General features: G+C 42.4%; 2 protein-coding genes across 2 annotated transcripts; both read right to left on the reverse strand.

Annotated features, from left to right (window-relative positions):
* Positions 1–8,013: 8,013 nt before the first annotated feature.
* Positions 8,014–8,756, reverse strand: LOC120023435 (protein LBH-like). The gene is made up of 3 exons (XM_038967452.1): positions 8,667–8,756; positions 8,196–8,394; positions 8,014–8,087 (listed from the first exon to the last, which is right to left on the reverse strand). Exons 1-3 carry the CDS (start codon positions 8,754–8,756, stop codon positions 8,014–8,016), a joined length of 363 nt encoding a protein of 120 aa, XP_038823380.1.
* Positions 8,757–23,644: 14,888 nt separating this feature from the next.
* Positions 23,645–44,351, reverse strand: LOC120023248 (protein AHNAK2). The gene is made up of 8 exons (XM_038967294.1): positions 44,297–44,351; positions 34,484–34,533; positions 34,226–34,336; positions 34,047–34,133; positions 33,773–33,914; positions 33,339–33,502; positions 32,647–33,232; positions 23,645–24,339 (listed from the first exon to the last, which is right to left on the reverse strand). Exons 1-8 carry the CDS (start codon positions 44,349–44,351, stop codon positions 23,645–23,647), a joined length of 1,890 nt encoding a protein of 629 aa, XP_038823222.1.
* Between the last annotated feature and the right edge of the window lie 21,601 nt (positions 44,352–65,952).

Here is a 65,952-nt window from a genome sequence, read left to right on the forward strand (position 1 = left end):
TCAACTACCTACATCCAGAGGTCAGAGAGGTTTTTCTCTAGAGATGCTGATTGCTTGTTTGTTTGTTTTTGTAACCCAATTCAGTCACTGGTTTGTGTCTGGAAAGATAAATTCTATCTATACAACCTTTCTTTCTCTTCATCGTTCATGTCGAGAGATTTGTCTGTAAGGGGCTGTTTTATCATTCCCTCCTGCTTCCACATGGAGTGCAATGGTAAATATAGCACTCCTACCCATTGGGATTGGCTGTTTGCCAATAATGAATCACTCTGAGTGAGAAAGTGTGTGTGTGTGTGTGTGTGTGTGTGTGTGTGTGTGTGTGTGTGTGTGTGTGTGTGTGGGTGTGTGGGTGGGTGTGTGGGTGGGTGGGTGGGTGCGTGCGTGCGTGCGTGCGTGCGTGCGTGCGTGCGTGCGTGCGTGCGTGCGTGCGTGCGTGTGTGCACGCCTGTGAGGAGGAACTGACCCGTTTCTAAGTGTACAGTTGGTACAGTTGGAAGATCTATGCACAGTAATTTGAATATTTGTAATATATACTCAAATTATATGATTTGGATGATTTATTCTGATTTGTAATACAGTGCATTCGGAAAGTATTCATACCCTTGGACTTTTTCCACATTGTGGTACATTACAGCCTTATTAAAAAATGTGTTAAAATAAAAAAAATCCTCTTCAATCTACACACAATACCCCATAACATCAAAGCGAAAACAGAAATATCTTATTTAAATAAGTACTCAGACCCTTCGCTATGAGACTCGAAATTGAGCTCAGGTGCATTCTGTTTCCATTGATCATCAATGAGATGTTTCTACAACTTGATTGTAGACCACCTGTGGTAAAGTCAATTGATTGGACATGATTTGGAAAGGCACATACCTGTCTATATAAGGTCCCACAGTTGACAGTGCATGTCAGAGCAAAAACCAAGCCATGAGGTCGAAGGAATTGTTCATAGAGCTCCGAGACAGGATTGTGTCGAGGCACAGTGTCACGCCCTAACCTTAGAGATCCTTGTTATTCTCTATGTTTGGTTAGGTCAGGGTGTGATTTGGGTGGGCATTCTATGTTCTCTATTTCTTTGTGTTTTGGCCAGTGTGGTTCCCAATCAGAGGCAGCTGTCTTTCATTGTCTCTGATTGGGGATCATACTTATGCAGCCCTTTTTCCCTCCTTCAGTGTGGGATCTTGTCTTTGTTTGAGTGCATGTAGTTTGCACGACGAAGCTTTTCGTTCGTTGTATTGTTTATTGTTTTTCTTGGTGGAACATTTAATCAAAAGAATGTATGCCTACAACGCTGCACCTTGGTCTCCTTCCGACGACAAACATTACACACAGATCTGGGGAAGGGTACCAACAAATGTCTGCAGCATTGAAGGTCCCCAAGAACACAGTGGCTTCCATCATTCTTAAATGGAATAAATTTGGTACATCCAAGACTCTTCCTAGAGCTGGCCGCTCTGCCAAACTGAGCAATCAGGGGAGAAGATCCTTGGTCAGGGAGGTGACCAAGAACCCGATGGTCACTCTGACAGAGCGTCAGAGTTCCTCTGTGGAGATGGGAGAACCTTCCAGAAGGACAACCATCTCTGTAGCACTCCACCAATCAGGCCTTTATGGTAGAGTGGCCAGACAGAAGCCACTCCTCAGTAAAATGCACATTACAGCACGCTTGGAGTTTGCCAAAAGGCGCCTAAAGACTCTCAGAAACAAGATTCTCTGGTCTGATGAAAACAAGATTGAACTCTTTAGCTTGAATGCCAAGCGTCACGTCTGGAGGAGACCTGGCACCATCCCTGCGGTGAAGCATCGTGGTGGCAGCATCATGCTGTGGGGATGTTTTTCAGCGGGAGGGACTGGGAGACTAGTTAGGATCGAGGGAAAGATGAACGGAGCAAAGTACAAAGAGATCCTTGATGAAAACCTGCTCTAGAGCGCTCAGGGAGAAAATTCTAGGGCGAAAGTTCACCTTCCAAAAGGCCAGCAACCCTCAGCACAGAGCCAATACAATGCAGGAGTGGCTTGGAACAAGTCTCTGAATATCCTTGAGTGGCCCAGCCAGAGCCCGGACTTGAACCCAATCGAACATCTCTGGAGAGACCTGAAAATAATTGTGCACCGACGCTCCCCATCCAACCTGACAGAGCTTGAGAGGATCTGCAGTGAAGAATGGGAGAAACTCCACAAATACAGATGTGCCAAGCCTGTAGCGTTATACCCTAGAAGACTCGAGGCTGTAATCTCTGCCAAAGGTGTGTCGTGTCTTTGGCATCATTAAATTGAATACTGTTATTTTATCAAATCAATTCTCTGTAATTATTATTACGTGATTAAACGAATCATGTAAATGTAATTAACTAGGAAGTCGGGGCACCAAGGAAAATCTTCAGATTACAAAGTTATAATTTTCCTAATATAACTCTTCTAATTAATGAATTATTCATTACCTCACGTTAGTCTCATTCCAAACGTCGTAAATTGTTGGTTATCTGCACGAACCCAGCCTTTACTATGAATCATCCATACACCAATTGTCTTAATAATTTATTTACTAACTAAATAATCACAGAAATGCATAAACAAATAAACAGTAGATATGGTTACTAGGAAATGATAGGGGAGGTTCCCTAATGGGCTAAGCCGATATGACGGCTTGGTGGACCAAGGGAAGTGGGTGTGGACTGAGAATGGCGGGAAAGACAAAAGAGACACTACACAGTTGATAATTATATTAATTGAAATGCTAATCCTTTGCACATGAACGCTCATTCATTCGGGAATAATTGCAATCAATATATATTTACGCTCAGTGTGTCGTCGTGATCTCTGTTGGAATCGTCCGTCTCTCTGTTGGAAAGTTCATCCAAGCGTCTCTCTGCTTCCCTGGAGTCTTTCGTGGTTTGAATGGATACCTCAGAGTACCATTCAGAAATGTTCTTATAGAATAGATGTTTCGGCGGTTGTCGGTCTTCGTATCTCAGGTTCACATAATTTCTAGCTGCAGACTAGTAATTAGTATCGAAGATTTGCTCTTATTCTGTCGGGATCGATAGTCTCAGAGTTGAACCATTTCCACCCGTGTAGCCAATGCTCCACGTGGTTTGGTTAGGGATTCAACAACCATTACAACCTTAGCTTAGACTGAGGTTTTTGTGGTCTCTACTCAAACCTTCGCCCCTCAGCTGACCGAGGTACGTGTGGTCTGAAGAGGATTTCTTCAGGTGGGGGTTTTATTCGTAACAGTAGAAAAGGGCTGTCCCATGAGCCAGATCATGTCTGTGCTCATGGGGGCGGGCCAATGACTTAGTTAAACTTTACAGGGAATCTAATTCTCTCACATTAACGGTTCAACATCACCTTACATAATTTCACAAATAGTTGAATATTTACTCATTCATTTTATACAATAATTAGATGCAAACCTCTTAACAGAGGAACCTGTATAAACAGAGCTATGGTAATGTGGCTGTATTGCCTTTCATGAGGTCACAAACATGAAACAAAACGGACCGGGTCGTAGCTGGCTTCTCCACCGACCGTTTACACATTCTCCAAAACATGGATATTGTTCAGTTTTCAAGTTCTGTGATGTAGAAGAAGTTCCTTTTTTCTACTGTGAAACTCTCTCTCTCTATACTGCATGGCCAGAAGTAGAGAGTCTCCTCCAGGAATTTACGACCTGAGATAACAGAACCTGGGTGTAGGAGAGAGAGTGGGATGCCACGCTCTATACCCAGAAAGGGCCACATCATGACAGGTGCCTCAAAAAAGTACTGAATAAAGGGTCTGAACTCCAATTTGCATACCGCCCTAACAGATCCACAGATGATTCAATCTCTATTGCACTCCACACTGCCCTTTCCCAACTGGACAAAAGGAACACCTATGTGAGAATGCTATTCATTGACTATACAGTAGCTCAGCGTTCAACACCATAGTGCCCTCAAAGCTCATAAATAAGCTAAGGACCCTGGGACTAAACACCTCCCTCTGCAGCTGGATCCTGGACTTCCTGACGGGCCGCTCCTAGGCAGTAAGGGTAGGTAACAACACATCCGCCACGCTGATCCTCAACACGAGGGCCCCTCAGGGGTGCGTGCTCAGTCCCCTCCTGTACTCCCTTTTCACTCATGACTGCACGGTCAGGCACGACTCCAACACCATCATTAAGTTTGCCGATGACACAACAGTGGTAGGCCTGATCACCGACAATGATGAGACAGCCTATAGGGAGGAGGTCAGAGACCTGGCCGGGTGGTGCCAGGACAACAACCTCTCCCTCAACGTGATCAAGACTAAGGAGATGATTGTGGACTACAGGAAAAGGAGGACCGAGCACACCCCATTCTCATCGACGGGGCTGTAGTGGAGCAGGTTGAGAAATTCAAGTTCCTTGGTGTCCACATCACCAACAAATTAACATGGTCCAAGCACACCTAGACAGTCGTGAAGAGGGCACGACAAAACCTATTCCCCCCACAGGAGACTGAAAAGGTTTGGCATGGGTCCTCAGATCCTCAAAAGGTTCTACAGCTGCACCATCAAGCGCATCCTGACTGCTCGGCCTCCGACCGCAAGGCACTACAGAGGGTAGTGCATACGGCCCAGTACATCAATGGGGCCAAGCTTCCTGCCACCCAGGACCTCTATACCAGACGGTGTCAGAGGAAGGCCCTAAAAATTGTCAAAGACTCCAGCCACCCTAGTCATAGACTGTTCTCTCTGCTACCGCACAACAAGCGGTACCGGAGCGCTAAGTCTAGGTCCAAGAGGTTAATAAACAGCTTCTACCCCCAAGCCATAAGACTCTTATCAAATGGCTACCCAGACTATTTGCATTGCCCCCCCCCACCCCCTCTTTTTCTCCACTGCTACTCTCTGTTATTATCTATGTATAGTCACTTTAATAACGCTACCTACATGTACATATTGCCTCAATTACTTCAAACAGCCGGTGCCCCCGCACATTGACTCTGTACCGGTACCCCCTGTATGTAGTCTCGCTATTGTTATTTTACTGCTGCTCTTTCATTACTTGTTCCTTGTATTTTCTTATTCTTGTTCGTAATTTTTTTAACTACATTGTTGGTTAAGGGCTTGTAAGTAAGCATTTCACTGTAAGGTCTGCACCTGTTGTATTCGGCATATGTGACTAATACAATTTGATTTGATTTGAATACTTATGTAAATCTATTATTTCATTTATTTATTTATTTATAAATTTGCAACACATTTTTAAACCCTGTTTTGTCATTATGGGGTATTGTGAGTAGATTGATGAGGGGGAAAAACGACTTCCTCAATTTTAGAATAAGGCTGTAACGTAACAAAATGTGGAAAAAATCAAGGGATCTGAATATTTTCCGAATGCACTGCATAATTATAACTTTATCTTAGAGAAACATACTAGAAACAAATCTGTCTCATGAAAGGATTCACACTGCGACAGTGACAAAGAAACTGTTAATGTGCCATTTTATGCTGCCAACTGAAGTTCTCCTCGGCTCTGCCATTTGTAGTGCCTCTTATCTACAATTGATTAAAATGACATTTAATGCGTGTTGGAAAGGTTACAGGTGTGACCTTCTGATGTGGTACATATGTGGACTGCATCACTAACAGAGAGAAGTAGCCTTGAGATCTTCACTGAAATGATAGTGGTCATGTTACACTGATCAATGTTATTCTATAAAACAAGCATTCAGAAAGTGCATTTTTGCTTGTAATTCTGTAGTGAGGCTGTTGTTCTATCTCCCTGATTACATGAACTGAATGTATAGTAGTTTAAGTTGGTGTGGTTAAGAGGCTTTGCAGGATAAATGACCATATGGACAGTAAACAAGAGGCAGAGAATCACTGTTGGGAGATTATGCTGTGAATCTTTATGGCCTCATTGGAGAAGCTCTGCCTCTGAAGGTTCTCTCTCACCTTCACATCATTTACAGTGAGTGAATAACTGCCAAAAGACATGCCCTCTCAAAGCCTTAATTTCAGTCCTTGGTCTGGGTGGGAAAAGACAGTCGGACGCAAATGGACAGGCATGTCCTAGTTTTCCTGACCTTGGCCTCATTTAAGCTTAATGACCCTGCCATGAGAGTTCTCTGCCCTGCTGCCCTGATGATGGGGAGACAACATCCCCATCCAGTTCCTGCTGGGCGAGAGGAGGCTGAAAGTGATGTTAAAGGCTGAGGATGCTGGGTGGGTGGTGAGACTGAGCAGAGATAGGTTAGGTGTGGTGTGTGGTGGGGAATCTAACTTGACCCATCACGACCCGCTTTGAAGGACCTGTTTGAAGCCAGCAGAAGAGGAAGATGAAAGTGGGAACACAGCGTGGGCACCACAAGAACAAAGATCCCTTTTAAAAGCTGAAAAAAACCACCTGATGCACCTCACCTTAATGCTATTCTATCAAAAGGCACTTTTACATCAACAGGGAGGGAAGTGGCTGTCTGACGTGGCTCACTCTTTGTCCTACAAAATGGAACAAAATAAAAATCAAAGAGGATGGAAAAAACACAGACAGAAGGTTGTAAATGTACTTGTGATGATAATCACCATGATAAAGGGGACACTGGTGATGGTGATTGTATCAACATGCAGAGAGAGAATCAACAGGCAGGTTTTATACAACTGGGTCAAATATAGCTTCAGAAATGATATGGAAATCTGCTTGCCATGGTGATGCTGCAGCCATGTCAAATGGCTGTTACCTTTTGACATGGCTGTAGCTGTATGTAAAAGCACAACTATTTCTACTTGAGGGCACAATATGCTATTGTGACCAAAGAGAAAAATGATGTCTGGTGTTTATGTTGAAATAGTTATAAAAATAATCAAGGAGTAACATACTAAATCACTAGAGTCCTGCTGCAGTAGTTTGGTACCTTGTCTAATATTTTGATACATCATTGTGAGTCTTCATCAAATTTGAAGACCCAGTGAGCCTCTAAATAGTGCACAGTATTGACATTCCATTAAAATAATAGACATTTGATAAAATATTCTACACCATATTTATTTTTTCTTTGCTCTCCAATGCTGCCCTTTTGTTTTTCCAGAGGTGAGCATGTTTGCTGTGCCGAAGGGCTCTTAACAAGGCTGTCAGCTGAAAGGTCACATCCAAAAAGGAAAGAGAGATAGAAAAATAAGATTGAGTCCCTGCCACTCATGTCTGTGTCTAGATGAAGACACTGAATCTGACCTATACCAGGAAACCAGATCCAAGAGAGCCATCAGACATGGAGATTGTGGATGGTGGGGAGTGGATCGACATGAATAGGGTGAGAGAGAGAGGGGGAGAAAAGTATAAAGGCACAGGCTGACAAAATCAACAAAAAAGGTTTGGCAAGCCTAAATACTTTATTGTTTGTGCAATAACTGAGGCTTCAATCTCAGCACTCACTTTTTGATTGTTTATATAAACTGCAGAGGAGAAAAAGGCAGTTGCGGTACATACACAGCATTTTTACTCCCATTGATTGTAACAGCTAGGACTATCTCTGGATGTTAGCTGCTGCTTTTTATGGTAGAACAAGTTGAAAGAACTCACTTACACATTCAGAATCATAGTTTTTCACTAGACAGGAATACCCACAGTTGTCACCACTTTATCTAGCTTACATTTTACTTGGAGTATACATGCTGGACACAACTTTGAATACTGCTGTTCAAAAACACCTCAGTTCTTACAAAGTACTCCACATTTTTACACAAGGTATCAAAATATCTACAATGAGAGGACAACAAAATTATTCAGTGCTGCGTAGCTGTGATCTAGTCTGCATGTATATGAAACTGCACAAGCAAGCTATTGAAGACAGCTTTTACAGACCGCTGTATAGCCTGAAACATCAGAATGAACTCATTGGTTTTCTTGCAGTGCGCAGGGTGTGAGGGTAACGACCCTCCAAGTCCCTCCTCCACTCTCCTTAGTGCCCCTGCCCACCTGTCTATCTTTGTTACTCTGGACACATTTACAGTGATAGCAGCTGTGGAGGTGGATGGAGGATCTTCTCAGTTAGATTCCTCCACTACGGCCCCATACACCACTTCACTGCTGTCCTGCACCCCGAGATTCAGATCTTCATCTGGGAGACACATGGAGAGAGGTGTCACAATCAGATAGGGAAAGAGTCTCTCTCACACACACACACTTTACATTGAGGTAATCAGAATATCATGCCAGGTTATCCTACCTGCGGTCTGGTCCTGTGTGGTCTGAAGAGGAGTGTGTTTGTGGGGCTGCATCCCGCCTGGGGCCTCTACAGAGTTGGGATCCATAGGGGGCCAGCGGAGCTCCCCGCTTTCCACATTGCCCCCATCAGAGGGCTCCACCACAATAGAGGGAAGTCTCTTGGATAGCTTGGGATTCCGCTCATGGGTATCTGGGAAAATCTGGACACAAGAAGTAGGGTCGATTGACTCTTTATTAGGGTGTTTTACTCTTTCTTATAGGGATTTGAAGTTCAAATCTGAGATCCTTGCAATGAGAGCTCATACAACATTTTACAAGAAAGATCCAAAATTAAAGGCACATTCGTAATTGGTAGGCTGTCAATTAATCTCTTGGTTGAGTGACTGTTGGATGGATGGATGGATGGATGGATGGATGGATGGATGGATGGACGGACGGACGGATGGATGGATTGAGGCAACAGTAGACTCACCTGAAAGGATATGCCCTGATCCCCTGATACTGCTCCAGCTACACTGAAGTCCTTTATCACAGGTTCCTGTGTGTTCATCACCTCAGTCATCCTATGAACAACAAGGGGACCAAGGCAATACTGCTGTTGTATACCCTTTTATGCAAAGAAACGGATGTGGTTTATTTCTATAATAAATTCATACAGATGTAGGATCTTAATTTGATCACCCTGTTGCAGGAGAACATTCTTGCAATACACTTGAAGTGTATTTGAGGTTTAAAAAGGCTTCTGAAGTTTGTAATTTCCACTTAGAAATTTCAGACTTGATTTTCCCTTACAAAAAATGTATAAACCCCAACAAAAATGTCCATTCATTATAATCCACATAATAATTCACATTTCCTGTTGCTGCAGGATTATTTTCCTGCTGTAGAAAACTGTCTCAAATGAAGATCCTACATCTGAATCGCAGTTCTACTCAGAGCTACTCAAGTCAATTGTGATGCTTTTTTAATCTCCCTTCTTGGTCATTCTTGCTTCCCTCGCTCGCTCAGCTGTTGCTTATTTGATGACAACTTTGACTAGAGAGTACAGTAGTGCCAAGCCAGCCTCTGTGGTCCAACGAGACAGCCCTAAAGTTGAAAGTGTTTTGACACAGAAATCATAGTCACTTTACAGGGTCCTGTACTTCCAGTCTCACATGCAAATAAGCATACAGAAACCTGGCACTTCAAGAACAACCTAAACTCAGGAAATATTAAGACTGTGTAGCAGAAACTTGTCTGAAGAAGGCTTCTTTTTTTTCTTTTTTTTCGTTTTGATGTGAACGTAAGCAGCGTATGAAATGGGAATGACAGTCTGTGTGATTTTCTGAGTATAGCAGTTGGCAAAGTTTGGAAAAAGACAGCTGTTTTGGGTGTTTTCAAGTGTGTACTATGTAGTAATTACTGATGATATGAAAGTCTGAATTCTGTCCTTTAAACCTGGATGTGTTTTGTTTTTTCTTCCTTGTGTCATATTACTATGGTATATTTTCAAGCTAATTGCTCCTTTATTCCTACTCAAAAGCACATATTGTCCCTAGATGGAATTCCTGTGGTCACTGTGTGTCTTGACCCCTCGGCCGTCCTCGCTCCAAGGGAAAGGCTTCTCTTATTCAATATCAGTTGTGAAGTCATACTTAGCATGGTTCAATGTAATTGCGAAAGCTTGGGTACACATTGCTGTGGGTTAAGAGTTTGGTATGTAGTGTTACTCCATACAACATACGACACTATTCTGTATACTTCTGGCCCTTCTTTGGACACTGTGTTAACAACCCTCCAGGCGAGCTTCAATGCCATACAACTCTCCTTCCGTGGCCTCCAATTGCTCTTAAATACAAGTAAAACTAAATGCATGCTCTTCAACCGATCGCTGCCTGCACCTGCCTGCCTGTCCAACATCACTACTCTGGACGGCTCTGACTTAGAATATGTGGACAACTACAAATACCTAGGTGTCTGGTTAGACTGTAAACTCTCCTTCCAGACTCACATCAAACATCTCCAATCCAAAGTTAAATCTAGAATTGGCTTCCTATTCCGCAACAAAGCATCCTTCACTCATGCTGCCAAACATACCCTTGTAAAACTGACCATCCTACCAATCCTCGACTTCAGTGATGTCATTTACAAAATAGCCTCCAATACCCTACTCAATAAATTGGATGCAGTCTATCACAGTGCCATCCGTTTTGTCACCAAAGCCCCATATACTACTCACCACTGCGACCTGTACACTCTCGTTGGCTGGCCCTCGCTTCATACTCGTCGCCAAACCCACTGGCTCCAGGTCATCTACAAGACCCTGCTAGGTAAAGTCCCCCCTTATCTCAGCTCGCTGGTCACCATAGCAGCACCCACCTGTAGCACGCGCTCCAGCAGGTATATCTCTCTGGTCACCCCCAAAACCAATTCTTCCTTTGGTCGCCTCTCCGTCCAGTTCTCTGCTGCCAATGACTGGAACGAACTACAAAAATCTCTGAAACTGGAAACACTTATGTCCCTCACTAGCTTTAAGCACCAGCTGTCAGAGCAGCTCATAGATTACTGCACCTGTACATAGCCCATCTATAATTTAGCCCAAACAACTACCTCTTTACCTACTGTATTTATTTATTTATTTTGCTCCTTTGCACCCCATTATTTCTATCTCTACTTTGCACATTCTTCCACTGCAAACCAACCATTCCAGTGTTATTGTATTTACTTCGCCACCATGGCCTTTTTTATATTTTTATTATATTTTTATTTATTTATATATTTTGTTTGCCTTCACCTCCCTTATCTCACCTCACTTGCTCACATTGTATATAGACTTATTTTTCTACTGTATTATGTATGTTTGTTTTACTCCATGTGTAACTCTGTGTTGTTGTATGTGTCGAACTGCTTTGCTTTATCTTGGCCAGGTCGCAATTGTAAATGAGAACGTGTTCTCAACTTGCCTACCTGGTTAAATAAAGGTGAAATAAATAAAATAAAAAAATAAAAAACAAAGACACCTACCTACTGTAATGATGGCATGACACCAACAGACATCAGGTTAAAATAAAATACCACAGCATGATGTGACTAGGAGGAAAGGTGTGTGAGTGATAAGATGGATGCAGATGGAAAGAATGTCATCAAGGTGCATCCAACTATTCAAAAGCAAAGTCTGCATACATTCCAACCCAATAAAGTGTTTCTCTTGTCAGAGACACAGGTTCAAATACAAGTGTAATCTTTACTATTGTCCTATTTCAGAGCCAAGCAATATTGTTGAGCTGGAGTAACTGCTAAAATGCACTCACCTATATCCAATCCTTTCATATTAGTAAGGACTAAGAAATATGACATAGGAAAGGAGGCAGCTCCTCGTATTAAGGCGCACCCATGTCATACCGTGACACAATGTAGTTGCAATTGTCCAGCTCTGTCCGAAATGCAGACACATAGACTCAGTGCTAAACTGTAAAACACTACATTTGAACACTCTATTCTCTATTATTATAGGATATTTGTGTTTGTCCTAAGCCATTTGTTGATAAACACAAACTGTTTATAGGCTACTAACTCTAACTGTGCGCACCTTAATCATGAATGTCTACCTGTTTGGAGTGTTTACGTCCTTCAAAGCGGAGTTGAGGAAGGTGTTTTTTCAGAATCTTTTTTTTTCAAGAGAGAGAGAAATCCGAGAGACAAGTGTCCTTATACACAGTAATGTTCCGAATGAAGTTTCCCCAGCACGCGAGTACTGGAGTATGCGCACTTGCGCAGTCGGGTGACTCGACTGACACCATTGCCTACTGAGAGACCACAGGTAGGATAGAGACAAGAGAATAATTGATTATTCTGCCAAAACTATTACCCAAGAGTGTACACTAGGACAGTTGCGATTTTAACATGTAAATCTTGGTGGGGCAAAAAAATCTAACAAATATTAACGCATGCCAGTAAAGCCACTACACAACACAACACTAAACAATACATTACTTGGACTATAACGGCGACAAAAGGTACCCACAAACTGGTTGGGACTACATAAAGCTGTCCCAACAGCAGAGCTTTCTTTTCAGCACCATGGAGTGAATCCTTACCGCTGCTACACCTGGCTATCAACAGAGCCTTGTCTGGTAGTGAAACAGTTCATTCAGCCTCATTTACTGCCGTTTAAAAAACATAGCTGATATGGCTGACTTGCCGCCACCAAATGTGGTTTCAACTGACAATTGAGATGAACAAACTATGGCATAAATATATCATTATGGACACTTAGCACGCTGCGCATTGGTCCTCCTCTTCTTCCAACCACGACAAGCGTTACAGTCTTTCAAAGATCATTTGTAAAAATCCAAATAACTTCACAGATCTTCATTGTAAAGGGTTTAAACACTGTTTCCCATGCTTGTTCAAAGAACCATAAACAGTTAATGACATTGCACCTGTGGAACGGTCATTAAGACACTAACAGCTTACAGACGGTAGACAATTAAGGTCACAGTTATGAAAACATAGGACACTAAAGAGGCCTTTCTACTGACTGTGAAAAACACCAAAAGAAAGATGCCTAGGGTCCCTGCTCATCTGCATGAACGTGCCTTAGGCATGCTGCAAGGAGGCATGAGGACTGCAGATGTGACCAGGGCAATAAATTGCAATGTCCGTACTGTGAGACGCCTAAGACAGTGTTACAAGGAGACAGGACAGACAGCTGATCGTCCTTGCAGTGGCAGACCACGTGTAACAACACCTGTACAGGATCGGTACATCCGAACATCACACCTGCGGAACAGGTACAGGATGGCAACAACAACTGCCCGAGTTACACCAGGAATGCACAATCCCTCCATCAGTGATCAGACTGTCCGCAATAGGCTGAGAGAGGCTGGACTGAGGGCTTGTAGTCCTGTTATAAGGCAGATCCTCACCAGACATCACCGGCAACAACATCGGCTATGGGCACAAACCCACCGTCGCTGGACCAGACAGGACTGGCAAAAAGTGCTCTTCACTGACGAGTCGCGGTTTTGTCTCACCAGGGGTGATGGTCGGATTTGCGTTTATCATCGAAGGAATGAGCGTTACACCGAGGCCTGTACTCTGGAGCGGGATCTATTTGGAGGTGGAAGGTCCGTCATGTTCTGGGGCGGTGTGTCACAGCATCATCAGACTGAGCTTGTTGTTATTGCAGGCAATCTCAACGTTGTGCGTTACAGGGAAGACATCCTCCTCCCTCATGTGGTACCCTTCCCGCAGGCTCATCCTGACATGACCCTCCAGCAAGCCAATGCCACCAGCCATACTGCTCGTTCTGTGCATGATATCCTGCAAGACAGGAATGTCAGTGTTCTGCCATGGCCAGCAAAGAGCCCGGATCTCAATCCCATTGAGCACGTCTGGGACCTGTTGGATCGGAGGGTGAGGGCTAGGGCCATTCCCCCCAGGAATGTCCGGGAAATTGCAGGTGCCTTGGTGGAAGAGTGGGGTAACATCTCACAGCAAGAACTGGCAAATCTGGTGCAGTCCATGAGGAGAAGATGCACTGCAGTACTTAATGCAGCTGGTGGCCACACCAGATACTGACTGTTGCTTTTGATTTTGTCCCACCCCCTTTGTTCAGGGACACATTATTCCATTTTTGTTAGTCCCATGTCTGTGGAACTTGTTCAGTTTATGTCTCCGTTGTTGAATCTTGTTATGTTCATAGAAATATTTACACATGTTAAGTTTGCTGAAAATAAACGCAGTTGACAGTGAGAGGACGTTTCTTTTTTTGCTGAGTTTATAACTATTTGTTCAGCACTTTTGAAATGTACAGTGACAGAATTCAGAACATGGGCCATTCTTACAGTATTCTCTATGTACACCAAGTCAGAACCATAGGATAAGTAAAGGGGGCATATAAGCAGACAACGAAAGCTCTTACAATAGTCAAGGATTACGTTTCTCTAAAACAGGCTATAGGCTACATGCGCACAACCAAGTCAGAACAGTAGGCTAAGTTATGAGGGGGAGAGGAACCAAATTATTAGGGTGAGGCACATGGGCTACTAACAGCTTACTACACAACATACACTTAGTATTTCTTTCTAAGCTACAGTATACATACCTCCCTGGCATATTACATAATTTATGAAGCAGCATACAATACATTTTTGGTCTCACATTGTTGTGCTGTGCTCACTTGAACAGGAAGGTGGCGTGGCAGTCCTTCTTGTGGGCAAATTTTGTCATCAAACTTTGTCATCAAAGTCTGGCTTTCTGTATTTATGGTGCTTTCAAGACAACTGTAAACTCGGGAAAAAACAAGGTTGAATCCTGACATCAGTGATCATCAGGTCAGAGCTCTAGAAAGAGGCCCGAGTTCCTGACTTGGAATTCCGAGTCGAGTTGGATGACTGTTCAAAACGCATTTTCCCAGTCGGAGCTCGTTTTTTTCAGAGTTCCCAGTTGTCTTGAACTCACAGAAGTCTGCTTTGCAACGCTTGTAGTTAGCCATTGATTCCTTCAAAATCACTCGTTGTTGAATTTACGATTTCCAACTTGTTGTGTAATGTTTATGTCCAATGGCCAATGAGCACCGATAAGTTTTATCTATAATTTATCTTCATATGACAAGGATTGCCATAAAGAGCCAGACTACGGTTTGCAACTGCACATGGGGACAAAGATCGTACTTTTTGGAGAAATGTCCTCTGGTCTGATGAACCAAAAATAGAACTGTTTGGCCATAATGCCCATTGTTTGGAGGAAAAATGGGGAGGCTTGCAAGCCGAAGAACACCATCCCAACAGTGAAGCATGGGGGTGGCAGCATCATGTTGCAGGAGGGACTGGTGCACTTCACAAAATAGATGGCATCATGAGGGAGGAATATTATGTGGATATATTGAAGCAACATTTCAAGACATCAGTAGCGAAGTTAAAGCTTGGTTGCAAATGGGTCTTCCAAATGGACAATGACCCCAAGCATACTTCCAAAGTTGTGGCAAAATGGCTTAAGGACAACAAAGGTATTGCAGTGGCCATCACAAAGCCCTGACCTCAATCCTATAGAAACTATGTGGGCAGAACTGAAAAAGCGTGTGCGAGCAAGGAGGCCTACAAACCTGACTCAGTTACACCAGCTCTGTCAGGAGGAATGGGCCAAAATTCACCCAACTTATTAAGTTAAGTTAAATAATTTAAAGGCAATGCTACCAAATACTAATTGAGTGTATGTAAACTTCTGACCCACTGGGAATGTGATGAAAGAAATAAAAGCTGAAATAAATTATTCTCTCTACTACTATTCTGACATTTCACACACTTAAAATAAAGTGATGATCCTAACTGACCTAAGACAGGGAATTTTTACTAGGAATAAATGTCAGGAATTGTGAAAAACGAAGTTTAAATGTATTTGGCTAAGGTGTATGTAAACTTCTGATTTCAACTGTATATACAGTCCCAGTCAAAAGTTTGGGTTTTTCTTTATTTTTTACTATTTTCTACATTGTAGAATAATAGTGAAGACATCAAAACTATGAAATAACAAATATGGAATCATGTAGTAACCAATAAAGTGTTAAACAAATCAAAATATATTTAATATTTGAGATTCTTCAAAGTAGCCTCCCTTTGCCTTGATGACAGCTTTGCACGCTCTTGGCATTCTCTCAACCAGCTTCACCTGGAATGCAGTCTTGAAGGAGTTCCCACACTTGTTGGCTGCTTTTCCTTCACTTTATCCCAAACCATCTAATTTGGGTTGAGGTCGGGTGATTTTGCAGGCCAGGTCATCTGATGCAGCACTCCATCACTCTCCTTCTTGGTCAAATAGCCCTTACACAGCATGAAGGTGTGTTGGGTCATTGTCCTGTTGAAAAACAAATGATAGTCCCACTAAGCGCAAACCAGATGGGATGGCGTATCGCTTCAGAATGCTGTGGTAGCCATGCTGGTTAAGTGTCCCTTGAATTCTAAATAAATCACTGACAGTGTCACCAGAAAAGCACCCCTACACCATCACATCTCCCCCAACAGATCCACAGATGCCCTTTCCTACTTGGACAAAAGGAACACCTACGTGAGAATGCTGTTCATTGACTGCAGCGTTCAACACCATAGTGCCCTCCAAGCTCATCACTAAACTAAGGACCCTGGAACTGAACACTTCCCTTCTGCAACTGGATCCTGGACTTCCTAACAGGAAGTCACCAGGTGTTGAGGGATAGGCAACAACACATTCACCATGCTGACTCTCAACACTAGAGCCCCTCAGGAGTGTGTGCTTAGTCCCATCCTGTACTCCTTGTTAGAGGTCTTCACAGACCTGTTTGTGGGTGGTTGTTTCCTGTTTAGTGTTTGTTTCACCTTTCAGGACTGTTCGTTTGTCGTGTTTGTTGTTTTGTCAAGTGTTGCGTATTTTATTAAATAATATAAACACTTACCACGCTGCACCTTGGTCCTCTTCTCCTTCTCCCGACGACGTGCGTTACACGCTCACAGTACAGCCCCTCCCCCGAATGCTAGAGCTGCACCTCAGTCTCCCTCCTCTCGTGCTTTATCAGCTCTGGTTAAGGAAGTAGCTTAAAAAATAAATGCTCTGCTGCTTCCCTCACTCTGGGTCTGGATCCAACCAGGCCTATACGGAACGGGTCTAGTTGTCCTCGGGTCAGTTCGGAATGGGTCTCTATATTTAAAAAAATAAGCTATGCATATCGGGTGGGAAAGCTCCAAGTCCATTTTGGAAAGGGTCCAACTTTTTGGACCAGTGAAGACCTCTACTCCCTGTTCACCCACAACTGAGTGGCCGCACACAACTCCAAAACCATCATTAAGTTTGCAGCCGACACGACGGTGGTAGGCCTGATCACCGACGACAATGAGACAGCCTATAGGGAGGAGTTCAGAGACCTGGCAATGTGGCAAACTGGCTGCATCACCGCTTGGTATGTCAACTGCTTGGCATCCGACCAGAAAGGCGCTTCAGAGGGTAGTGCAGAAGGCCCAGTACATCACTGTGGCCAAGCTCCCTAACATCCAGGACCTCTATACCAGGCGGTGTCAGAGGAAGGCCCTAAAAATTGTCAAAGTCTCCAGTCACCCAAGTCATAGACAAAATTCTCTCTGCTACCACACGGTAAGCGGTACCGATGCACCAAGTCTGGAACCAACAGGATCCTGAACAGCTACCCCCAAGCCATAAGACTGCTTAATGCCTTCCGAGTGGCGTAGTGCCACTAGAGGTCCTTGTTCGAGTCCAGGCACTGTAGCAGCCGGCCGCGACCGGGAGAACCATTGGGCAGCGCACAATTGGCCCAGCGTCGTCCGGGTTAGGGGAGGGTTTGGCCGGCAGGGATGTTCTTGTCCCATTGCGCACTAGCGACTCCTGTGGCAGGCCGGGCACAATGCACACTGACACGGTCGCCAGGTGTACGGTGTTTCCTCCGACACATTGGTGTGGCTGGCTTCCGGGTTAAGCGGGCATTGTGTCAAGAAGCAGTGCGGCTTGGCTGGGTTGTGTTTCGGAGGACGCACGGCTCTCGACCTTCACCTCTCCCGAGTCCGTACGGGAGATGCAGCAATGGGACAAGACTGTAACTATAAATTGGATAACACAAAATTTGGGAGAAAAATGGGTATAATAAAAATATATATATTTTTTTTAAAAGACTGTTTAATAGTTTGTTAAATAGTTAACCAAATTGCTACCCGGAATATATACAGTGCATTCGGATAGTATTCAGGACCCTTAACTTTTTCCACATTTGTTACGTTACAGCCTTATTCTAAAATGTATTACATTGTTTTTTTCCCTCATCAATCTACAATACCTCATAATGACAAAGCAAATATTGGTTTTTAGAAAAGTTTTCAAATTTACAAAAATACAAAGCTGAAATATCACATTCAGACCCTTTACTCAGTACTTTGTTGAAGCACCTTTGGCAGCGATTACAGCCTTGAGTCTTCTTGGGTATGACGCTACAAGCTTGGCACACCTGTATTTGGGGAGTTTCTCCCATTCTTCTCTGAAGATCCTCTCACGCTCTATCAGATTGGATGGGGAGCATCGCTGCACAGCTATTTTCAGGTCTCTCCAGAGATGTTTGATCGGGTTCAAGTCCGGTCTCTGGCTGGGCCACTCAAGGATATTCAAAGACTTGTCCCGAAGCCACTCCTGCGTTGTCTTGGCTGTGTGCTTAGGGTCATTGTCCTGTTGGAAGTTGAAGCTTTGCCCCCAGTCTGAGGTCCTGAGCGCTCTGGAGCAGGTTTTCATCAAGGATCTCTCTGTACTTTGCTCCGTTCATCTTTCCCTCGATCCTGACTAGTCTCCCAGTCCCTGCCACTGAAAAACATCTCCACAGCATGATGCTGCCACCACCATGCTTCACCGTAGGTATGGTGTCAGGTTTCCTCCAGACGTGACGCTTGGCATTCAGTCCAAAGAGTTCAATCTTGGTTTCATCAGATCAGAGAGTCTTGTTTCTCATGGTCTGAGAGTTCTTTAGGTTCCTTTTGGCAAACTCCAAGTGGGTTGTCATGTGCCTTTACTGAGGAGTGGCTTCTGTCTGGCCTCTTTATCATAAAGGCCTGATTGGTGGAGTGCTGCAGAGATGGTTGTCCTTCTGGAAGGTTCTCCCATCTTTTTTATTTTTATTTAATTGAATTGAACCTTTATTTAACTAGGCAAGTCAGTTAAGAACAAATTGTTATTTACAATGATGGCCCAAAAGGCAAAAGGCCTCCTGCGGGGACGGGGTCTGGGATTTAAAAATATATATACTGTACATATAGGGCAAAACACACATCACGAGAGAGACACCACAACACTACATAAAGAGAGACCTAAGACAACAACATAGCATGGCAGAAACACATGGCAACACAGCATGGTAGCAACACAACACGACAACAACACAGAGTACCTCTGGAGCTCTTGAAACCGGTGTGAAATGGCTAGCTAGTTAGCGGTGTGCGCGCTAATGGCGGTTCAATCGGTGACGTCACTCGCTCTGAGACCTTGAAGTAGTTGTTTCCCTTGCTCTGAAAGGGCCGTGGCTTTTGTGGTGCGATAGGTAACGATGCTTCGTGGGAGGCAGTTGTTGATGTGTTCAGAGGATCCCTGGTCCGAGCCCAGGTTGGGGCGAGAATTTTTTTTTTTTGAAACACAAAAGATAAACTTACTATGCACCATTTTAATGGAATCCCACGGAGGTGTTTTGCATTGCACATTTACCTGAACTAGCCTAAAACAACAACTGAGATAATGGAAACTCGGGAGGGAAGAAAAAAAATACATTGGCTCATGTAGCTGTGTTACACAAAAAAACTCTGTGTAAATCTGTAAAACAGCTAATAATAAGTAATTTTGGGCTGATAATTAAGTTGAGTATTCAAGGTTTCCAAAACCGTATTATAATCAAGGATCAATTTGTTTCTAGATAGAGCATTTCACACTTAAATAATCCCCTTAGCTAATCAAAAGGGATGTGGAATGACTCCAATGTAATGCAATTGGAGTCATGATAAGGGCAACTGTCTACCATTCATAGCCTCCATGACTAAACACCATTGCCAGTGTCTAATATGTCAAGTTTCACATCATCTCAATTGCAATTCAAAGGCCAGGCATTCTTCAGTTGTAACACCACACATCTGGAGCTTGTGAGATTTCCCTATCTTTTCCATGTTTTCAATTCAAATTTGATCATGGGAAATTCCACGATAACGGATTTATGCTGAGATTCCGTTTTTTTACTTGAAAATGTGTGCCAAACAAAAACCATTGATTTCAAAATTTAACAAACCATACAACTCTATGCACAATGACTACTTTAAACAATTTACACAGTCAATCAAATTAAATTAAACAGTTACTGGAAAAACTGTGCAGATGCAAAGTTTGGCAACATTATTGGACATCACATACATAGCAGCCTACACTGGGTGTTGTACCATTTATATTTGTATTACATTATGAAGCGCACTCATTTTCCCTCAGAGCAGGTGAACAGTTAACTGGCTATCTACCTCCCTATTTTTATGCAATATGGAAAGAGTAGGACACAGTAGGCTACTGTAGAACTACAGTTACAACACTTGAATATAGGGTTGTGTTTATGTTGTGCGTAGATAAGGCAATTGGAGAACTGGTTAACAGTCAGTGGTCTGTCTGACTGATTCATTGTGGAGCTGCCGATGTAGCTTCGAGATATCACTGTCATCCCTGCTGCCATCCTCTCAGGCTCGGACAACTTTACTGACACTGCTCTTACACAGCTGAGTGCCAAATTCATTCTGAGCTGTATGATTAGAACACTACTAACCTCTAGTGACAGCATTCAGGTACTACTGCATCAGTTCATTCCATTGCTGCATGCAACATGATTGAAACACTTCAACGCAGTTCCTCAAGCAAACATACAGCTTTGCAAATGTTCCTACCATCCACATTAAATGGGAGGCATTTAGTCATGTTTATTCACTAATAGTTGCAAACCTCTCCTCTCCTAGACATCTAACTAAGCCTGCCTGAGCAACGGTCTTACGGTAGTTAAAGCCACACTGTAAAATGTGCACACATACCACCAAGAGTGGGCCTACCAATTAAATGATGTTGAATAACTCATAGTCTGTAGCTAGCCAGCCTACATAATCCACAACAATGGCCCGTAGCCTGCTATAGAAACTAGCTCAATTCTACATTGCTGGATATGGCATGTCTGTAAAGAAGAAAACAGAAATCTGAGTGATATTTAATGTAGATACATGTTGCAGTAAGGACATGCACATCTTAATATTTTAGAATATTTATTATGTATAGTTTTGCAAGTACATTGACTACATCAGTGCAGAATAAGAGCAACAATCAAAGTAACTGACAGCCAGGACAGTTTGCCTTAGAATCCCCTCTCCTTTCCTAATACAGTACCTTACGAGTAACAAATACAACCTCTACAATATAAATGAATAAATCAACTATTTACATAGGCTTTAAAATGTTTCTACTTTGCACAAAAACTACTTTGCAAATCAAATCTAGGCATCATTATAATCAAAATATAGTTGCATCAATATATATTTTCTGCTTTTTACTGTGATTACAAGCATTCAATTTTAGCATAATGTATTACATGGTATTAAGTGTACAGATTTGAATAGTTCCTTAAATGTGTTCTGTTTTTGTTCTATTAATGTTGCATGGTTTGTATGTATATCATTACGTATTCATTTTTTCAGACTCATAATCATTTATACCTTATATCTATATATGGCTGCCCAGAAGTCGAATAAAGAGCAGACATCAGAGGTCATTCATAAATGCATATGGCAGTGGATTAACAAGTTCCTCTTCATTATATGTACAGCATAACAATTTGCAGAGATGTCTAAATACAGCAATGGTCTCAGTGGTGTGCAATTCCATGGTAACAGAGTGACACTGAGACTCAGATATTTTACTTTAAAATGTATGTCAAACCAAAATCAATGATTGCAAAGTTAAACAAACCATACAACTCTATGCACAACGACTACTTTTAAAGCTGCATTACGTAACTGTTTGGGCAACGGGACCAAATTCACATATAAATGTGAGTTATAGAGCTGTCCTTTTCTTTGAAAGCAAGAAGTGGTAGATCTGTTCTATGTGCGCTATTTCTATGCTTCCAGTTCTTACGTTTCGTTTTTGCGTCTTATACTTACAGTTTTGTACACCAGCTTCAAACAGCTGAAAATGCTCTATTTTTAGTTATGGAAAATATATTTCACAGCGGTTTAGATGGTACAATGATTCTCTACACTATACTTGCTTGTTTTGTCACAAACTGAAATTAGGCAAACTATTACAATTTCTGCAAACCAGGAAACAACCACTAAAAATGCTGGTAACAGAATGAGGCACAAACTCTCATTCTGTTATAAAACTTTGCATTTGCACTGTTCTTCAAGTAAATTTATTTTTGTAAAATGTTCTGATTTTATGCGAAGAAAGTAGCCTACGTCAGATAACATTTTTTCACAACAGGCCTGATGGAAACAGCAAATTTGTCAGTAAACTTATTTTTTTTGACAAAACTAAATAAGCTAGACAAGGTGGGATCTTTTTGTGTCGGTAAAATTAATTATGCGAGAAATGGTGATGGAAACGCTTTTATGTGCAAATATTTACTGTATATAAAAACCATCATATTGAAGTCAATTGGAGTCACATGATGCTGCAACCTGAACTCAGGGGTAGACCTAACATAGTAAATGTATATCCGATACATATCATACAATATGTTACGAATTTGCAAAAGGTATGATATGTTAAGAATTCCAATTTGTTGTGGCTAATGTTAACTAGGTGGCTAGGTGGTTAGCGCTAATGTTTGCTAGGTGGCTAATGTTAGCTAGACTAGGGGTTAGGGATTAAGGGTTATGGTTAGGAGTTAGGTTAAAGGGTTAAGGTTAAGGTTAGGGAAGGGTTAATTAACATGCTAAGTAGTAGCAAAGTAGCAAGTAGTTACAAAGTTGATAATTAGCTAAAATGCAAACGTTGTCCATGATAAGATTCAAGCAGACAACCTTTCGGTTGCTAGACTTTCCTGTTATACACCCACCCCGACCAGCCACCTTACATTTGTTTTGCTTTATGTAACCTTCTGTCTTATGTAACCATACCAAACTAATTTGTATGCCGTAATTGCATTTACTATGTTACGTCTAGTCTATGAGACCAGGCTGAATGCTATTGTGTGGTCCACCCACTATGACTTTGGAAGAGGCAAGTCACCCGATAGATGTCAGTATTGGATGACCATTCATGTCTGAGGAAGTTGGGAGACGATGTGTAAAGCATCTGCCAAAGGCTGCGTATTCGAATCCAGCGAAATAAATCCTGTCACAATCCTTAACCTTTACCTTAACCATTTGGAGTTAATGCCTAACTTTAATAATTCTGAGTTAATGCATAAACTTAAAGAAAAATTCCACCCAGAAACGATCTTTTGGTATTTGTTTCATTAGTTCATTGTTGACATAGTCCCAAAATGTTTTGCTTATCAGCAATCAAATTTTCAAAATATGTAACTTTCAAAATATAGAAATCATCCCTGTATGCTGCAGATTGCATCATACGGGGATGATTTATGTATTTTGAAAATTACATATTTTCTTTATGCAGATTTTTGAATATTCGCATGAAAATCTGTCGCCAATTGGATGGAAACCTAGCTGCTGTCACTGTTACTGTAGAATTGACCTGGTCTCAGTGGTAGTAATTACATTGAAGTGACAAAGTTGGCTTTTACATCGCTACCTGTATCATGGGCTTGTATGCCAATTTGTGAACTTATATAGTGTACTCAGTAAACACTCAAAACATTGAACTGTATATATTAAAACTTGGTCATAAATTAAAGCACAATTAATAAGAGCACAATAATAATCTGACTGATATTACTCCTCAATGGAGGGATTTATCATACTGTATTCCTCCCAGTCACTCCAATTCAGCCCCATCAAAAAATTTCATTTTCTCAGACTGCATAGTGTCTTTCATCTGTTTGATAGATGAGGCTGTTTCATCTGAGATGGGCTCAGCCCCAAACACATGTGTAACTTTTTGGGTTATGAAAACCGTTTCCCTGTCAGTGCCTGACATTTCCATAACTACATGCCTCTCAATAACTGTTTGCCCTTCACTCTGTGTTTTGTTGGTGTCGTCCACTGACCAAGATGCAGAAGAAACTCCAGCGGTCCCTGTCTGCAATCCAAAATCTGTTAAGAGCGTGGCCTTCTGTGTGTCTGGTATTGCTTGTATATTGGATGTGCTGACATGTGTACCAGACTCCAATTTTAGGGTGTCCACTGATGAGGAGGAAACTCCAGAGGACATTGGAGTGGTGACTTTCTCTGCCAAGTAGGGTTCAAAGGCGATCAATTTTGTCCTTGCTCTGGAGGTGATGACATCACCCTGTACCTCAGTGGCAATAGGGTCAGAGTATTTCACTGTGACTTTGGTTGGAGAGGCCAATGATGGACCAAATTGTTCGCTTGTGACTGTTGAACTAATATCTGCAAAAGCATCCGATGAGTGTACTGAAAAGGTCAAGCTGACGTCCTGTTCCACAGAGTCAGGGCTTTTCTCACTTCCTTCTTTCTCAGAAGTGTATTTTTCTAAAGTCTTGGCAGATTCTGAAGAAGATAGTCCAACTTTGGGAAACTTAAACCACCCAAATTTAGATTTTTCTTTGGCTTCTTCCTCTTTATGCATAGACTGGGTTTCAACACTGGTTTGAGCATTTAGTTCGGTTTTCCCTGAGGCTGTTATATCTTCCCTTGAGCCTGTGAGCTTCTCTTCCACTTCCTCTAATTTGGGAACATCAAATTCAACATCAATGCTTCTTAATACCTCCCCAAATGTTGTCAAAGTCAACTTTGGTGATTTCTCTGGTTCTTGTGGTTTCACTTGAATCTCATAATTCTCCAAAATAACATTTGGATTTATATCATCATGTTCATTCTCAGGTTTGGATTTTGAAATGCTCAATCTGGGCATTTTGAAGCTTGGAAGTTTGAATTTACTAGGCGAGCCTTGACCTTTACTGGGTGAGCCTTGACCTTTGCTGGGGGAGCCATTGCCTTTATCATCAATTGTCAGTTTTGAAACTTCAACTTCAGGAACATCCACTTCGGCTATTGACATTCCACCTTTAACTGAGGACCTTTCAGATCCAGCATCATGTAGCTGTACTTCTCTAGATCCTTTAATGTCAACTGTGTCCCCCTGTTCCGGTAAATCAATTTGTAATGAAGCTCCAAGTAGTTGATCTATAATTTCTACCCCAGGCACATTAATATCCTTCTCTTTATCAGAGACATCGACTACAACCTTTGACGTTGCACCAAATGTAGGGAATTTGAATGTTGCCATTTTGAATGCCATCTCTGATGTTTGTAGTTTTCCATCAACTGATAAACCTTCATGTTTCATTTCAACTTGACTCTCCAGAGCTTTCATTTCCACCTCAGGCTCTTTGACCTCCACATTTCCCTCTGGAAGTGAAATGTTCACCTTTGGAAGACTGACATCAACCTCAGGTGATTTCACTTCTGGTTTGGAAAACCATCCAAATGACATCTGTGGTATGTTCATTTTCACATCAATTCCTGTAGCAGCTCCATCGGGCATTTTAATTTCACCAGAAGGCACTTTGAGTTCAACGCTAGGTGGTTGGACCTCCACGCTGGCCTCTGGTAAGGTGACTTCTATGACTTTCTTTGATAAACTTAAATCCATCTCAGGACCTTTTACCTTTGGCAATGACATTCCAAACGTTGATAGTTTGAATATACTTCCTTGTCCCTCATGTTCAACATCATGTTTAATTTCAACTTGAATCTCTGGAGCTTCAATTTCCACCTCAGGCTCTTTGACCTCCACCTGTCCCTCTGGAAGAGAAATATCCACCTTTGGAAGACTGACATCAACCTCAGGTGCTTTAACTTCTGGTTTTGAAAATCCAAATGTGGGGAATGACATTCGGGGCTTTTTCATTTTCACATCAATATCTTTATAAACTGCTTCTGGTATTTCAACTTCAACAGAGGGCACTCCTACTTCAACATCAGGTAGTTGGTCTGCTCTTCTCTCTGGTAAGTCGACATCTACATCTGTCTTTGAGACACTTAAGCCAATTTCAGGACCTTTAACCTTCGGCAATAAGATTCCAAATTGTGGTAGTTTGAACTTACTTCTTTGTCCCTCAAGCTCAATTCCATGTTTCATTTCAACTTGAATTTCTGGAGCTGTAATTTCCACGGCTGGCTCTTTGACCTCCACCTTTCCCCCTGGAAGAGAAATATCCCCCTTTGGAAGACTGACATTAACCACCGGTGATTTCACTTCTGGTTTTGAAAACCATCCAAATGACATCCGTGGCTTTTTCATTTTCACATCAATCTCTGTAGCAGCTCCTTCAGGCATTTCAACTTCACCAGAAGACAATTTGAGTTCAATTCTAGGTGGTTGGCCATCCGCGCTGGCCTCTGGTAAAGCGACAATTTCAAGTGTTTTACTCTTCACATCCACATCTATAGATGGGCCTTTAAGGTCAACACTTGGCTTTTCAATGTTAATGGCTGACATTGTCAGCTTGGTTTCTGGAATTTCAGATTCATGAACCTTGATGTCCTTGTCCACATCAGGTACCTCTACTGTGATGTTTGGAGCAGCTGCTCCAAATTGAGGGAATTTTAAAGTTGGCATTTTGAATCTTGAGGGGGAGCCTACAGTATCTTTCACCTCAGCTTGAATCTCTGGAGCTTCAATTTCCACCTCAGGCTCTTTGACCTCCACCTTTTCCTCTGGAAAAGAAATATCCACCTCTGGAAGACTGACATCAACCTCAGGTGCTTTCACTTCTGGTTTTGAAAATCCAAATTTGGGGAATGACATTCGGGGCTTTTTCATTTTCACATCAATATCTTTAGAAACTGCTTTTGGTATTTCAACTTCAACAGAGGGCACTCCGACTTCAACATCAGGTAGTTGGAGGTCTGCTCTTCTCTCTGGTAAGTCGACATCTACATCTGTCTTTGAGATACTTAAGTCAAATTCAGGACCTTTAACCTTCGGCAATGAGATTCCAAATTTTGGTAGTTTGAACTTACTTCCTTGTCCCTCAAGCTCAATTCCATGTTTCATTTCAACTTGATTTTCTGGAGCTTTAATTTCCACCTCTGACTCTTTGACCTCCACCTTTACCTCTGGAGGAGAAATATCCCCCTTTGGAAGACTGGCATCCTCCTCCGGTGCTTTCACTTCTGATTTTGAAAACCATCCAAATGACATCCGTGGCTTTTTCATTTTTACATCCATTTCTGTAGCAACTCCTTCAGGAATTTCATCTTTACCAGAAGGCACTTTGAGTTCAGTGCTATGTGGTTGGACCTCCACGCTGGCCTCTGGTAAAGTGACAATGTTAAGTCTTTTGCTCTTCACATCCAGATCTATAGATGGGCCTTTAAGGTCAATACTTGGCTTTTCAATGTTAATTGCTGACATTGTCAGCTTGGTTTCTGGAATTTGAGATTCATGAACCTTGATGTCCTTGTCCACATCAGGTACCTCTACTGTGATGTTTGGAGCAGCTGCTCCAAATTGAGGGAATTTTAAAGTTGGCATTTTGAATCTTGAGGGGGAGCCTACAGTATCTTTCACCTCAGCTTGAATCTCTGGAGCTTCAATTTCTACCTCAGGCTCTTTGACCTCCACCTTTTCCTCTGGAAAAGAAATATCCACCTCTGGAAGACTGACATCAACCTCAGGTGCTTTCACTTCTGGTTTTGAAAATCCAAATTTGGGGAATGACATTCGGGGCTTTTTCATTTTCACATCAATATCTTTAGAAACTGCTTTTGGTATTTCAACTTCAACAGAGGGCACTCCGACTTCAACATCAGGTAGTTGGAGGTCTGCTCTTCTCTCTGGTAAGTTGACATCTACATCTGTCTTTGAGATACTTAAGTCAAATTCAGGACCTTTAACCTTCGGCAATGAGATTCCAAATTTTGGTAGTTTGAACTTACTTCCTTGTCCCTCAAGCTCAATTCCATGTTTCATTTCAACTTGATTTTCTGGAGCTTTAATTTCCACCTCTGACTCTTTGACCTCCACCTTTACCTCTGGAAGAGAAACATCCCCCTTTGGAAGACTGGCATCATCCTCCGGTGCTTTCACTTCTGATTTTGAAAACCATCCAAATGACATCCGTGGCTTTTTCATTTTTACATCCATTTCTGTAGCAACTCCTTCAGGAATTTCATCTTTACCAGAAGGCACTTTGAGTTCAGTGCTATGTGGTTGGACCTCCACGCTGGCCTCTGGTAAAGTGACAATTTCAAGTGTTTTACTCTTCACATCCACATCTATAGATGGGCCTTTAAGGTCAACACTTGGCTTTTCAATGTTAATGGCTGACATTGTCAGCTTGGTTTCTGGAATTTGAGATTCATGAACCTTGATGTCCTTGTCCACATCAGGTACCTCTACTGTGATGTTTGGAGCAGCTGCTCCAAATTGAGGGAATTTTAAAGTTGGCATTTTGAATCTTGAGGGGGAGCCTACAGTATCTTTCACCTCAGCTTGAATCTCTGGAGCTTCAATTTCCACCTCAGGCTCTTTGACCTCCACCTTTCCCTCTGGAAGATAAATATCCACCTCTGGAAGACTGACATCAACCTCAGGTGCTTTCACTTCTGGTTTTGAAAATCCAAATTTGGGGAATGACATTCGGGGCTTTTTCATTTTCACATCAATATCTTTAGAAACTGCTTTTGGTATTTCAACTTCAACAGAGGGCACTCCGACTTCAACATCAGGTAGTTGGAGGTCTGCTCTTCTCTCTGGTAAGTCGACATCTACATCTGTCTTTGAGATACTTAAGTCAAATTCAGGACCTTTAACCTTCGGCAATGAGATTCCAAATTTTGGTAGTTTGAACTTACTTCCTTGTCCCTCAAGCTCAATTCCATGTTTCATTTCAACTTGATTTTCTGGAGCTTTAATTTCCACCTCTGACTCTTTGACCTCCACCTTTACCTCTGGAGGAGAAATATCCCCCTTTGGAAGACTGGCATCCTCCTCCGGTGCTTTCACTTCTGATTTTGAAAACCATCCAAATGACATCCGTGGCTTTTTCATTTTTACATCCATTTCTGTAGCAACTCCTTCAGGAATTTCATCTTTACCAGAAGGCACTTTGAGTTCAGTGCTATGTGGTTGGACCTCCACGCTGGCCTCTGGTAAAGTGACAATGTTAAGTCTTTTGCTCTTCACATCCACATCTATAGATGGGCCTTTAAGGTCAATACTTGGCTTTTCAATGTTAATTGCTGACATTGTCAGCTTGGTTTCTGGAATTTGAGATTCATGAACCTTGATGTCCTTGTCCACATCAGGTACCTCTACTGTGATGTTTGGAGCAGCTGCTCCAAATTGAGGGAATTTTAAAGTTGGCATTTTGAATCTTGAGGGGGAGCCTACAGTATCTTTCACCTCAGCTTGAATCTCTGGAGCTTCAATTTCTACCTCAGGCTCTTTGACCTCCACCTTTTCCTCTGGAAAAGAAATATCCACCTCTGGAAGACTGACATCAACCTCAGGTGCTTTCACTTCTGGTTTTGAAAATCCAAATTTGGGGAATGACATTCGGGGCTTTTTCATTTTCACATCAATATCTTTAGAAACTGCTTCTCGTTTTTCAACTTCAACAGAGGGCACTCCGACTTCAACATCAGGTAGTTGAAGAGCTGCTCTTCTCTCTGGTAAGTCGACATCTACATCTGTTTTTGACACACTTAAGTCAAATTCAGAACTTTTAACCTTCGGCAATGAGATTCCAAATTTTGGTAGTTTGAACTTACTTCCTTGTCCCTGAAGCTCAATATCATGTTTCACTTCAACTTGACTCTCTGGAGCTTTAAATTCCACCTCTGGCTCTTTGAACTCCACCTTTCCTTCTGGAAGCGAAATGCCCACCTTTGGAAGACTGACATCAACCTCCGGTGCTTTCACTTCTGGTTTTGAAAACCATCCAAATGACATTCGGGGCTTCTTCATTTTCACATCAATCTCTGTAGCAGCTCCCTCTGGCATTTGAACTTGACCAGAATACACTTCGATTTCAACATCAGGTGGTTGGACCTCCACTTTGTCCTCTGGTAAAGTGACATCTATGACTTTCTTTGATAAACTTAAATCAATCTCAGGACCTTTTACCTTTGGCATTGAGATTCCAAATTTGGGTAGTTTGAACTTACTTCCTTGTCCCTCAAGCTCAATATCATGTTTCACTTCATCTTGAATCTCTGGAGCTGTCATTTCCACCTCTGACTTTTTGACCCCCACATTTCCTTCTTGAAGAGAAATATCCACCTTTGGAAGACTGACATCAACCTCACATACTTCAGGTTTTGAAAATCCAAGCCCTGGAAATGAAATCCGTGGCTTTTTCACTTTCACATCAATCTCTGTAGCAGCTCGCTCAGGCATTTCAACTTCACCAGAAGACACTTTGAGTTCAACATCAGGTGGTTGGATCTCCACGTTGGTCTCTGGTAAAGTGACATCTATGTCTTTCTTCGATACACCTAAATCGATCTCAGGACCTTTTACTTTTGGTAATGAAATTCCCTGATTTGGCAGTTTAAACTTGCTTCCTTGTCCCTCCAGTTCAAGTCCTTTAGTCTTCACATCCACATCTATAGATGCGATCTTAACACTAGATTTTTTAAAGTCACTCTGTTTCTCAAAGTCAACTGCATGAACTTTTCCTGATATTGACAGCTTGGGTTCTGGTCTTTCAGTTCCATGAAGTTTGATATCCTTGTCCACATCAGGTAACTCTACTGTGACGATTGGAGCAACTGTTCCAAATTTAGGGAATTTTAAAGTTGGGATTTTAAATCTTGAGGGGGACCCTACAGTATCTTTCACTTCCACTTGAAGCTCTGGAACTTCAATTTCCACCTCAGGCAATTTGACCTCCATGTTTCCCTCAGGAAGAGAGATGTCTGGTTTTAGCACACTAACATCAATCTCTGGGGCTTTAACTCCAATTTTGGGGAATGATATCTGTCGTTTATTCATTTTCACATCAATATCTTTATAAACTGTTTCTGGTATTTCAACTTCAACGGAGGGTACTTCGACTTCAACATCCGGTATTTGGATGTCTGCTCTCCCGACATCAACAGATTGGACATCAATGCCCATAACTGCTCCTTTAATGTCAGATGAAGGTACCTCTGGCATTGTTTCTGAGCATAAAGTTCGTATTGTAGGTGTTTGATGGTCTGTCACATGAGTTTTGATAGTGGAATATTCCGAATCTGGTACTTTGCTGAGTTTAATTTCAACCTCTGACATTTTCATTTCAAGGTGCAATGCATTGCTTTCATCTTTGACCTCATCCTTCTTTTCCCCCGAGGTGTCTCTTTTTGGTAGTCCAATCCCAATGTCTGGGAATCTAATATCCGTTTGTGTTATTCCAAACCTAGGCATTGAAATATTTGCTTTCTTTGACTTCTTATCTAATCCTTTAGTGTAAGTGGCAGGTATACGATTTCTCTCCTCAGATGTGATGGTTGGCCCCTCAGGTACTGGTACTGCCAACTTAGGCTCCAGAATTTCACCAGTCTCTTTTTCCTTTTCCACTTTGTTGGGAGTTCCTTTTTGTTGTATAGTTTCCATTCCAGCTTTCTCTACGTTCTCTCGTTTATGGAGTTCAATTTGGATTTCATCCTCATTGGTCTTTCCAGCTTCCTGTTTTGTTTTTGTATCGTCTATTTCTGTCATAGTAATAGGTTCATGAGCACCTAGATCAAAAAGTTGGGTCTTTGGCAATTTGAATGTGGTAACTGAGCTCCTGCTCAACTTTTCTGGTAAAGCATTTATGTCACTCTTTTTGACATACGTGTCCAACTGTGCCTTTATGTCTGTGATTTTAGATAGGGTGGCATCTACTCTTTCTGTATTCACGTCTGTCATTGTGATTTGTTGATGAGCAGGCAGGCCTGCAATGTCACCCTTCGGCAGCTTGAACCCTGGCAATTTGGAGACAGCCTCTTTAACTCTATCAACGTCTATAACCATCTGTACAGTCTGCGCCTGGATTTCTTCAACAGGAAGAGTGAATGCTGTTTTAGGCTGTTTTATCACTGGGGCCTTGATGCTAGTTAATGATGCATCTTCTATGCCTGGGATCTCAATATCCTCACGGCTTGGAAGTATCTTTAAACCCTTATCCTCAACTGTAAGTCCTTTCACGTCCATTTCTACAATCTTCACGTCTGTCATTTTTATGGGTTTGTCAGTAACAAAGTCAGCAGGATCCACCCTCTGCAGTTTAAATTTGGGAGCAGATCTTGTACCAATTTGTGCTAAAACATCATCAATGCTTCTCTCTGTAGGTAACTTTGAAGCTTGTATTTCCATCTGCGAGTCAGGTTCCATTGTAATACTGATGACCTTAGCATGTATGCTAATTTCCTGTGCATTCACATCAGTTTTAACATATGTTTCTTTCAAGTGTTGTTCTTGTCCAATCTGAGGGGATTTCCTGATAAGTCCTATATCTGACATGTCAAGGCAGATGTCTAATTTTGGCATGCTCATTTCCATATCAGTGGAGGGTAGGGTTTTCCCTGAACTCTCATTGATGATTACTTGAGTGTTGATATCAATTGGGAGTTGACACTCCTCCAGCTCCGTATGTGATACTACTGTTGGGCTCAGCAATGTATTGTCATGTGCAGACAGATCAGATGTTATCATATCTGCTCTTGGTGTCTTCAGGCTTTTTAGTGATAATTTTACTGGTATGTTTTGCTTGTGTTTGTCTTTTTTCTCATTTCCCTTGAATGTAAACTTTAGTTCTGACCTCTCTTTATTCTCTTTCTTCTTTTTCTTTCCCTCTGGAGATTTCTTGGTTGAGGGACTTTCTTGATCAGCAAGAGCAACTGTTATGTCTGTGGTTTTCAAAGTTTTGTCCAGACTAATGAGTTCTACCTTGTGTTGTTTAGTTTCAGAGCCTGCCAGGTTTGGAAGAATGCATTCATTTCTTATCTTGGTGGATTCAATTTTTTCAGATTCTGATTCTAATACATATACTTGAGATGTATCTACTGATGCGCTCTCTAGACCATCCGGTGAGTGTATGTCATCTTGACTCTGTTGGTTTTCCATAACCTCTACACGCTCTACAGTTAGTATGTGTATGTTCTGGTCTGGCTGCTCAACAGACATGCTCTTGCGGCCCTTCATCTTCATGCTTGATATCTTTATCTTATGCTTCTTTGTCTTTCCCATAACAGCCTCCTGAGATTTTATTGGCGACTCTGTGTCACTTGTTGTAGGGCTAAGCTCCAGCTTCCTCTTATCATCTGCCTCTGAAGTACTGTGAGACCTCTTAAAATGGGACTTTTGACTTTTGCTGAAGGAGGGGAACTTGGGCCAAGAGATTCGGTCACCATGCTTTTTTGTCTTTGAATGTCCCCTCATTTCCGGAGAGGAACCTTCTTCCACCTGTAGGATAACAAAAGTGAATAGCTGATTGATTGCTGAATGAGAAAAAGAGCCAAAGACATAACACTAATCTACATATCCAGAAAAAGAACATAGTGATAGTTACTTGGATGATTTCAAGGGCTGGTTCACTCTCAAGGGTGGATGTCTTTATTGGTTTGCGTTTCAGAAGTAACTCCATCTTGTAAGGCTGGGCATGTTCCAATATCTGTAGAGCATCTTCATATGTAACATCGTCAAAATACACAGTGGCACTGAGTATCTGATCACCTGAATGAACAAAAGGAAGACATAGAAATACCAATAAATCAACATTTGAACTGTAGAACTCTAACATATACGATCATTCAAAGCCAAAAATGTGGGAGTCTCTTACCCTGGATAGCAAAAACAACCTTGGCTCTGTTACTTCACATTTAACCCATTTCACTCCACATTTCACCGATATGTCCTTTGCTTTCAGGTTAACTTTTTGGTCTATTGGCTACTTTTTTGGTTCAGCGTCTGAAAGAACATGGTATGAGCTGTTTGTCTGCTTACCCTCATGTACACTAAGAAGCTTTGAGGCTGGTGACTCTGGCCTCACTTCCTTGATGAAGATTCCCTCCTTCCCTCCACTTACAACAAGGCCCTCGGCACATGTCTCTTTTGCCATTTTCACAATCACTCCTGACTCTGGGCTCTGAGTTTACACAAAAAAAAAGAATGAAAGAAAAACATGAGAAATGTTGAAATACCAACATGTTATGTACCACAAATGAAAACCTGAAGCCATGCTTCTCCATGAGTTAAAGATAATGCAGACTTGTCTGACCTCCAGTTGACTCATCTTGGCAGGGGAGCGCTTTTCAAACAGGGACCCAAAACCTCTCTTTCCTTTTTTGCCACTCCCACCTCCACCCTAAAATGAATGTTAAAGAAATCAGACAGTCTGACAAAAATCCACACTGCAAGTCAACATGATGGTTGGATGAAATATACAGCATTGTGTACCTGTTTATCACTGTCCTTGTATTTGTCAGTCTCAGGGTATTCATCTACAGGGGAGGATCCTTGAGGGCGAGGTCTCTCCCCCTCTATAAACTCAGATGGCTCTTCACATATCTACAACAAAATGTTAAAAGTAAGTTCTTTTTGTTACTATATGGAGATTAATTCAAATGAGTTGGGTGTCTTTCCCATAGTCTTTAGTATTCACATGATGTCCACCAATGCAAACAATAGGTTTGCCATATCAGTAGAGCCACTCACTGAATCATCCACCGTGTCAGGCTCTGGTCCCTTCAGCCTTCGTCCGGACCCTACTCAAAATAAAGAATAAAAAGAGAAAAATAATAAGAGCATATTTAGTTCAAGGTAAACCACCACAGTTCTCAAATGGTTGCAACCCACTGGTTGGTGCTTATTTATAAAATCCTCTTAGGCCTCACTCCCCCCTATCTGAGATATCTGCTGCAGCCCTCATCCTCCACATACAACACTCGTTCTGCCAGTCACATTCTGTTAAAGGTCCCCAAAGCACACACATCCCTGGGTCGCTCCTCTTTTCAGTTTGTTGCAGCTAGCGACTGGAACGAGCTGCAACAAACACTCAAACTGGACAGTTTTATCTCAGTCTCTTCATTCAAAGACTCAATCATGGACACTCTTACTGACAGTTGTGGCTGCTTTGTGTGATGTATTGTTGTCTCTACCTTCTTGCCCTTTGTGCTGTTGTCTGTGCCCAATAATGTTTGTACCATGTTTTGTGCTACTACCATGTTGTGTTGCTACCATGTTGTTGTTATGTTGCTACCATGCTGTGTCGTCATGTGTTGCTGCCTTGCTATGTTGTTGTCTTAGGTCTCTCTTTTGTAGTGTTGTGTTGTCTCTCTTGTCGTGATGTGTGTTTTGTCCTACATTTATATATATTTTTTAATTATTTTTTTATCCCAGCCCCCGTCCCCGCAGGAGGCCTTTTGCCTTTTGGTAGGCCATTGTCACACCCTGACCTGAGATATCTCGGTTTTCTTTATATTTTGGTTAGGTCAGGGTGTGACTAGGGTGGGTACGTTAGTTTTTCTATTGTCTAGGGGTTTTGTAGGTCTAGGTGATTTGTATGTCTATGGTGGCCTGATATGGTTCCCAATCAGAGGCAGCTGTTTATCGTTGTCTCTGATTGGGGATCATATTTAGGTAGCCATTTTCCCTTTTATGTTCGTGGGTTCTGGTTCTATGTTTAGTTGCCTGTCTGCACTACTCATATTAGCTTCACGGTTCAGTTTGTTATTTTGTTCGTTTGTTCAGTGTTCATTCTTAAATAAAGAAGAATGTACGCATACCACGCTGCACCTTGGTCCGATTCATACGACGAACGTGACAGTCATTGTAAATAATAATTTGTTTTTAACTGACTTGCCGATTTAAATAAATGTTAAGTAAAATAAAATAAAAAATAAAGCCTCAGAATATCTCTCATTAGGTAACCAGGTATTGGAGAAGATTTCCATGTTTTGTTCACATCTATTGTGAATATTATCGGGATATAACATTATCAAAATATTTCAGATGATCGTCCCTCCCTCCCTGTCTGACCAGGGTATCAGATTTCTTTAGAGATACTAAAGCCCAGGAGGAGATTATTGGAAGTTCTTCCTGGCAAGAATTCCCAAAGGAACCAGCTTCCACAGCTGCCTGTTAAGTGATCCACTCTATTGATCTTGAGATTTAACTAAAAATTTGCCTTGAAGTGTACAGTAGGTAAGGGAGTGTAGTTTTCAAAATGTATCATTCGGATCAATGTGATTGTTATTATTATCATCTTTGATAGACAATCATACTGTGATCATATTTTCCATTGTCAAGTTACCCCTGCGCTGATGCCACTTGAGTATCCATTTCTGAGAAATAAAACAAATATTCAAGAACAAATAATGCTATCAATGTTATCATATTAGCTGCTGAGTACCTCATGGTTGGACTGAAGCTTCACAATAGGCCTACTGTAAGTCACTGGTCAGATCATTGCAGCGGTGAAAAGCAGTGGTGTCTCATAAAATCAGAAGATGCAGTGGGGTTGAATAAACTCTTTTCATGTTGACGTGAAAATCAAGATTGTCTATCAAAAATGCTTTGTTACAGGTGATACAAGTTCCCCGCTCAGTATTATCCAATGCTGAGTTTACATTCTGAGATGTTGTATGTGATATTGATTGACTTAGACAAGTAAACATGTTTGATGTGTTCTGGTCGAAACATTGCAAGCAATAAAGTGTAGAGAGCCCAAAACATGTATGAAAACACTCACAATATTTTAGAATCGTAAATGAATTGACGTTGTATGCCACACTTGAAAACATGCTGGTTAGTTTGAGCGATAAGTAATAGGGAATTGCTGTGTATACAATTCTTTGTTTGCTTGTGAGTTTGTGTGTATACAGTGTAAGGACAGACACTGACAGACGAGAAGCAAGTACAGGGAGTGAACATTAAATAAATAACTGACATGAAAGAAACAAGGACAGCGTCTGGACAGGGGAAACATAACGACAATAATGCTGACACGGGGATCAAACCGAGGAACAGACAGATATAGGAGGAGCAATCAACAAAGTAATGGAGTCCAGGTGAGTCCAAAGAAGCGCTGGTGCGTGTAACAATGGTGACAGATGTGCGTAATGATGGGCAGCCTGGCGCCCTTGAGCGCCAGGAAGGGGGAGCGGGAGCAGGCGTGACATACACTATGTGTGGGAACTTCCTATTGAAAGGGTGTGTCATTCCCTTAGCAAGTACCTTATGAGGATCAAGGTTCAGGTGGTTCAAAGGGAGTCACACTATGCAGTAGAACAACTTTTTCAACATGACCATGTGTCAGTGCTGTGTCAGTGTGTCAGTATTAAACTGCACATACAGTGCCTTCAGAAAGTATCCATACCCCTTGACTTCTTCCATGTTTTGTTGTGTTACAGACTGAATTCAAAATGGATTAAATAAATAAAAATCCTCACCCATCTACACACTATACCCCATAATGACAAAGTGAAAACGTGTTTTTAATGTTTGCAAATGTATTGAAAATGAAATACAGAAATATATGTTTTACATAAGTATTCAGACCCCAATTAGCCAATACTTCTACTTTGTAGAAGCACCTTCGGCAGAGATTACAGCGGTGAGTCTTTCTGGGTAAGTCTGAGAGAGCTTTCCACACCTGGATTGTGCAACATTTGCCCATCATTTTTTACAAAATTCTTCAAGCGCTGTCATATTGGTTGTGGATCATTGCTAGACAACCATTTTCAGGTCTTGCCATAGATTTTCAAGTAGATTTAAGTCAAAACTGTAACTCGGCCACTCAGGAACATTCAATGTCTTCTTGGTAAGCAACTCCAGTGTAGATTTGGCCTTGTATTTTAGGTTAGCGTGGAGATTTGTCCTGCTGAAAGGTGAATACATCTCCCAGTGTCTGATGGAAAGCAGACTGAACCAGGTTTTCGTCTAGGAATTTGCCTGTGCTTAGCTCCATTCCGTTTCTGTTTTGTCCTGAAAAACTCCCCATTCCTTAACAATTACAAACATACCCATAACATGATGCAGCCATTATGCTTGAAAATATGGAGAGTGGTAACTCAGTAATATGTTGTATTGGATTTGCCCCAAACATAATACTTTGTATTCAGGACAAAAAGTGAATTGCTTTGCCACATTTTTTGCAGTATTACTTTAGTGCCTTGTTGCAAACAGGATGCATGTTTTGGAATATTTGTATTATGTACACAACTGGTCGAAAGTTTTAGAACACCAACTCATTCAAGGGTTTTTCTTTATTTTTACTATTTTCTACATTGTAGAATAATAGTGAAGACGTCAAAACTATGAAATAACACATATGGAATAATGTAGTAACCAAAAAAGTGTTAAGCAAATAAAAATATATTTGATATTTGAGATTCTTCAAATAGCCACCCTTTGCCTTGATGGCAGCTTGGCAAGCTCTCAACCAACTTCATGAGGTAGTCACCTGGAATGCATTTCAATTAACAGGTGTGCTTTGTTAAAAGTTAAGTTGTGGAATTTCTTTCCTTCTTAATGTGTTTGAGCCAATCAGTTGTGTTGTGACAAGGTAGGGGGGAGGGGGGCATACAGAAGATAGCCCTATTTGGTAAAAGACCAAGTCCATATTATGCCAAGAACAGCTCAAATGAGCAAAGAGAAACAACAGTCCATCATTACTTTAAGACATGAAGGTCAGTCAATATGGAAAATGTCGAGTTACCAGCCTCATAAATTGCAGCCCAAATAAATGCTTCACAGGGTTCAAATAGCAGACACATCTCAACATCAACTGTTCAGAGGAGACTGTGTGAATCAGGCCTCCATGGTCGAATTGCTGCAAAGAAACCACTACTTAAAGGTATCAATAAGAAGAATAGACTTAGTTGGGTCCAGAAACACGAGCAATGGACATTAGACCGGTGGAAATTTGTCCTTTGGTCTGGAGTCCAAACTGGAGATTTTTGGTTCCACCCGCCGTGTCTTTGTGAGACGCAGTGTGGGTGAACGGATGATCTCTGCATGTGTATTTCCCACCATAAAGCATGGAGGAGGAGGTGTCATGCATGGTGTGGCGGTGCTTTGCTGATGACACTGTCTGTGATTTATTTAGAATTCAAGGCACACTTAACCAGCATGACTACCACAGCTTTCTGCAGCGATACGCCATCCCATCTGGTTTGGGCTCAGTTGTTTTTCAACAGGAGAATGACCCAAAACACCTCCGTGCTGTGTAAGGGCTATTTTACCAAGAAGGAGAGTGATGTAGTGCTGCATCAGATGACCTGGCCTCCACAATCCCCCGACCTCAACCAAATTGAGATGGTTTGGGATGAGTCGGACCGCAGAGTGAAGGAAAAGCAGCCAACAAGTGCTCAGCATATGTGGGAACTCCTTCAAGACTGTTGGAAAAGCATTACAGGTGACGCTGGTCGAGAGAATGTCAAGAAGAATCTAAAACATAAAATATATTATCAATATTTTGTGCACCACGTCATCACACACTGATTTTCATTCGCAACAAGCCCGTTTGGTGGAAACACAACACTAGTGGGAAAATACACATATTTTCTTCATGCAGATTTTAGAATATTCTCATGAAAATCGGTTGCCAATTAGATGGAAACATAGCTAGTGTTGTGAAATGTAAAAATCATCATTAGTCCATAATAATCATGATGTCAACACCAGCAGTCAAGACAATAAAAGAAGCCATCAAAGTGTCTGCTCCCGCGTGGCGCAGCGGTCTATGGCACTGCATCTCAGTGCTAGAGGCATCACTACAGACACTCTGGTTTGAATCCAGGCTGTATCACAACCGGCCCGGATTTGGCCGGCTCATCATCGTACACTTTTTCCACCCTATGAAGGCCGTCATCGTAAATAAGAATTTGTTCTTAATTGACTTGCCTAGTTAAATAACTACTACTACTACTATGTTTGCTTGTCCAACACAGGTTCAGCCAAGGCTAATTCAACCACATAAGAACACTTTCATGGAGAAATTCTTATATCAAGAGGGCTTACCTGAAGGAAATATCTCACCCTTAAAGCTAAAGTAGCAACCTGCTTTATCCATTTAATACCGCCTCAGACAGATTCCACTCAACCATTCCAACCAACAGACTGAATGAAACTCTCAACATAGCTGCTATGTTTTTGCTCCCAAGAGAGTAGGAGCAACCAGCCTCTGATGAAGGGTGGATACTGCCCACTTTTTGGGTTCCGGTTCAGTTGCAGCTCAGCCTTCTAGATCAATCTTGTAACAGTATGAGTAACACACAGCAGGGGACAGTCTGCCAAATCCTAGGATTGGAGTTGAAAATCATATTTTAAATACTTCTCATGAAGGTGTGGATGTTCTCCAAAATACATATCTGTATATAACCCTTTCCACTCCTACAAGGGATGTACACCGCAGCTATAAATATAGAAATATTATGTCAACTTTACAGTATTTAGTCATTTCCACTCTCATCTCACAGAGACTTCTTTACACACTTTTTTCTCCAGATTGACTGATTTTCAGCAAACACTGTATACATGTTCAGAGAGAAGGGTAATAATGGAGTGGGTCATGACTGTGGAGAGAGACAGTGGACTCTGTGTTCTCTGAGGAACAAGGGAACTCTCCCTGTGTGGGCTGAATGGAAGGGCATACTTGAAATAATCCTGAACAATTCCAAATTGATATCGCAATAAAAAAATAGCCAGAATTGCTGATGTTCATGTTATATTATATTTTGTTGGCAGGGGCTGGCATATATTCCTCATACCAAGACTGGCACTTAGTGTGGAGAAACTCCCTACTCAAATATTTGTCATATGGGTGCAGCAGAAAGGTGACACACTAAAAGAATCTAAGTTAATTCACTGTCTGCCGTACTTTATATAAGTTGTCCCTACAAACTGTGTTGACATAGTAATTGCATACTGTAGGCAGGTGTAGTTAGGTAACCAGTTTTATTGTTGGTGTGTGATTGTACATTGAGTTTTATGTGATTACACATTTAAATGATTCCTTTTGCAGGCCTTAGATTTGTCAGCAAACTCTCCGTTACTGTACAATTTAAAAGGTCCCCTCAATGTTCAAATGTATTTGCACATCTCTAAAATTGTGCAAGTCACAAACAATTATAGCAGTTGGGTAAGTAATCTGTAATAATGTCTAACCACATCGTACATGACAATGTAATTACTGTGTAAAACACATTGTTTTAGTGACACATATAAAGTGGGACCAAATAATGAATTCTGCATTCCATCAGGTAATACCATAAATCAATGGCCATTCAAGGACAGGGCCCAACTCACAGACACGTACTGTCTGCACATTTCTGCTCTGTTTGTCCTCTGCTGTTCAGGACCCAAAACACATTAATCTATATGACTATTACTTTATAATAGCAAAAGATTTTACATTGTAAAGATTTGACAAAACCGTACAGGGAATATGTTGGAACATTTCATTGAGTTAATCTAGCATGACTCACGTCGGGTGCAACTGCACCATTGTCTTTGGGTGTGGTCACCCTCAAGGCTGCGTCTAGCTAGCTAATGTGCTAGGGAATGGGCCTCAGTCTCCTCCCTGAACAACGTGTTAGGCTGTAAAACTAATTGTTACTCTCAGTCTTAAACAGAGCCAACATCAAATAATAAATAGTCATGCTTCTACACCTCGTGCTTCTACACCGGCATTGCTTGCTGTTTGGGGTTTTAGGCTGGGTTTCTGTACAGCACTTTGTGACATCAGCTGATGTAAGAAGGGCTTTATAAATACATTTGATTGATTGAAATTTGGTTGATGTGCAATTTCCTGTTAATAAATGGGATTGCACCTTGATATGTATCAACAGTGGCTACATAACTATTTTGTAATTATATATACTGAAATAAATAATGTAATAATAAAAACCTGGAGCACTACAGCAATATTTTTTCCTCTAACAACTTTATCAAACATCTTCTCTGAACATAACCAGCTGACCCATGACCCTTATTACAGCCATTAGAGTTTGTTTTCATCCTCATAGGCCCTGGGAGGACCCTGAGCTCTGCTCATTAGTCAAATACATTAGCATAATTAATTACATGTCCCTCGTTTACAGGGAAGCAGGGCATGATTCCTATCCAATTTTATAAGAGACACAAGCTCCTTTCTCTGGGGGGTGGTTTGTTTGCATTTAAAGTATAATCAGATTTCTGACAGGGAGAAAAAAACAGAATTGGATTTCTCCCCACGATTATGTGGACATGGGACTGTGATCCCGCATGCTTTCAATCTAGCAGGCCACAACATGAATTGATACTCACGTGGCAGGAACGTGGCAGGAGTTTCATAATGGTTTTGGAATTCAACTATCAGAATTAGCCCCTATTCTCACATGATGCCCTCCCAATACTAGTACCAAAAATAGCCCCACTGGGAGAGAGTACGTGTCCATGCATATATTACATTTAGAAGCAAACAATAAGTGAATACCCACCCTCTAATGGGACCTGTACTGCTGAATACTTCTATACAGAGGGGCAAAGTACAATAATATGTCTATAAAAGTCAACAACATCCCCCAGACTGTCTGTAAGAGATTGCCAATGTATATGGTGTATAATTGATGATATCGTTGATGATATCTTAAATGGACTTTCAATGGGCTCTAATGCTGAGTAGACCATCTATTACAGTAATTCTGGGCCAGTATTTGGCACAGGTCTCTGCTCAGGGGAGAGGGCACTTATATCTCATTAGATCATCCCCATCCCTGCCCCATTTTGGCTTCAGTCCCTCCCAGACCTAGGAATTCACTTTCCTCCATAACCTTGAACCTGTGCCCAAGTAAAGCACTTTTTGTACAAAAGTATGATACACTAAATACTGCATTGTAAATGGAATGCTTATATTTGTCCTGTTACACACAAGTGTGTAATGGAAATGTGTTTCTTGTACATCCCAACTCCCCCTGAGACACCCACAGGGAGTGCGGTCACAGCCAGGGTCACCACTGTACAGCATCACAGGAGAAATTAGGGTTAAGTGCCTTGTTTAACGGCACAGCAACATATATTTTTACCTTCTAGGCTCCGGTATTCAAACCAGCAACCTTTCGTTTACTGGCCCAACGCTCTAACTTCGAGGCTACCTGCCCCACAATGCATAGAAAATCAATCAGAAAGCAATGCGAAATTCACAATAGTGTGTTGTGTAAAAAGATTACAAATGCATTTGTTCAAATAAATAACGGAAGTTCTTTCAGGACAGTTATGTCCACCCAGTGTGCATTACAAAGTGGTGAAAGGTGGCTAAAGCTTCCAGATATTCTAATTACAAACAGATAGGTGTAAAACAAATCCTTGAGTCAACATAGATTCATCAGACACAGGCAATCTTCTCCACCATCTTTGGGAAAGTAGTCACTTAGAGTTGTTTGGTCAGAGCCCAGTTGGATTCACGCATCTACACAGTTTTTGTGAGGGCAGTTCATGTTGTAATATTATCCCACTGGACACAGACGTCAGTTCAACATCTAGTTTTGATTAACATTTGGTTGAGTTGTCAACTAACATGAATTCAAAGTGAAATCAACAAACAATGTCACCCTGTCATTGGATTTAGGCTAAAAGATAGGTTCAAAAAGACACAATTCCCTTAAGTTGATGACTTTTTGTAAATCCAATCAGTTTTCCACATTGATTCAACGTCATCACAAAGATGTTCTTTGTTGAAATGGCTTGGAAACCATGTTGATTCAATCAGCTTTTGCCCAGTGGGATGGACCCTTACAGATTATGTTAGAGAATAACATTGAGATGATATGCACTGCATTAGTCAAGAAAATGTAATTATTTAAGTCAAGATAATATGCAAAAATAAACATTATTTGAACATGTCAAGGACAAAATAATTTAAATGATCAAAATCTAATAACAATGTCCACAAATCTAGCATTTAAAGAAAATAAAAATCCATAGCTAACATTGGAAAGGCACAACATATTCTTAGTGATCATAAAGGAAAGTTTTATTATCACAATTTCAACAAAAGATCAATTACTTCTTAACCTTCCCAGAAATGCTTGCAAAACTGAATTCATTTTAAATGGTTCAAGCAAACATGGGCTATGTTACAAACTTTCAATGAGTTCAGCCTTCAGAATTTGTGTCTATATTAAACTTAAATAAGTTAAGTTTACATTGTGAATGACAGATGGTGAACTGTGCATTCATCATTTGATACATTCTGCCTGGGCTCTTGGATAATAACTATACACCTGGAAAAAAGTACATCAACTCATGTAAACATATCAAGCACATCCCTACGCAGCAGGCACACCCAGGCAGCACACTGCAGACACACCCATCCACACACTGCAGGCAAGCAGACAAGCAGCAGGTCAGCAACACGAATCAGCACTCTGCTCTTAGCAGCAGCAGCCTCCCAACACACTCACTCACACATGCTGAGCTCTAGCGCTGAATCAAGGAATAGTTGAGGACAACGATAGAAACAGAGATAGGAGAGAGAGGGATACCCACCTGTGCCCAGCGAGCCATGCCAGTTGGGGAAGCCCAGGTTGAAACAGTCGCACATATTGTCGGTCCACCGGGGTCCTGGGAGGGAGAGGGGGTCCTGTCCTGGGACTGGCAGTCGGCAGCACAGCGGCCCTGCCCTGGCTGCTGATGAGCTCTGGCAGTTTCCCTGTCCTGGCAGGACTGGAACTGCCTTCTCTCAGTCAGTCACAGCTGGAAGGGATGAGTCGCAGGACCAGAGAGAGAGCGAGAGAGGAGAGTGAAGGAGTGAGCGAACGAACAAGCGGCCGGCGAGACAGAGGGATTTCTGCAGCATCCACAGTCGGAGCAGTCCACACTGGAGTGACGCAGGGCTCTTCTAATCTCTCCTGTAAAATAGACCTCCGGAGCAGCACGCTAACCCAATTATGGGAGGGGCTACCCCCCACCCCTCTGTTCAGCCCCCCCTCACCAGCAGTATAGATCAGACTAATCTCTCACAGGACAAGATGCTACATATTACAGTTGTTGGGAAACGTGTATAAGAGGGAAAGGCAAAAGAGGAGCTAAACACAGACTTTAGAGAGTGTGTATATAGGGTTTGATCAGAGAGAGGGACGATGATGAAACATTTGAGGTGCCGCAGTGGTGCCTAATCACCTTGTCTGAGTCTGGGTGTGTTTTCAAAGGGATGCTTCTTGTTAAATGATTTAAGAGCCTGGGCTAAAATAAAGTATGAGCTCACAGCAAGAGAGAGAGAGTAGGACCACTGCATAGTAACCCAGGCCAGACAAGCATCATGTACAAACCCACACAGGGAAAAGACAGTATCAGGCACTAAAAGCCAGGCACTAATCATAAAGGTAAGCTTTGCGTAATAGATTGTCAACTCGTTAGAATGAGAGACCTTGTTTGTAGCTTGTCTACTTGCAATCCTTGTGTGTGTTGTTGGTCAGAGACTACTGTGGTCTGGTTAACTGACTGGGGCTGTTCCATGGCTGTGCTGGTGTACATCTGAGATGTGGACCTGTGTTTAACATTATATAACATACATTTATATAGAGAGAACAAAGATGAAACATAGCTGGTCATCCATAAACTATAACACTGATTTATTATCCCATCTTTAAGTGTATTCGACATTAAGTGACGTTTTACCCCAGAGTGGGTAGTACATTAGACATGATGTTTTGGCAGAGGGCGATCAATACAACACAAATGCAAGGCAGTATACTGTACATGCAGGGCAGTAATGTGCAGTTGTCGGAAGTTTACATACACCTTAGCCAAATACATTTAAACTCAGTTTCACAATTCCTGACATTTAATCCTAGTAAAAATTCCCTGTCTTAGGTCAGGTAGGATCACCACTTTATTTTAAGAATGTGAAATGTCAGAATAATAGTTGAGAGAATGATTTATTTCAGCTTTTATTTCTTTCATCACATTCCCAGTGGGTCAGAAGTTTACATACACTCAATTAGTATTTGGTAGCAATGCCTTTAAATTGTTTCGCTTGGGTTAAACGTTTCGGGTAGCCTTCCACAAGCTTCCCACAATAAGTTGGGTGAATTTTGGCCCATTCCTCCTGACAGAGCTGGTGTAACTGAGTCAGGTTTGTAGGCCTCCTTGCTCGCACACGCTTTTTCAGTTCTGCCCACAAATGTTTCTATGGGATTGAGGTCAGGGCTTTGTGATGGCCACTCCAATACCTTGACTGTGTTGTCTTTAAGCCATTTTGCCACAACTTTGGAAGTATGCTTGGGGTCATTGTCCATTTGGAAGACCCATTTGCGACCAAGCTTTACATCAAACTGATGTCTTGAGATATTGCTTCAATATATCCACAATTTTCCTCCCTCATGATGCCATCTATTTTGTGAAGTGCACCAGTCCCTCCTGCAGCAAAGCACCACCACAACATGATGCTGCCACCCCGTGCTTCACGGTTGGGATGGTGTTCTTTGGCTTGCAAGCCTCCCCCTTTTTCCTCCAAACATAATGATGGTCAATATGGCCAAAAGTTATATTTTTGCTTCATCAGACCAGAGGACATTTCTCCAAAAAGTACGATCTTTGACCCCATTTGCAGTTGCAAAGCGTAGTCTGGCCTTTTTATGGCGGTTTGGAGCAGTGGCTTCTTCCTTGCTGAGTGGCCTTTCAGGTTATGTCGATACAGGACTCGTTTTACTGTGGATATAGATACTTTTGAACCTGTTTCCTCCAGCATCTTCACAAGGTCCTTTGCTGTTGTTCTGGAATTGATTTGCACTTTTCGCACCAAAGTACATTCATCTCTAGGAGACAGAACGCGTCTCCTTCCTGAGCGGTAGGACAGCTGCGTGGTCCCATTGTCACGATCGTTATATGGTGGAAGAGAGGACCAAGGCGCAACATTTTCTATTTATTTAAGCGACGTATTGAAGAACACTTAAACAAAACAACAAACGAACGAACGTGACGCTATAAACAAATAGTGCTGACACTAAAAACTACACATAGACAATCACCCACGAACTACCTAATGAATATGGCTGCCTAAATAGGGTTCCCAATCAGAGACAACGATAGACAGCTGTCTCTAATTGAGAACCAATCTAGGCAACCATAGACATACATACACCTAGACTAGACACTGCCCCATAAACATACAAAATCCCTAGACAATACAAAACACATACATCCCCCATGTCACACCCTGACCTAACTAAAATAATAAAGAATACAAAGATAACTAAGGCCAGGGCGTTACAGTACCCCCCCCCCCCCCCCCCCCCCCCCAAGGTGCGGACTCCGGCCGCAAAACCTGACACAGAAGGGGAGGGTCCGGGTGGGCCTTCTCACGGCGGCGGCTCGGGTGCGGGACGTGGACCCCACTCCACCATAGTCAATACCCGCTTTGGTGGCGCCTCTGGAGCAGGGACCCTTACAGCGACTCCCGGACTGAAGACCATCCTAGAGGGCGCCACTGGACGGAGGGGCATCTCCGGACTGAGGGGCGGCTCCGGACTGAGGGGCAGCTCCGGACTGAGGGGCGGCTCCTGACTGGCGGGCGGCTCCTGACTGGCGGGCGGCTCCTGACTGGCGGGCGGCTCCTGACTGGCGGGCGGCTCTGGCGGCTCCTGACTGGCGGGCGGCTCTGGCGGCTCCTGACTGACGGGCGGCTCTGGCGGCTCCTGACTGACGGGCGGCTCTGGCGGCTCCTGACTGACGGGCGGCTCTGGCGGCTCAGGACAGACGGGCGGCTCTAGCGGCTCAGGACAGACGGGCGGCTTTGACGGCTCAGGACAGACGGGCAGCGCAGGTGCTGCTGGGCAGACGGACAGCTCAGACGGCGCTGGGCAGACGGACAGCTCAGACGGCGCTGGGCAGACGGGCAGCGCAGGCGGCGCTGGGCAGACGGGCAGCACAGGCGGCGCTGGGCAGACGGGCAGCACAGGCGGCGCTGGGCAGACGGCAGACTCTGGCCTGCTGAGGCGCACAGTAGGCCTGGTGCGTGGTGCCGGAACTGGTGGTACCGGGCTAAGGACATGCACCTCAAAGCTAGTGCGGGGAGCAGGAACAGGGCATCCTGGACCCTGGAGGCGCACAGTGGGCCTGGTGCGTGGTGCCGGAACTGGTGGTACCGGGCTGGAGACACGCACTTCAAGGCTAGTGCGGGGAGGAGGAACAGGGCATACTGGACCCTGGAGACGCACAGTAGGCTTGATGCGTGGTGCTGGAACTGGTGGTACCGGGCTGGAGACACGCACCACAGGGCGAGTGCGTGGAGGAGGAACAGGGCTCTGGAGACGCACAGGAAGCCTGGTGTGTGGTGTTGGCACTGGTGGTACTGGGCTGGGGCGAGGAGGTGGCACCGAATAGACCGGACCGTGAAGGCGTACTGGAGCTCTTGAGCACCGAGCCTGCCCAACCTTACATGGTTGGATGCTCCCCGTAGCCAGGTTAGTGCGGCGAGGTGGAATAGCCCGCACTGGGCTGTGCTGGCGAACCGGGAACACCATGCGTAAGGCTGGTGCCATGTACACCGGGCCGAGAAGACGCACTGGAGACCAGCTGCGTTGAGCCGGCTTCATGACACCTGGCTCGATGCCCACTCTAGCCCGGCCGATACGAGTAGCTGGGATGTACCGCACCGGGCTATGCACACGTACAGGAGACACCGTGCGCTCTTCCACATAACACGGTGTGTGCCCGTACTCTCGCTCTCCACGGTAAGCACGGGGAGTTGGCGCAGGTCTCCTACCTGACTTTGCCACACTCCCCGAGAGCCCCCCCCCAATACATTTTTGGAGCTGCCTCTCGGGCTTCCTACCGCGCCGCCGTGCTGCCTCCATACGCCGGTATCCCTCCTCACACTGCTCCAGAGAATCCCAGGCGGGCTCCGGCACTCTCCCTGGGTCGATCGCCCACCTGTCTATCTCCTCCCAAGTAGTGTAGTCCAGATTCTGTTCCCATGTCCATAAATCCTGACTTCGCTGCTGCTGCTGCTGCCGCTGCTGCCCGTTACCTTTATATCGTCTCCGTTCCTCCCTTTCACGCTGCTTGGTCCTTGTTTGGTGGGTGATTCTGTCACGATCGTTATATGGTGGGAGAGAGGAGGACCAAGGCGCAGCGTGAAGTGAATACATTTTCTATTTATTTAAGCGACGTAATGAAGAACACTTAAACAAAACTACAAAACAACAAACGAACGAACGTGACGCTATAATCAAATAGTGCTGACACTAAACACTACACATAGACAATCACCCACGAACTACCTAATGAATATGGTTGCCTAAATATGGTTCCCAATCAGAGACAACGATAGACAGCTGTCTCTAATTGAGAACCAATCTAGGCAACCATAGACATACATACACCTAGACTAGACACTGCCCCATAAACATACAAAACCCCTAGACAATACAAAACACATACATCCCCCATGTCACACCCTGACCTAACTAAAATAATAAAGAAAACAAAGATAACTAAGGCCAGGGCGTGACACCCATGGTGTTTATACTTGCGTATTATTGTTTGTACAGATGAACGTGGTACCTTCAGGCGTTTGGAAATTCCTCCCAAGGATGACCCAGACTTGTGGAGGTCTACAATTATTTTCTGAGGTCTTGGCTGATTTCTTTTGATTTTCCCATGATGTCAAGCAAAGAGGCATTGAGTTTGATGGTAGGCCTTGAAATACATCCATGGGTACACCTCCAATTGACTCAAATGATGTCAATTAGCCTATCAGAAGCTTCTAAAGCCATGACATAATTTTCTGGAATCTTCCAAGCTGTTTAAAGGCACAGTCAACTTAGTGTATGTAAACTTCTGACCCACTGGAATTGTGATACAGTGAATTATAAGTGAAATAATCTGTCTGTAAATAATTGTTGGAAAAATAACTTGTGTCATGCACAAAGTAGATGTCCTAACCGACTTGCCAAAACTATAGTTTGTTAACAAGAAATTGATGGAGTGGTTGAAAAAAGAGTTTTAATGACTCCAACCTAAGTGTATGTAAACTTCCGACTTCAACTGTAATACACACTTGTACATGTTTTAAATAGAACAAATATATACACCCACCTAATTATTATACTGTATTGGTTAGATTCTAATGAATTCCATATTGGTCACTTCAGGACAGTTGCATATACATTACTGCCAGTCTTCTTCAGACCTTTTTTTTAGAGCTGTTAGATGATACTGCATTAGCTTTTGGCACAGGATCAAACAACAACTCCAAACCAGAATCAATGCTGGGCCAAGAGAAACAAGAACATTCTGTATCCCCATTCATCCTGTACTCATTCAAAATAATCAGGCTATACCTAATCTTCTTTGTGGATCTCATGCTCCTGAAAAAGCACCATACAATATTTCATAATATCAGAAACCCAGCATTAAAGGGCAACTCCGCCACTTTCCAACCTCATATTCATTATCTCCAGCACCATACTAGTGTCTACATATGTGAAAACGGCGCATTTCCATTATTTTGTCGAAAATAATATAACGTTAAAAAGTTCTACACCCAGAGCTGTGCCACAACCGGCCATGGCTAGGAGTCCCATAGGACGGCGCACAACTGGCCCAGCGTCGTCCGGGTTAGGGGAGGGTTTGGCGGTGGGGCTTTACTTGGCTCATCGTGCTCTAGTGGCTCCTTGTGTCGGGCCAGGTGCCTGCAGGCTGACCCCGGTTGCCAGTTGAATGGTGTTTCCTGCGACACATTGGTGTGGCTGGCTTATGGTTTAAGCTGGCGGGTGTTAAGGAGCGCAGTTAGCCGTGTCATGTTTCGGAGGACACATAACTCAACCTTCGCCTCTCCCGAGCCCGTTAGGGAGTTGCAGCGATGAGACAAGATCGAACAAATTGGGGAGAAAAGGGGGGTAAAAAAATTATAATATTAAAAACACAAACAAAAAAGCTCTAGCCCATGACACTTTATCAAAAGTTAAAACATTTAGAAAACATTGATTTTCAAACACTATGACATTCACGGCAAAGTGGGGAGCAAGAAAATGCCCTCCCTCTGGCTAGAAACACCTTGCAGGTTTTGAAAATCACGTTTTTTCTTACTTTTAATTCTACCCTGTGATGTCACAGAGAAGCATTTTTTAGGCCCTTTCTTCTTATCTTATTAACCACAGATCATAGAAACACGCCAGGCTACCTGGGACGCAGAACGTTGGACTATTAACCGAAAGGTTGCAAGATCAAATCCCTGAGCTGACAAGGTAAAAATCTGTTGTTCTGCCCCTGAACAAGGCAGTTAACCCAGTTCTGAGGCCGTGATTGAAAATAAGAATTTGTTCTTAACTGACTTGCCTAGTTAAATAAAGGTAAAATATGTAGACACTGGTTTGGTGCTGAAGATAAGGACTATGTAGTATGTGGAGAAGAAATACTGTATGCCGCTATGCAAGGTGTATGTGGCTTTAGCGCCATCCAGCAGCATACGATGTCACCTAGAACAGTTCCAGAAAACCTCCTTTTGTCACGCCCTGACCTTAGAGATCTTTTTTATGTCTCTATTTTGGTTTGGTCAGGGCGTGAGTTGGGGTGGGCATTCTATGTTTTGTGTTCTATGTTTTCTATTTCTGTGTGTTTGGACGGGTGTGGTTCTCAATCAGAGGCAGCTGTCTGTCGTTGTCTCTGATTGAGAACCATACTTAGGTATCCTTTTCCCACCTATGTTTTGTGGGTAGTTGTTTTCTGTCTTTGTGTCTGTACCAGACAGGACTGTTTCGTTTCATTCTCTTTGTTATTTTGTTTAGTGTTCTGTTTTTAATAAATTAACATGAACACTTACCACGCCGCGCTTTGGTCCGATGATTCCTCATCTTCAGACGACGATCGTTACACCTTTAAAAAAGTTGAAGTGTGTAGAATCCTGTGAGAAGATGCTCATGGCTCAGAGAAAGGTCACACAGTAGGACGAGGGGTGATATTTAGGCATCGGCTCCAGTAAGCACACCGTAAACAACAAACCTAAGGTTCCCAGACATCTTAACATCAAATGACACCTGTAGCCTACAAAACACACAAACACAGCTCATATACACAGACACATACCTATACCCTTGTACAAACAACTTCCATCCATAAACATGACAACACCATTGGAAACTAAACATCATGAGATCCTAAGTCATGCATATTTTAGCTTTTTCCATCGGTATCAAATAGGACAGGACCCCATTCGTCTGCCATTTAAGTATAAAATCAATGTTATGTATACTTTCCGGCATCTCCAGTCTCCACCTGAAATGTGATGAATCCGAAAGTCCTTCACGGACCATGTCAACAATAATTCCCTCTGTGCCCACAAAGACAGAGCTGCACAAAATGGTGTTCGTCTAAGAAATGTGCTTTCCAGAAATACTGCATGCATTCCTCAACGGAAAACTAGTCAACTCAGAAAATCAAGAACATGTTTCTGTGTACTTTTTTTGTGTCCATGTGATATAACTGCCCATGTCTTTACGGGAGAGATATCTGATGGTGCAGTAGATGGAAATGTACTTTCCATCTGTAAATGCTAGAAAGCTGAGGCAGAGAAAGATCAAATTAGTTACATCCCTCCATTTCCATGCTTTGTCTCTACATCAATCTGAGAAAGATTTGAGATTTGCTCTTGTCATGTGACTTAGGAAGGAATTGCAAAAGGGAAAATATTAAGAAATGAATAAATCCACTGTAGAATTTGTTTAGCAAATGAAAGAGAAATAAAGCATTGTTAATGGTGATTTAGTGCAATGAAAAACATCTTAATCGTATAATGAATACTAAACATTTAACAGATTTTCCATGAACCAGATTAGGACAACTAATGTGGATTTGGGTTGACTCCCTCTGATATGATAAAATACAGGTACAGTAACTGCCAAAATTAAGGAAACACTTGAGAAAATGAAAGATACAAAGTATATTAAAAGCAGGTGCTTCCACACAGGTGAGTTAATTAAGCAATTAAAACATCCCATCATGCTTAGGGTCACGTATAACAATTCCCAGCTGCCCATTATTTTGGCTACCATGGCTAGAAGAAGAGATTTTAGTGACTTTGAAAGAGGGGTCTCAAAGGAGTATAGGGTGTTTAAAGGGCATGTGTGTGTGTGTGTGTGTGTGTCTCAGTCACCAGACCTCAACCCAATTGAAACTTATGGGAGATTCTGGAGTGGTGCCATTCTGGAGTGGTGCCTGAGACAGTGTTTTCCACCATCATCAACAAAATACCAAATTATGAAATTTCTTGTGACGAATGGTGTCGCATCCCTCCAGTAGAGTTCCAGACACTTGTAGAATCTATGCCAAGGCGCATTGAAGCTGTTCTGGCAGCCCTGGGGGATCATGGTGACCCAATGCCCTATGAAGACACTTTATGTTAGTGTTTCCTTTATTTTGGCAGTTACCTGTATTTTTGCCTGTATGAATGAGTGAAGACCTATAATGGTTAAATGTGCAAATAAATAGGCAACATATAGATCGTTTCAGTTCCTACCATGGTTTTTGGTTGAGTAACATACGGTAGCTCTGATGGACATGTGGACATTAGGCCTAGTAAACATTTGCACATTACATGGCAAATTTCATCAGCTTCAAAATCCCCCTCCCCATTGGCTCTATATGACTGAGGGCCATGTTATAACAAGAGAAAAACATGTTTTATCACCACGTGATGGAGACTACTGCACCAATACAAGACCTGTAAAATGTTGATGTTGAACAGTCGAGTTTGAAAAAAATCCCCACATTGGCTTGGTAACGTGAGAACAGTGCAGAGCGGACTAATAACTTATACTCTGCCTTTAATTACCCATCTTCATAATTCATTTTGAGTTAATTCAATTGAGGAGTGTAACTTGCATAACCCCGTGGCATACCATGGCTCTTGTTCTGCATAGACAGCAGAAGACGTGCTCTAGTCCAAAGTGACAGACAAAGTTTTATTTGTATTTATTATGGATCTGTCTTGGCAGCAACCAATGGAGTCCAGCAAAATGAAGGCAGTTATAACATTTTTCAAACATAACAATACTTTCACAGATTTCACAACACACTGTGTGCCCTCAGGCTCCTACTCCACCACTACCACATATATACAATACAAAATCCATGTGTACGTGTGTGTATAGTGCGTATGTTATCGTGTGTGTATGCATGTGTCTGTGCCTATGTTTGTGTTGCTTTACAGTCCCCGCTGTTTCATAAGGTGTATTTTGATCAGTTTTTTAAATCAAATTTTACTGCTTAAATCAGTTACTTGATGTGGAATAGAGTTCCATGTAGTCATGGCTCTATGTAGTACTGTGTGCCTCCCATAGTCTGTTCTGGACTTGGGGACTGTGAAGAGACCTCTTGTGGCATGTCTTGTGGGGTATGCATGGGTGTCCGAGCTGTGCGCCAGTAGTTCAAACAGACAGCTCGGTGCATTCAACATGCCAATACCTCTCACAAATACAAGTAGTGATGAAGTCAATCTCTCCTCCACTTTGAGCCAAGAGAGATTGACGTGCATATTATTAATGTTAGCTCTCTGTGTACATCCAAGGGCCAGACGTGCTGCCCTGTTCTGAGCCAATTGTAATTTTCCTAAGTCCCTTTTTGTGGCACCTGATCACACGACTGAACAGCATTATTAGTACTGTGACATTATATTGGTTTTTCATTTGAAATGATATCTCATTTTAATTTAATATTGTGGGCTCTCACTATAGCAGGGATCCTCAAGGTAATTTAGTGAAGACTTTAGGATTAAAAAACTCAGAATTTCAGAGAACGTGTCCTCTTGATTGTTGCTGTTTTGCATCACTTCCCACTGGGCACAAACTGGTTAAAACAACTTTGTTTCAATGTAATTTGTCAACGTATTGTCAGATAGAATCTATGTGGAAAAGACATTGGATTTGAAAAAAGTCATCAACATAAACTGTTATGAGGGTGAAATTTCTGGATTATGTCATCACTGTAACTAATTTTCAACATAGACACACACCTTGTATAAAATACGGTTAATTTGTACCTTTGAAACAACGCCAGATCTTCAACGTTATATCCACCATTTTAAAAAACAATAGGCTGAGCAGCACCTCCTACTGGAGAGTTGGTGTACAGCTATTCATTTGGTCTCCCATCCAAGGTTTTTTAACCAGCCGGGCTTAGCTTATATATTTGTCACTGACTACTACGAATGTGCTATCGTGAGATTGATTATTGAGAGACCTCTTAATAATTAAATATATTCTCTGTTGCTATTGAAGTCATTCCAAGTGTAGGTTTAACAGACAGCCGTGATTGGGAGTCCCATAGTTAAATAAATAAATAAATGTTTTAAATGAAATGTAAACATACTTTATAAGTCATATATTTAATTCCAGTTTGTCTACAAATTAATAACTGATATGTTGGATTCACGTCTCCATCTCAACCAAAAATCTAAGTTAAAGAATAGGACTAAAATAAATCAAATCAACCTTCAAATGCACTTTAAATAAAGTTTGATTTGATTTAGTCCTGTTCTTTAACTTTGATTATTGGTTGAGATGGAGACGTGACTACAACATATCAATTATTCATTTGGAGTCAAACTGGAATTGGTTGACAAGCAAACACAATTCAATATTACTTTTGCAATACAGTAAAAGATAGCTTATTAACTTGTTGACAAATGATATGATGGATTCACTTCTCCAACTAAACCAAAAATCAAAGTTAAGGAATAGGATTAAGCCAGTTGTTCAGATTAAACTATATCTAAGCATACTGTATCCTTTAAATGTTGAGATTTGGATGTGCAATTAGATGAAGCACAGTGATAATACATTAAGTTGTGTATAAATACAAAATATCTGACATTGTATTCCCATCTGAACTTTGTTGTGCTTTTAAATGGTTGAAAGTGTAGTGATAACACATTTAGATGACAACTAAACAAAAAATCGGACATTGTTTTTCATTGGAATTTGGTTGAAATTGGGAATTCAACAAACTTCTGGCTGTCTTTTTGAGTGGGTGAATAAAGGTTGAGCTCTCATTGATCAACATCTCAACCAAATATTACCCAAACTTCCACGTTGAAATGATTGGTGTGCCCAGTGGGTTTTGGCATGAATGCTTTGGCAATAACTTGCTGTCACGTATTTACCACCAGGCACTTTTTTTTACAATTACTATTCTGAGTTCACATGGCATGCCTTGAGTAAAATGGTGTTGAGGAATGCCCAAAATAATTTTGGTTATACTGTCTGTCAACAAGACTTGGAAAAAAAGCCTAATCACACGAGTCTTGTCAGATTCTGTCTGTGAGGAACAGTGTGTACTATTACTACTAATTGAGTCTGTGGTTTTGATTTTAACCATGTGGATGGATATAAATATTTCCTCCAATGTAATTGTTCTCATTGTGTGAAACCATAAGAGTCAGAGTCAGGCTGTGAATTTATTTCCCAAGAAAATATATGTTTACGCACAGTAATAGTCCTTGATTGCTTGACTGGAGTGGTATGGAAGAGCTCTTCAGAGGATATAACTGAAAGGACAGCCACGTCATTTAATCAATCAATCAATCAAGTTTATTTTATATAGCCCTTCGGACATCAGCTAATATCTCGAAGTGCTGTACAGAAACCCAGCCTAAAACCCCAAACAGCAAGCAATGCAGGTGTAGAAGCACGGTGGCTAGGAAAAACTCCCTAGAAAGGCCAAAACCTAGGAAGAAACCTAGAGAGGAACCAGGCTATGAGGGGTGGCCAGTCCTCTTCTGGCTGTGCCGGGTGGAGATTATAACAGAACTATGCCAAGATGTTCAAAAATGTTCGTAAGTGACAAGCATGGTCAAATAATAATCATGAATAATTGTCAGTTGGCTTTTCATAGCCGATCATTAAGAGTTGAAAAACAACAGGTCTGGGACAGGTGGCGGTTCCATAACCGCAGGCAGAACAGTTGAAACTGGAATAGCAGCAAGGCCAGGCGGACTGGGGACAGCAAGGAGTCATCATGCCCGGTAGTCCTGACGTATGGTCCTAGGGCTCAGGTCCTCCGAGAGAAAGAAAGAGAGAAGGAGAAAATTAGAGAGAGCCAAGATTTTCAAAATGTTCATAAATGACAAGCATGGTCAAATAATAATCAGGAATAAATGTCAGTTGGCTTTTCATAGCCGATCATTAAGAGTTGAAAACAGCAGGTCTGGGACAGGTAGGGGTTCCGTAACCGCAGGCAGAACAGTTGAAACTGGAATAGCAGCAAGGCCAGGCGGACTGGGGACAGCAAGGAGTCATCATGCCCGGTAGTCCTGACGTATGGTCCTAGGGCTCAGGTTCTCAGAGAGAGAGAAAGAAAGAGAGAACGAGAGAATTAGAGAGAGCATACTTAAATTCACACAGGACACTGGATAAGACAGGAGAAGTACTCCAGGTATAACCAACTGACCCTAGCCCCCCGACACATAAACTACTGCAGCATAAATACTGGAGGCTGAGACAGGAGCGGTCAGGAGACACTGTGGCCCCATCCAAAGATACCCCCGGACAGGGCCAAACAGGAAGGATATAACCCCACCCACTTTGCCAAAGCACAGCCCCCGCACCACTAGAGGGATATCTTCAACCACCAACTTACAATCCTGAGACAAGGCCGAGTATAGCCCACAAAGATCTCCACCACAGCACAAACCAAGGGGGGGCGCCAACCCAGACAGGAAGATCACGTCAGTAACTCAACCCACTCAAGTGACGCACCCCACCTAGGGACGGCATGAAAGAGCACCAGTAAGCCAGTGACTCAGCCCCTGTAATAGGGTTAGAGGCAGAGAATCCCAGTGGAGAGAGGGGAACCGGCCAGGCAGAGACAGCAAGGGCGGTTCGTTGCTCCAGAGCCTTTCCGTTCACCTTCACACTCCTGGGCCAGACTACACTCAATCATATGACCTACTGAAGAGATAAGTCTTCAGTAAAGACTTAAAGGTTGAGACCGAGTCTGCGTCTCTCACATGGGTAGGCAGACTGTTCCATAAAAATGGAGATCTATAGGAGAAAGCCCTGCCTCCCGCTGTTTGCTTAGAAATTCTAGGGACAATTAGGAGGCCTGCGTCTTGTGACCGTAGCGTACGTATAGGTATGTACGGCAGGACCAACTCGGAAAGATAGGTAGGAGCAAGCCCATGTAACGCTTTATAGGTTAACAGTAAAACCTTGAAATCAGCCCTTGCCTTAACAGGAAGCCAGTGTAGGGAAGCTAGCACTGGAGTAATATGATCAAATTTCTTGGTTCTAGTCAGGATTCTAGCAGCCGTATTTAGCACTAACTGAAGTTTATTTAGTGCTTTATCCGGGTAGCCGGAAAGTAGAGCATTGCAGTAGTCTAACCTAGAAGTAACAAATGCATGGATTAATTTTTCTGCATCATTTTTGGACAGAAAATTTCTGATTTTTGCAATGTTACGTAGATGGAAAAAAGCTGTCCTTGAAACAGTCTTGATATGTTCGTCAAAAGAGAGATCAGGGTCAAGAGTAACGCCGAGGTCCTTCACAGTTTTATTTGAGACGACTTTACAACCATCAAGATGAATTGTCAGATTTAACAGAAGATCTCTTTGTTTCTTGGGACCTAGAACAAGCATCTCTGTTTTGTCCGAGTTTAAAAGTAGAAAGTTTTCAGCCATCCACTTCCTTATGTCTGAAACACAGGCTTCTAGCGAGGGCAATTTTGGGGCTTCACCATGTTTCATTGAAATGTACAGCTGTGTGTCATCCGCATAGCAGTGAAAGTTAACATTATGTTTTCGAATAACATCCCCAAGAGGTAAAATATATAGTGAAAACAATAGTGGTCCTAAAACGGAACCTTGAGGAACACCGAAATGTACAGTTGATTTGTCAGAGGACAAACCATTCACAGAGACAAACTGATATCTTTCCGACAGGTAAGATCTAAACCAGGCCAGAACTTGTCCGTGTAGACCAATTTGGGTTTCCAGTCTCTCCAAAAGAATGTGGTGATCGATGGTGTCAAAGGCAGCACTAAGGTCTAGTAGCACGAGGACAGATGCAGAGCCTCGGTCTGACGCCATTAAAAGGTCATTTACCACCTTCACAAGTGCAGTCTCAGTGCTATGATGGGGTCTAAAACCAGACTGAAGCATTTCGTATACATTGTTTGTCTTCAGGAAGGCAGTGAGTTGCTGCGCAACAGCTTTTTCTAAAATTTTTGAGAGGAATGGAAGATTCGATATAGGCCGATAGTTTTTTATATTTTCCGGGTCAAGGTTTGGCTTTTTCAAGAGAGGCTTTATTACTGCCACTTTTAGTGAGTTTGGTACACATCCGGTGGATAGAGAGCTGTTTATTATGTTCAACATAGGAGGGCCAAGCACAGGAAGCAGCTCTTTCAGTAGTTTAGTAGGAATAGGATCCAGTATGCAGCTTGAAGGTTTAGAGGCCATGATTATTTTCATCATTGTGTCAAGAGATATAGTACTAAAACACTTAAGTGTCTCTCCCGATCCCAGGCCCTGGCAGAGCTGTGCAGATCCAGGACAGCTAAGCCCTGGAGGAATACGCAGATTCAAAGAGGAGTCCGTAATTTGCTTTCTAATGGTCATGATCTTTTCCTCAAAGAAGTTCATGAATTTATTACTGCTGAAGTGAAAGCCATCCTCTCTTGGGGAATGCTGCTTTTTAGTTAGCTTTGCAACAGTATCAAAAAGAAATTTTGGATTGTTCTTATTTTCCTCGATTAAGTTGGAAAAGTAGGATGATCGAGCAGCAGTGAGGGCTCTTCGGTACTGCACGGTACTGTCTTTCCAAGCTAGTCGGAAGACTTCCAGTTTGGTGTGGCGCCATTTCCGTTCCAATTTTCTGGAAGCTTGCTTCAAAGCTCGGGTATTTTCTGTATACCAGGGAGCTAGTTTCTTATGACAAATGTTTTTCGTTTTTAGGGGTGCAACTGCATCTAGGGTATTGCGCAAGGTTAAATTGAGTTCCTCAGTTAAGTGGTTATGTAACGTCCTGACCAGAGTTATTATGTGTTTTGCTTGTTTAGTGTTGGTCAGGACGTGAGCTGGGTGGGAATTCTATGTTGTGTGTCTAGTTTGTCTGTTTCTATGTCCAGCCTAATATGGTTCTCAATCAGAGGCAGATGGTAATCGTTGTCCCTGATTGAGAATCATATATAGGAGGCTTGTTTTGTGTTGGGATTTTGTGGGTGTTTGTTTCCTGTCTCTGTGGTTGTCTGCACCAGATAGGTCTGTCTCGGTTTTTGCACATTTTGTTATTTTGTATGTTGTTTGTAGTGTTTCACTTGTTCTTTTATTAAACATGTTGAACACTAGCCGCGCTGCACTTTGGTCCTCTCCTTCACCTATGGAAGAAAGCCGTTACAGGTTAACTGATTTTTATCCTCTGACGTCCTTGGTTAGGCAGAAGGAGTCTGGAAGGGCATCAAGGAATTTTTGTGTTGTCTGAGAATTTATAGCACGACTTTTGATGCTCCTTGGTTGGGGTCTGAGCAGATTATTTGTTGCGATTGCAAACGTAATAAAATGGTGGTCCGATAGTCCAGGATTATGTGGAAAAACATTAAGATCTACAACATTTATTCCATGGGACAAAACTAGGTCCAGAGTATGACTGTGGCAGTGAGTAGGTCCAGAGACATGTTGGACAAAACCCACTGAGTCGATGATGGCTCCAAAAATACTTTTGGAGTGGGTCTGTGGACTTCTCCATATGAATATTAAAATCACCAAAAATTAGAATATGATCTGCTATGACTACAAGGTCTGATAGGAATTCAGGGAACTCAGAGAGGAACGCTGTATATGGCCCAGGAGGCCTGTAAACAGTAGCTATAAAAAGTGATTGAGTAGGCTGCATAGATTTCATGACTAGAAGCTCAAAAGACAAAAACGTCATTTTTTTTTTGTAAATTGAAATTTGCTATCGTAAATGTTAGCAACACCTCCGCCTTTGCGGGATGCACGGGGGATATGGTCACTAGTGTAACCAGGAGGTGAGGCCTCATTTAACACAGTAAATTCATCAGGCTTAAGCCATGTTTCAGTCAGGCCAATCACATCAAGATTATGATCAGTGATTAGTTCATTGACTATGACTGCCTTTGAAGTGAGGGATCTAACATTAAGTAACCCTATTTTGAGATGTGAGGTATCACGATCTCTTTCAATAATGGCAGGAATGGAGGAGGTCTTTATCCTAGTAAGATTGCTAAGGCGAACACCGCCATGTTTAGTTTTGCCCAACCTAGGTCGAGGCACAGACACAGTCTCAATGGGTATGGCTGAGCTGACTACACTGACTGTGCTATTGGCAGACTCCACTAAGCTGGCAGGTTGGCTAACAGCCTGCTGCCTGGCCTGCACCCTATTTCATTGTGGAGCTAGAGGAGTTAGAGCCCTATCTATGTTGGTAGATAAGATGAGAGCACCCCTCCAGCTAGGATGGAGTCCGTCACTCCTCAGCAGGTCAGGCTTGGTCCTGTTTGTGGGTGAGTCCCAGAAAGAGGGCCAATTATCTACAAATTCTATCTTTTGGGAGGGGCAGAAAACAGTTTTCAACCAGCGATTGAGTGCTGAGACTCTGCTGTAGAGCTCGTCACTCCCCCTAACTGGGAGGGGGCCAGAGACAATTACTCGATGCCGACACATCTTTCTAGCTGATTTACACGCTGAAGCTATGTTGCACTTGGTGACCTCTGACTGTTTCATCCTAACATCGTTGGTGCCGACGTGGATAACAATATCTCTATACTCTCTACACTCGCCAGATTTAGCTTTAGCCAGCACCATCTTTAGATTAGCCTTAACGTCGGTAGCCCTGCCCCCTGGTAAACAGTGTATGATCGCTGGGTGATTCGTTTTAAGTCTAATACTGCGGGTAATGGAGTCGCCAATGACTAGGGTTTTCAATTTGTCAGAGCTAATGGTTGGAGCCTTCGGCGTCTCAGACCCCGTAGCGGGAGGAGTAGAGACAAGAGAAGACTCAGCCTCAGACTCCGACCCGCTACATAATGGGGAGAACCGGTTGAAAGTTTCTGTCGGCTGAATGAGCGACACCAGTTGAGCATTCCAACAGCATTTCCCTCCTGAAGCCATGAGAAAGTTGTCCGGCTGCGGGGACTGTGCGGGGGGTTTATACTAACGTTACTATCTGTACTTACTGGTGGCACAGACGCTGTTTCTTCCTTTCCTACACTGAAATGACCCTTGCCTAACGATTGCGTCTGAAGCTGGGCTTGCAGCACAGCTATCCTCACCGTAAGGCGATCGTTCTCCTGTATATTATGAGTACAGCGACTGCAATTAGAAGACATCATGTTAATGTTACTACTTAGCTTCGGCTGTTGAAGGTGCTGACGAACCATGTCCAGATAAAGCGTCCGGAGTGAAAAAGTTGAATGAGGGAAAAAAGTTGCGATGGAAAAACTAAAAATATAAACGGTAATTAAAAAAATAAAAAATAAAAAGTAAAGTTGTCAGCTAGCAAAGTAAAGTTGGCAACAAAACGCACAGCAACACGTCTGCAAATTCAAGAGGAAGTGTACCATCTACTGCATCTTGCCTATTTACAATTAACGATAGCCACAAAAACATGCACTGCCTAGTCATGTCTTGACAATCGACTCTGTCACCTACAGATATTAGTACATGTGTTTTGATTGACCACAACAGTGGCTGAAACACATATATTAGAACTTAGGGCGCCCTCAGTCGGTTTCCGTTGGGTGTAGCTCTCGGCTGTCAATGCACCTGCGTCAAGTAAAGTTTCGTCATCGGGACGGCTCCAAAACATTACGAAGTAGGCTGCTGTATTTTATCATCTTGCAGATTCTTTAAAACTTAATCTGTTATAGAGACCTGCTACCGGTAAGGAATATTGGCCTATTTAGCTTCGTAGGATCTAACAGTGTATCGTGAGTTTAATGCATACAGTCAATGGTTTAATGTAATAATAACGAATGTAAGAGGGATATTTCAAATTAGTTCAGTCACAGTCTAGCAACGGCTTAGCATTATGTGTAGGTTATGGACCGTGTTTGTTGTTTTATTAATCAGTGTGTATAATTCTCTTTATATGCATATATCGCTGTTTTTGTGGCTATCGTTAACTGTTAATGACGTGTCTGTCCTTTCAGTAATATCCTCTGTTAAACCTAATATAGAGTATAAGTCTATTTGCTGTACAGGGAATCATAACAATAGAGAGAGTGAAGTCACTGAGGCTACTTCCGATCATCACAGCATTGCCTGATCTGTCCAGAAATTGAGAGCATCTGTGGATGTGGACAGACGGATACATTTCAATTTCCTCCATTATCTGATCATTGTCCAAAAACACTCTTATTCGTTCAATTGAGGAATCATTCGTTTTTGCTTGCGGGGATTTTGAAGACTGGTCTGTCCAAACGGCTTGGGAAGAGAATGACCCCAAGGTGGACAGTGCATTTAGGGACTGGAGTTCTGCCAGGTCAGATACAGTTGACAGATCTTCATCTTTGTCTTTACCATGTTCTTCACCCATGAAAATAAACATCTCTAATCTCTCAATAAAGGTGAGCGTGCACCCATGTTTTTGTTCATTCAAAGTTGACCCAGTTAAGAGGAAATGATTACATGTAAAAGTCTATTGTAATTGTAAAGGTCAACAGTGAAGAGGCGACTCCAGGATGCCTTCCAGACAGAGTTCCTCTGTCCAGTGTCTGTGTTTTTTTGCCCATCTGAATCTTTTATTGGCCAGTCTGAGATATGTTTTTCTTTGCAACTCTGCCTAGAAGGCCAGCATTCCGGAGCTGCCTCTTCTCTGTTGACGTTGAGACTGGTGTTTTGTGGGTACTATTTAATGAAGCTGCCAGTTGAGGACTTGTGAGGCGTCTGTTTCTCAAACTAGAAACTCTAATGTACTTGTCCTCTTGCTCAGTTGTGCACCGGGGCCTCCCACTCCTCTTTCTATTCTAGTTAGAGCCAGTTTGCGCTGTTCTGTGAAGGGAGTAGTACACAGCGTTGTACGAGATCCTCAGTTTCTTGGCAATTTCTCGCATGGATTAGCCATCATTTCTCAGAACAAGAATAGACTGACGAGTTTCAGAAGAAAGTTATTTGTTTCTGGCCATTTTGAGCCTGTAATCGAACCCACAAATGCTGATGCTCCAGATACTCAACTAGTCTAAAGAAGGCCCGTTTTATTGCTTCTTTAATCAGGGCAACAGTTTTCAGCTGTGCTAACATAATTGTAAAAGGGTTTTCTAATGATCAATTAGCCTTTTAAAATGATCAACTTGGATTAGCACACACAATTGCCGTTGGAACACAGGAGTGATGGTTCCTAATAATGGGCCTCTGTACGCCTATGTAGATATTCCATTAAAAATCAGCCGTTTCCAGCTACAATAGTCATTTACAACATTAACAATGTCTACACTGTCACGTCCTGACCTTAGTTCCTTTTTTATGTCTCTATTTTAGTTTGGTCAGGGCGTGAGTTGGGGTGGGCATTCTATGTTTTGTTCTGTGTGTTTATATTCTATGTTGTAGGTCTAGGTTTTCTGTTTCTATGTGTTTGGCCTGGTATGGTTCTCAATCAGAGGCAGCTGTCTATCGTTGTCTCTGATTGAGAGCCATACTTAGGTTTCCTGTTTTCCCACTATGATTTGTGGGTAGTTGTTTTCTGTCTTTGTATTAGTTACCAGGCGGAACTGTTTCGGTTGTTCTTTGTTTGTTTATTTTGTATTTGTGTTCAGTGCATTTTAATAAAATGACGAACACTTACCACGCTGCACATTGGTCCGATCCTTCCTACTCCTCCTCAGACGAAGAGGAGATCCGTTACATATACTGTATTTCTGGTCAATTTTATGTAATTTTAATGGACAAAAAAGTATTTTTCTTTCAAAAACAAGAACATTTCCAAGTGACCCCAAACTTTTGAACGGTAGTGTATATATTTTGATACAGAGTGCAGTTACAGTGTTACTATACCATTTTCTATGAATGTACTGAGTGATTTATTCTGTTTAACTATTGTCAAGAGCACAGGGAACAATGCTCCTCTTGAGATGATGCAACTCCGTGGAAAGACTTTGGAAGTCAGTCACAGCACTCCACTAGAGGGCAGACTGGCCTCAAGTCCTGAACCCCATTTTGCAGACAAACAAAACTGTCTGCTGGCAATATTCACAAACAGTCAGCCCTGTGTAAGCTAGACATAAAATTGACATTAACCAATATTTTATTGAAGATATTTAACCTTTGTGTGGTGTTGTGGGTCCTTGGGACTCATTTTCAATGTTTACTAAAATAAAAATTATACTATTAATAACTTTTTCAACCTGAGACTCATTGGCCTTGGCCCATTTTCTGTGAAAAACATGTAAAATAACACATTTTCATTGAGTGCACACTGTGCACCCCCCTACACATTTATATTACATATGCTGTGTTCGGGTCCACTGTACCCAAGGGTAATAAAAGTGTGGAAAAGTGTGTGTGTGTAGGTGAAAACAAGTAAAAATTAAACAAAAGGTTTGCTGTGTGCCTTCACTCTGTCTTCCTCCTCCCTGGGCCTGTTGTTTCAACACAGCACCAAGAACCTCTCTGTCTCCCTGCCTGTCTGCCTGTCTCCTACTTTTCTTGCACTCTTTACCCTTTGGAGTGTGTGAAACTACACAATGTCTTGCGGGAACCTGCACAATGTTATTACAATACATTATTTTGACACATTGTAAAAAATTAAGTATTTTCCCACGCTCTACTCCACCCAGGTTCAAATTGGGGAAGGGACCCAACAAATAAATAACTTTGCATGTGTGGCTTCTTACCAAAATCAATTAGTTTGGCAAAAATAATCGCTGCTGTATGAGGGCCTTAGAAATCATTTTTGCAGAGAGAGAAGCTAGTGTGGAAGGAGCGTCTTCCACTTTGGAAGATGAACAATTTTCCGAAAATGAGGATCGTGTCTCTGTCAATTCAGAGTCTGACAGTGAGTTGGAGGAGGATGAGATTGACCCTCAGCCAGCCCCAGGACCAGCTGTCAGCAACCAGCTCATCAGCAGCCTGCAGGAGGAGAAATATGGATGTCAAAAAATAGTAATTGAAGGGTCTTCTTGCCCAAGGAATGAGGCACCCCCGCATGGCTGCCAATGTGATAAGGATGCAACCAGGGCGGATGGCGGTA

The sequence above is a fragment of the Salvelinus namaycush genome, chromosome 28 (genome assembly GCF_016432855.1).
Source record: "Salvelinus namaycush isolate Seneca chromosome 28, SaNama_1.0, whole genome shotgun sequence".
NCBI classification, from domain to species: Eukaryota; Metazoa; Chordata; class Actinopteri; order Salmoniformes; family Salmonidae; genus Salvelinus; species Salvelinus namaycush.

Coding starts and splice junctions, on each gene's coding strand:
- LOC120023435 (XM_038967452.1), bottom strand. CDS start 8,756: ATGACTGAGGTGATGAACACACAGGAACCTGTGATAAAGGACTTCAGT. Junction 8,395..8,666: donor ATCAGGGCATATCCTTTCAG/GTGAGTCTACTG, acceptor TCTTGTGTCCAG/ATTTTCCCAGATACCCATGA. Junction 8,088..8,195: donor CACACAGGACCAGACCGCAG/GTAGGATAACCT, acceptor TGTGTCTCCCAG/ATGAAGATCTGAATCTCGGG.
- LOC120023248 (XM_038967294.1), bottom strand. CDS start 44,351: ATGTGCGACTGTTTCAACCTGGGCTTCCCCAACTGGCATGGCTCGCTG. Junction 34,534..44,296: donor GCATGGCTCGCTGGGCACAG/GTGGGTATCCCT, acceptor TATTTTGAGTAG/GGTCCGGACGAAGGCTGAAG. Junction 34,337..34,483: donor CTGACACGGTGGATGATTCA/GTGAGTGGCTCT, acceptor ATTTTGTTGTAG/ATATGTGAAGAGCCATCTGA.